General features: G+C 43.4%; 2 protein-coding genes across 5 annotated transcripts; one reads left to right on the top strand and one right to left on the bottom strand.

The window, feature by feature from the left end:
* Window positions 1-14352: 14352 nt before the first annotated feature.
* On the top strand, window positions 14353-18309 carry TSHB (thyroid stimulating hormone subunit beta). Its single transcript, XM_016124323.2, has 3 exons — window positions 14353-14381; window positions 17372-17534; window positions 17994-18309. The coding sequence occupies exons 2-3, from the start codon at window positions 17373-17375 to the stop codon at window positions 18246-18248; spliced, it is 417 nt and encodes a 138-aa protein (XP_015979809.2). The 5' UTR covers window positions 14353-14381; window position 17372; the 3' UTR covers window positions 18249-18309.
* Window positions 18310-24911: 6602 nt separating this feature from the next.
* TSPAN2 (tetraspanin 2) lies at window positions 24912-60984 on the bottom strand. 4 transcript variants are annotated; one of them, XM_036235059.1, is made up of 9 exons: window positions 60852-60920; window positions 48299-48477; window positions 45634-45736; window positions 37544-37641; window positions 36195-36269; window positions 34810-34908; window positions 33529-33600; window positions 27910-27993; window positions 24912-25363 (listed from the first exon to the last, which is right to left on the bottom strand). In XM_036235059.1, exons 3-9 carry the CDS (start codon window positions 45680-45682, stop codon window positions 25298-25300), a joined length of 543 nt encoding a protein of 180 aa, XP_036090952.1. In that variant the 5' UTR covers window positions 45683-45736; window positions 48299-48477; window positions 60852-60920; the 3' UTR covers window positions 24912-25297. The 4 variants fall into 4 exon arrangements, with proteins under 4 accessions (XP_036090952.1, XP_015979887.2, XP_015979888.2 ...); XM_016124401.2 differs by lacking the exon at window positions 48299-48477 and having other exon boundaries at window positions 60852-60984; XM_016124402.2 differs by lacking the exons at window positions 48299-48477; window positions 60852-60920 and adding an exon at window positions 60718-60775.
* Between the last annotated feature and the right edge of the window lie 10707 nt (window positions 60985-71691).

The raw sequence follows: 71691 nt of genomic DNA, 5'->3' as shown, positions 1-71691 counted from the left end.
TTTGGTGTACAACAGTGATTAGACATTTATATAATTTATGAACTGATCACTTCGATAAATCTAGTATCCATCTGACACCATAGTTATTACAATATTATTGACTACATTCCCTATGCTGTCCTTTATGTCCCCATGACTATTTTTATAACTGGCAATTTGTACTTCTTAATCCTTTCCCATTTTCATCCATCCTCCAATCCCCTTCTGTCTGGCAACCATCAATTTTGTTCTCTATGAGTTTCTGTTTTGTTCATTTGTTTTGTTTTTTAGATTCCAGATGTAAATGAAATCATATGGTATCTTTCTTTGTCTGACTTATTTTACTTAGCTTAATACCCTCTGGGTCCATCTATGTTATCGCAAATGGCAAGATTTCATTCTCTTATGACTGAGTAATATTCCGTTGTCTATATGTACTACATGGAAAAGATTCCTTTTTAAAAGATCTAAGAATTAATAGCATATTAAAATAATTAGGGAGAGATTCAGGTTAGGTAAAAATGGTTATGCAGGAGAGAATGGGAAGATATATATATATATACACACACACACACAGAATGCCCTATAATAGACAATAGGGATAGACTCTAGTAGAAAATTAAAGTGCTAGGTCTTAGCTAGGAGAACAGACAGTTCCATGGTGACAGAAGAAAAGGAATACTATTTAGCACAAGATGATGGTAAGTGGATGGGAATTTGTAGAAGTTTTAGTTTCATAGGTTCAACTTTCTTAGTGAAGGGAAAAATGGAGGTTGTGGAAAGAGTAGATATGAAAGATTCATCTAATAAAGTAGGAAAGTGAATGGGAATGGACTTCTTTTTTTTATAAAAACAACTGGCAAATGGATAAAAATGGTTTTAGAGTTGTCTATAATAATTTTAGTGTGGGGTGGCTCCATAGTGCAGTGGTTAGCATGTCTGCTTTATGCACAGAAGTTCCTTGGTTTGCACTGCACGTAGAGCCATGGACCATACCCTGGGTGCGCCAGGCCCCTGGGTTCACGCCGTGAGTGTGTGGGAGGGGACACCATGGGTCAGGGTTGGAAGTGGTGGTGGGGATTAAAGTGGGGGGAAAAAACAAATTTGATGTAGTGGATTCTAATTCCCTTATGGTGGGTAATTGTGTTTGTAACAAAAATTAGCCAAGAAAAAATGAAAATGCAGAAGTTAGACATTACAGAATTTATTTTTCTCCTTCAGTTTGTACGCCTCTGATAACTGGATGTGATCTTGAGAGTTCTAGCTTCTAACGTCTTAATTGAAACTTTATAATTAATCTCCCGAGCAAGTATTTTTTTGGAGGATTATTATTAGTCTTGATAATATGATATTTCAAATATGAAATTATATATTTTCAAACATTTTAAAATAAAAAAAGACTATTCTATTAGTTAAGGTAGCACTAGGTTCCCTGGCTAATCATTCATCAACTTTTCACTTTATCTACAGTCTGACATAAACATTCCTATTTAGTGAGCAGCATTCCTCCAGACAGTGACTCAGGAACCCTGGCTCTTTCCAACTTCTAGATCTGCCGTCTTCTATCACTGGCTTGCAAGGTTGCTGCAAAAAGGGAAACACAGTGGAGGAGCCATGTGGGAAGTGTTTAGTGATCCAGATCTGAAATAGATATATATCATGTCCGCCCACATTTCACTTTCTGGAACCAAGTCATATGACCATACCTAACTTTAAGATAGATTGTGACCCATTTCTAGTTATTTCTCAGGAGATCAGGGAAAAGGGTCAGGTGAACAACTAGCCAGTCTGTCACAATTAGTTTACATTCTGTAAAATTTCAGATATTGTTCCTCCTGTTAGAATAAGATGAGATAGTTAAGGGTCTTAGGTTTTAAGAGACTGCTGCTTGCTGTCACAGCCCACATTTAGGCTGGTAGGAAACTCTGCCCTTTAGTCATTCTTTGAAGGAGAGACTTAATCTCCTTGACAGGCATATGGGATCCAGGCTTCTCTCTTTTTTCTTGGGTGTGGAGCTCCTGCAGGGGCATGTGATCTGCTCCATCCTGTTTTACACAGCAGGCTTTGCCCCTGCAGGTGGAAGGGTAGTCCTCTAGCAAGGGGATTAATTTAATTCAGGAGAGTGTTAGCAAATCCCAATATTTTGATGAATAGGTTGAACGTTTTAAGAAGGAAACAGCAGAATTAGAGGGCACTGAATAACATGCTAATATTGAACCTCTGATGTGTCTTCGGTGGTGCTATTCTGGACAGTTGCCCCATAGGAAGTTTCACTTGGTCATTTTAGCATATGGTAGCCTTGTTTATACATGATTGATAATTTTTATAGAAATACGCTGCAGGTTCTAGGTCTTAAGTGAATGGTGTATAAGCTTTGTCTGAAGCAAAGGTGAGCACTTCAGTGTGTCTGTAGTCCATAGGCTCCAGAGGGGGAGTGGGTGAGGGGAGGACAAAATGGGTAGAAGGGGTCAAATGTGTGGTGACAGATGGAAACTAGACTCTTGGAGATGAGTACAGTATACAGATAGTGTATAAGGATACTGCATTATAATGTATACCTGAAACTTACATACTGTAATTCACCAATGTTATCTCAATAAAAAAAGCACAAGAAAAAAGCAAAGCGAAAGACATAGCAATGTAAAGAATGAGATGAAGAGTAGTTAGGAAAACCAGACTGTGGTCTCCTCATGTAGGATATTGTGTGTTATGTTGCAAAGCTTGGACTTTTTTGGTATGGAAAATGAAATAGACTTTAAGCAAGGAAAATAAGACTTTATTATTTAAAATTGGTATTTTAAAATTTAAATTTTACAAAATGATATAAAGTGTAAGGTCTCCAAACTCTATCATTTTCCCTTTAATTGCAAAAGACTTTTGTTTTAGAAAGATTATTTAAGGTAAATCAGTACAAGGTGCACGCTATTACAGCTATTGAAGTAGTCCAGGTAATGGGGAAATTTTCTCAGACTGAAAATTTAAGTTCCAAACTTTTAGATTAGATCTAATACCTAACCTAAGAAAAATATTCATGACTTTATCACTCTGCTCCTAAAATGTCTCCCAATTCATGTTAATGTAACAATTGATGATGTCAAAGAGCTAGTTGCTTTGGTTGATATAAAGGTTAGAAATAAATTATTCATAATCCAGACAATCTGAATTCGGTATAATTAATAGTCCACAGGCTTCAGTAGTACATCAAGAACCTAAACCAGGGCAGGTCACCTGTGGGTTAGAAATAGGAAATGACAGATAAGATTAACATTATTTCAGTTATGAAATCATAGAGTTTAGAGCTGGAGGGAACTGAAAAGATCAATTTAATTTCAAAAGATAAATAATTCGAGGCCTATAAAAGCAATTAAATTGAAAAAAAAAGTTTTAAAAAAATGACACTTTATCTATATACATAGTTTACATCAATGTGTAAATATAATCTTATAAAATCTTAGTGGCCCCTTTTTTTTTTCCTTCTGCTTTCTCCCTTATAGTCTTCCCCATCTCCACACACATCAGGGTTCTTCTCTGCCAAATTCCCCTCTCCTAGGTAACCTTTGAGAAGAACCTGGGATGTGTCCTTATCTATTTTTCTCCATGGCAGGTAGATACACTAAATAATGTTTTTAGTTAGTTATATTTTTGCATATGCATGCACATGCACAGAATTTCTGGTCACAGTTAATTTACAAAAAATGGGGTAATATGTTACTTTTCAGAGTCTTACTTTACTCACGCAGTATCTCAAAAATCTGTAAAACATGATATAGTTCCAATTCCTTTTAAACGGCTACGTAATGTTTCACGAATGTACCAGAATTTAGCTATTTATCTATTGGAGTGTGGTAGAAACTTTTAATCAGTTCTCTCTTTCAAGGCTCATGAGAAGATTACACTTCCTGTTCCACCTTGGTGAGGCTATAAGTTCTGGCCAATGGCTTTTAGATAAAAGTGATGTGGATTAATTACTTCTGTGCCAGAGTATTTGATTAAAAGCGTGAGACCCTCTATCAAACTCTTGCTCCTGCTGTAGCAATTTGTGATGTCACAGATGATGAAACTCTGTCATCTTAGGTCCATGAGTGAGAATTACATGGAATAAAGTTCCCCATGAACACACTGTGGTTATGCAGTATGAATAAGAAATAAGTCTTTGTGGTGTTAAGCCTTTGAGAGTTTGGGGTTGTTTGTTATGGCTGCCATAACCTATCGTGACCGATAAAATGGAAATTCTTTTTCTTTACAGTTTTCTGCACTATGAACAATGCTAAGTTTAGTGCTTTTATTTCTATAGGACAAATTACTAATTTTGGAATTTGTAGGCCTATAGATATATATTAAGAATTTCAATAGATGTTGCTTACGAGTGATAGCAAAATATGTAATCATTGGTATGGAAATATATTAGATGTATAAATCAGACTTTCAATGAAACTTAAAATATATTTTATGATAAAAATATATTCTACAAACTAAACATTTTCTTATAAAACTGTTAAGGAAGTGATATAAACTGTAGTGTACATAATTTAATTCTTTTAATTCTAAATTTTTTAATTTTTAAAAATCATTACTATTATTTGCTTGATGTGGCTGTCTGTAGTTAAAATAAGCCTCTGTTTGAACTATGAATTGTGAAAGTAAAATGCATTAATTTTTTTCCAATGACATTCTCAGTAAATCAATAGTCATTAAATGACCTAGTCTCAATAAGTAGAGAATTTCTCTTTTCACCAACAATATTGTTCATAGTGCTGAATCTTTTCTCAACTTATGTGAAATTAACAGCTATTAAATTAAAAGTTCTCTAGCCCTTGTAGTAGTATCTGAGATTTTTATATATTCTGTTTATCAGCTAAAGCACAAATATAAATTATTGGATTATCATGTTTAATTAACTCAAAATGAATTCAGGCCAGACCATAGGTATGAGGTGTCAGTTAAAAGTATGAGATTTGTTTGGCTGACTGAATTTGGAATCCTAGCTTTGTGATTCAAGTTCTGAATACCTCTGTGGCTCAGTAAAAAGATGATGACTATAATTAGAGAAAACGAGTTAATAGACATTTTGAAAGGTCTAGCACAAAGCAAGTGCTAAAATTCTCTAGTTTTCATTTTTATTAATAAAATCAGTGTTATGAATTTCCATGGTAGGTGGGCTTTCAGTGGGTTTTAACGAATTTAATGACTTACTATGTGAAAATTCAACAGGGCCAGTTACAAAAGAGGACCTGTACTCTAGAAGGTCTCTAGCCCCAAATTGGCCCTGTGGACTCTCCATCTTCAGAAGCCTCCTTCTTGTCCTGGGAGTACCTGAAATGTCAGCAGAACCCATACTGCCAGACTGGTGCTTGAAATAGTCATTATTATTTCCCACATGCTTCTCCCAGGTTCTTTGCAAACTGTTTAACTTGGAGGCTGCTGTTTCTATAAATGGATACGTGTGGGCTATCCCAGAAGGCCACAGTCTATGAAAGGCCAGATCAGTGTGGAGTATTGGTCTACTGGTTCCAGCTCCACTGATTAAGTGCTCTCTGCTTTGCTGAGGTCTGCATCTGTATTGAAGGACTCAGGGAATGGTGTCTAGTGCATGGGAACCGAGGTGAATGGACCCAAGGATGGCCCTCTGGCAGTACTCATCTGTGCCATGTAGGATCTAGAAAGGGAGATGAATGTGGCATGGTCTGGCCCTCCAGACACCCTGTGGCAGGGGGAAAATAAGGATGATATCTGGGGAGACGGAGATATTTGTCTACTGAATTTGTATCACATAATTTTGATAAACTAACTTAGTTCTAGTAGCATTTTGTGGATTCCTTAGGATTTCTGTATAGATGATCATATCATCTACAGATAAAGACTTTTTTACTTCTTCCTTTTCAATTTGTATGCTTTTTATTTCTTTTTTATTGCCTCATTGCATGGGCTAATACAGCCAGTACAATACTGTATACAAATGATAAGAGTGGGCATCCTCACCTTTCCCCAATTACTTCACCATAAATATATTAGATATCTTTTATCAGGTTGAAAGAAGTTCATTCTATTATTAAGTTGCTTGAAATTTTATCAGGAATGAATGTTGAATTTCTCAGGCTTTTCTGCATATTTTGAGACGATCATATGGTATTTTATTTTTAGTCTGTTAACATGAATTACATTAATTTTTGAATGTTAAATCAACTTTTCATTTCTGAGATAAACCCCAGTTCGTTTTAATATAGTATCCTTTTTATATACTATTAGATTCTATTTGCTAATATTTTTGTGAATAATTTTTGCATCTATGTTTTTGAGAGATGTTAGTCTCTAGGATTTTTTTTTTTTGTACGTGTTTTGTCTGGGTTGCCACAAGGTAATGCTGGCCTTATAACATGAGTGGAGTAGTGTTCCCTCATTCTCAATTTTTACAAAGAGTTTGTGTCAAATTGATATTATTTCTTTCTTAAATATTTGATAGAATTCACCAGTGAAATAATCTGAGAGGGGAGTTTTCTTTGAAGTAATATACTTTATTATAAAATCAATTTATTTGATAAATATTTGGTTATTTAGAGTTTTTATTTTTCCTTGAGCCAGTTTGGGTAATTTGTGTCCTTCAAGAAATGTGTCTTTTTCTTTTAAGTGTGTTGTCAATAAAATTGTTTATTATATTCTCTTATCATTTTAATGTCTATAGGATCTGTAGTGAGGGCTCTTTTTCATTCTTGATTTGGTGACTTGTGTCTCTTTCTCTTGTCTGGTTTACTTAGATGTTTATGTATTTTATTGATTTTTTTCCAGTAAAACTTTTGTTTTATTAATTTTCCTATTGATTTTTATGTTTTGTATTTCTTTGATTTGTGTTCTCATTTATTTTGTATTTATTTTTCTAAACTTGGGTTTAATTTGCTTTTCTTTTATGGTAGAAGCATAAAAAATTGATTTTAGATGTCTTGTTTTCTAGTATATACATTTAAGGCTATAAATTTTTCTCTAAGCACTACATTAGCTGCATCCCACAAATTTTTGATATGTTGTGTTTTCATTCATGTTCAGTTTTAAATAATTTTCAATTTGCCATGTGATTTTTTTTTTGAACCGTTAAATGTTAAAAGCATGTTATTTAATTTCCAAATATTTGGAGATTTTCAAGATATCCTCTGTTGTTGATATTTAGTTTAATTCTGTTTTGGTCAGAACCTATACTCAGTATCATTACACTCTTTTTAAATTTTTTGACACTTGTTGTATTACCCAGAATATAGTCTATCTTGGTGAATGTCTCATGTGCACTCATGTGCTTTCGTAAGAATGTATATTCTGCTATTGGCAGGTGGAATGTTCTATATATGTCCATTAGTGTAAGTTAGTTTATAGGATTGTTCAAGTTTTCTATACCCTTCCTGATATTTCGTGTACTTATTTCAATTACTGAGAGAAAAGTGTTGAAATTTTCAAACCGTAATTGTAGAGTACCTATTTCTCCTTTTAACCGATGAGTTTTGTATATTTTGAAGCCTATTTTTAGGTGCATGCACATTTATGATTCTTTTTTTTCTTGATAAAATTTGCCTCTTTATCATTATAAAATGTCTTTCTTTACTTATAGAATACATATTGCTCTGAAGTTTACTTTGATATTAGCACAGCCACTACAGCTTTCTTTTAATCAATATTTGCATATATATCTTTTCCATACTTTTATTTTCATTCTGTGTCTCTATATGTCAAGTAGGTTACTTGTAGACAGAATATGATCAGTCTTGATTTTTAAAATTTGATCATCTTTGCATTATAATTTAAATGTTTAAACAATTTACATTTAATGTAATTATCGATATTGTTAAGTTTAACTTTACCATCTTGTCATTTGTTTTTTATTTCATCTGTTCTTTGTTCCTTTTTTTCCTCTGTTTTTATTTTATTTTGGATTACTTTAATATTTGTATGATTTCATTTTATCTTCACCATTGGATTTTTAAAAATAGACTTCATTTTTGAGCAGTTTTAAATTTACAACAAAATTGAGTGGAAATTAAGGAGATTTCCTATAAATACGTGCTCCTACACACGCGTAGCCTCCCTTTCTATTAACTTCCTGTACCAGAGTGGTGCAGTTGTTACAACTGATGAATCTTTATCAGTACATCTTTGTCGATACAGCTAAAGTTTATAGTTTACATTAGGGTTCACTCTTAGTGTTGTACATTTTATGAGTTTGAACAAATGTAAATGATATGTATCCACTATTATAGTATCATACAGAATATTTTCCCTTCCCTAAAAATCCTCTGTGCTCTGCCTATCCATCCCTCCCTACTTCAGTTCCTAGTAATTGCTTATTTTTTTAATGTCTCTGTAGTTTTGCCTTTCCATTATATCATATAGTTGGAATCATACATTATTTAACCTTTCCAAATTGGCTTCTTTCACTTAGTAATATGCACTTAAGTTTAGCACTGAATAACATTCCATTGCCTGGATGTACCACCAGACGCCATTTATCCTTCTACCTCTTGAAAGATATTTGGTTGTTTTCAAGTTTTGGCAATTATGAATTAAGTTATAAACATTCATGTGTACATTTCTGTATGGATATAAATTTTCAGTTCCTTTAGGTAAATAACAAGGAGCATGAATGATGTATCTTGTGGCATGAGTATGTTTAGTTTTGTCAAAAATTGTCTTCAAAATGGCTGCACCATTTTGCATTCCCACCAGCAACGAAGAAGAGTTCCTCTTGCTCCACATTCTCACCAGCATTTGGTGTCGTCAGTGTTCAGATTCTGGCCATTCTATGGATAACTATCCGTCCATTTTCTGTCTCTATGGGCTTACCTATTCTGTATATTTCAAATGAATGGAATCAAACCATATATGATATTTTGTGTCTTGCTTCTTTCACTTCAGTTTTTTTACACACATGTAGTAAAGAAAGTTATCTGCATTATTAGGTATATTATTTCTTGGTTATCTCAGATTAATTCGCTAACAGAATTTTTATTGATTTTTGCATGTAACAAAACTGTGAACTTCTTTTAAAAATAAAAAGTATACTAAACAAAGATGAGAAATATTAAAATAATTTTTTGTCAGATTAATAATATTGCCGGGAAGTGGTTACACGTGTTATTGTGAGTACAGTTAATACTGCTCATGTTACGCAGCCAGAGAAATAATATCTAATTACCAAGAGGTTATATAAAATAACACAAATACAGTGAATTATATTATACTAAGGGATAGAGAAATAAGTTTTGACATACAGGAAAGAATGCTCGATACCGATCTAACTTTATAGCACTATGAATTTTATTGAAGAAGATGTTAGCAATTCCTATTAACATTTATATATGACCTTAATTTTAAAAATGTTTCAAAATGGAAAAAGCTTTTGTAAATTCATAGCAATGTGGAATATTAGGGGCTTTAACCTGTTCCCAAAGAGAAAAGTAAATTGATCCAATTTTTATACATATTCAATCAGTCTTGTCTCTTTATTTGAGAGCTTCAAGATAATAAAATGATCAGCATGCACATTAGGTCCAACTCTACTTGCTATCAATTATCTGTATTGTTTAAGAAAATAGCAATGGAGTTTAATAAACAAACACATTTTATTTCAAAAGGCAGTCTATTCTAATGTAATTCATACAGATAACTCAGACTTCAGATGAATAAACTGATTTTTAAAAATATGTCTGTTGCACAAGGTTTTAGAATTTATGGAAGTAGAGCATCTTGCAAGCTAGAAGAGTTATTCATGTTTTGCAGAGGGTAAAATATTAAATCTTATATTATAATGCCACTCTTTCATTTAGCTAATTGAAGATTGAGGCTTTTTTTCTTTGAAAATGAGTTAAAATTTTAATGCAGTAAAAAGCATAATAGGAAATTTGAATTTTAATCTGGCGTTTCTGTAACTATCTATAGAACATCAGAGCAGTTAACAATCTCTCCATGTATCTAATTACAAACTCTGGAAATAGCACCTGTATGTCCACTTATTTATGCATTCGATAAATATTCATTGAACATCTGATATATGAAATAGACTGGTTTGACCAAGACAGGTAAGCCCCTCCATTTATGATGCTTACATTCTAGTTGGAAGGGGAGAAACAAAATAAATATGTAAACAATATAATGCCAGAAAGTTATAAGTGCTATAAGGAAAATATGACATGGTTGGACAAAAAGCGACAAGGGTAGATTTAATGGTCAAAGGCTGTTCTGAGGAAATAATCTTTAGGCTGTGATGATGAGGAAGCCATTTGGAGATCTGGTGAAAGGGCTCTTCATAATGAACAAATTACAAATGCAAAAGCCCTGTTGTAAGAACAAGCTCAGAATGTTTGAGAAAGTGATAGGCGGAGTGAGAGAATGGTATGACATGATGTCAGAGAAGTAGGCACAGATCAATTCTACCTACTGGATTTTTAAAAACACCTTTGTTGAGGTATAATTGATATACAATAAGTTACATGTATTATTTTCTGAGGGCTGCCATAATAGATGAAATTGTGTCTTAATTTCTCTTTCTGCTGGTTCGTGCCTAGTATGTAGAAGTGTCACAGATTTTTTTACATTAATTTTGTAACCTGCAACAATACTGAATTTATTTATTAATTCTAACCGGTTTTTTGTTGTTGTTGTTTTCTTTAGGGTTTTCTACATATAGTATCATGTCATCTGCAAACAGTGGTAATTCTGCTGCTTTCTTTCTGATTTGGATATCTTTTTATTCTTTTTCCTGCCCAACTTCTCTGGCTAGGTCCTCGCATACTATGTTGAATAAGATTGTTGAGAGTGGGCATCCTTATCATTTTACTCATCTTAGAGGAAAAGCTTTCAGCTTTTCGCCATTGTTCTCTCTATAACCAATTCATCATAACTGGATGTTGAAAATTTTCAAAAACTTTTCTTTGTCGAGATGATCATAAGATTTTTTTCCCTTCCTTTTGTCGATGTGGTGTATCAGCATTGATTAATCTGCAGATGTTGAACCGTCCTTGCATCCCTAGAATAAATTCTACTTGCTCATGGTATATGATTCCTTTAATGTATTGTTGAATTTGATTTGCCAATACTTTGTTGAGAATTTTTACATCTATGTTCATCAAGGATATTGGACTGTAATTGTGTGTGTGTATAGCATTCATGTCTGGTTTTAATATAAGGGTAATGCTAGCCTTGTAAAATGAGATTGGAAGTGTTCCCTGCTCATCAATTTGTTGGAAGAGTTTGAGGAGGGTAGATTTTACATCTTCTTTGAATGTGTGGTTGAATTCACCAGTGTGGCCCTGTTTGTTGGAAGATTTTTTATTAGTGATTCTTTCTTTTCACTAGTAATCAGTCTATTCTGATTTTCTATTTCTTCATAACTCACACTTGGAAGGTTATATATTTCTAGAAACTTAGCCATTTATTTTTCTATGATGTCTGATATTTTGGCCTTTAATTGTTCATAGTAGTCTCTTATGATCTTTTGTATTTCTGTGGTTTTAGTTGTAGTGTCTCCTCTTTCATTTCTGATTTTATTTGAATCTTCCCTCTTGGTAAATCTGCTAAGGGTGTTTCAATTTTCTTTATTTATTCAAACATGGAACTCTTAGTTTTATTGATCTTTTCTATTGTGTTTTTAGTCTGTATTTCTGCTCTGATTTTTCTTTTTTTCTAGTAACTTTGAGCTTCATATGGTCTTTTTATAGTTCCTTTAGTTGTAAAGTTAGGTTGTTTACTGGAGATATTTTTTTTTTTTTTAATTCATGAGGTAGGCCTGTGTTTTGCTATGAATGGCCCTCTTTGGACCACCTTTGCTGCATCCCATAGATTTTAGTATGTTGTGTTTCTGTTTTCATTTGTCTGTAAGTATTTTTAATTTCTCCTTTGATATCTTCAATAACCCGTTGGTTGTTCAATAGTATGTTGTTTAATCTTCACTTTTTTTGTGTGTGTTTTTTTTTCCAGTTATTTTTCTTGTAATTGATTTTCGCTTTCATTCCATTGTGGTTGGAAAAGATGCATGATATATTTCAATCATCTTGAATTGATTGAGACTTGTTTTTTGGTCTAATATATGATCCATCCTGGACAATGTTCCATGTGCACTTGAGAAGAATTTGTAATCTTCTGCTTTGGATGGAATGTTCCTTGTATGTCTATTAGGTGCATCTACATTTGGTCTAATGTGTCGTTTAAGGTGCATGTTTCCACACTGATTTTCTGGATGATCTATCCATTGATGTAAGTGGAGTGTTAAAGTCCCCTACTATTACTGTAATGCTGTCAATTTCTCCTTTAATTTTGTTAATATTTGCTTTGTATGTTTTGGTGCTTTTGTGTTGAGTGTATATATATTTATAAATGTTTATATCTTCTTGCTAGATTCACCCTTTTGTCATTATGTTGTGCCCTTCTTCATTTTTTATTACAGCCTTTATTTTAAAGTCAATTTTGTCCGAGTATAGCTACGCCAGCTTTCTTTGTGTTCCCATTTGCATGGAACATCTTTCCGTATCCCCTCTTGTAGCCGGCGTATAGATGGGTCTTGTTTCTTATCCATTCAGCCATTCTATATTTCTGATTGGAGAATTTAGTCCATTTATATTTAAGTAATTATTGATAGGTATGTACTTATTGCCATTTTGTTAATTGTTTTCTGGCTGTTTTTGTAGTTTATCTCTGTTGCTTTCTTATTCTCTTTCTCTCTTCCCTTGTGTTTCTTGTGCTTTGACAGCGTTTTTGTTAGTGTTAGGTTTTTATTTCTTTTTCATTTTCTTTTACGTATTTACTATAATTTTTGCTTTGTAGTTACCATGAGGTTCATATGTAACATCCTATGTATATAATGGTTTGTTTTATATTGATATCAACTTAAATTTGAGCACCTTTCAAAACTACCTTTTACTCCCACTCTCCTACCTACTACATATTACATTTTTGATGTCAATTTACATCTTTTTATTTTATGCATCCCCTAATTAGTTTTAGTTAATTTTGCTACTTTTGTTTTTTAACCTCCCTACTTTATAAGTGATTGATTTATTATCTTTACTATACGTTTACCTTTACCAGTGAGATTTTTACTTTTGCATGTTTTCTTGTTATTAATTTGTGTCATTTCTTTTCAGCTTAAAAAAGTCCCTTTGACATCTCTTAAAAGGCTGATTTAGTGGCGATGAACTCCTTTAGCTTTCGTGTGCCTGGAAAACTCTTAATCTCTCCTTCCATTTTTAACGATAATCTTGCTGTGTAGACAATTGTTGGTTTGAAGTTTTCCTTTCAGTACTTTGGATATGTCATGTGAGAGATGGGAAAGGTGAAACTAGAGATTTAAAATAGATTTTGAAAAACTTTGTAAATAATGCAAAAAAGTTTGGACTTTTTTTCTGAGGGCAATGGGAAATTCTCTGAACTTTTGGCATATTTTGTTATAGTGAAGAAAATGTATTGAAAGGAGTAAAATTGATTTAATAGCTATGGAGATGAAGAAAAGTGCATGTTGGTTTTAAAAAATTCAACAATTATTTATTCATGTACTCCCTTAGCCATTTAAATATTCAAAAAATATAATGACTGCCTACTATGTATGAGGTATTGTGACTAAACATTTCTTAAATAAATAAATGTTGAATTATTATAAATTAGTTATCATTTGTTAAACACTTATTACATGTCAGATACTGTTAAGTGCTCTACATAAAAAAGGATGTTACCTTTAAATAGATGAAGAAACTGAAGTAAAGAGAGCTCAAGCATATCAATGTCATATAGCTGGTAAATGGCAGAGACAGGATTTGATTTCAAATCAGTTTGACATCTTATCAGATTTGGTCATTCACTTAAACGACTATTTTTTACACATCAATTTTATTTATTTATTTTAATCTAAAGAACAACAACAAAATATGTGAACTAATTAACTTTTTTGGTTTTAATCAGCAACATTTTTGCCAGTTATCCTGGATTTCCAAAAAGAAGTTGTCTTTGCTTTATAGATGAGTGACAATTTTCTATATCTCTAGATAAGTACTTTGGTAAAATTTGGGGCACTCAAGCCCCAAATAAATTTTCATTCCCATGTCTTACTTAGATGATAAGATTTTTTTCCCTTCTGTGTATATCCATTGTTAATATTTATTAAAAGGGTAATTTTATTTTGAAATAGGAGAGAGGGGAATTTATGCTGCAAAAATATCAGTTTCCAGAGGAAGATGTTGTGAAGTTGTTTATCTAAACACCTTTTATTTGGGGTTCAGTATGAATTTTCAATAGACGTTTTTCAGATAAGGAAGCAGTAATTCAAGCGCAATTATACAAACAAGAAGATCAGAGAGGAATTATCCTAGAGGATATAAAATGGACCAAGAGCTCTTAGTCTGAGTCAGTGCAGCATCAGCTCACCAATGCAAAGTAAGGTAGGTGTTTGTGTTGAGAAGGCTTTGTGAAAGGAATGTTCTTATTCTAAGTTTTTTCACTTTCATTTTAGCATTTATTCAAGAATGGCAACAACTGAGTGGGAATTTGTTCAGATGGGCTCTAAGAATTTTAATTATTGCTCCCCAAAAGTTCGGTGTTGAATGAAGTTGGGTGAACTACATACATGAGGCTACGAAAAAATTTCATTGACCTGAAGAGGAAAAACTGTTCATTTCCCTAATGAAAGCTGATTGATGCTCATGGTTTTCCTATTTACATTATGATTTAAATATTTTTGTTGATTGGATAATCTGTTTATTAAATCCTACTTACTAATTACTAATAATTATCTTTGATGACAATATCTTTCTGGGGAAACTTAAATTTAATTCTGAGTACCTGCAGGTGTAATTTACTCTCTGTTATTTTAGTTATTTAATAGCTAAACTACCTTGGGTAGTATCTGTAGCACATACCTGCCTTATAGTACATTTTGCTCTCTAGAAAAATGTATTGCTTTTGTAAGTTTTCTGGATTGTTTCATAGTATAGTAAAAGATTTGGAGAGAAAGGATTGGTGAAGGAAATCAACAGAGAAAAGAGTAATGTGGTTTTTAAGAATGAAGGTAGTGAGAACAAAAAAAAAAGAAAAGAAAGAAAAAGAAAAAGAAAAGAAAGAAAGAAAGAAAAAAGAGCAAAAGTGAAATGAGTCAAAAGAAAAAAGTTGTCTTAGAATAAGGAAAAACATTGAAAATATAGACGTATATGGTTATGACACTGGAAAAGTTATTTAGGTCTTGAAATCATGCCTTCTGTGTTTAGCTGTTCAATAAATAATTTAGAGGCAATTACATTGCAGAAGTGAGAATCCAGGTGATAAAAGAAAATTGTGGCAGATCATGAATACATGGTTACATAGTCTTCTGCAGCATTCCTAGTACTTCACTAGTATTGTTTTATTCTTTTTTTTTATGAATTTAAGAAGGGGCAGTTAGAAAAATGAAGGTATAAAGATATTAAGTTGCTCAGTTACACACAATTGCAATGAAATCTGGAAGCAGAATTCAAGATCAGTTAACTTTTAGACAAGGAGTCTAACGGTAATTTGTCACATGGAACCATGGCTTTGTGCTGAAAAGGCCTTCCTGATCACCCTCTGGTTCTGAGCTTTCCTTTTCCAGATGAGGAAATTGAGGCCCAGAAAGAGCCTGTGGGTGAAGTTTTACTAGTTGCAAAAAAGAAGAAAAAATAATTCTTACTTTCTTTATATTCTCAAAGTTATACAGCTACTTTGCTGATAATTTAGCACTTTTAATTTTTTCTTTTGTTAGTTTAGAGTTTTACATTTACAAAAGGAACTTTGAAAAAATATATAGTGTTCATAACGAATATGACAAAAAATGCATAGAAGTTCCAGAACATTTTTTCATCCTACAATTTAAAAACAGATCAGGCATGCTTGTCTCTTTTTGTTTTGCAGATGGGGAAATAAGAACCAGCTAGATTAAATATTTTAGTCGATTTCTCATAGATCCATAGGAGATCTTAAAATAAAATTTTTGAATGCAGTTTTCATTTTTTCTTATAAGTTAATTGAAGACAAAATTCTGGTTAACTGAGTCTACGAAATTTCAGTTAATAGAGGTCTTAGGGTATGCAGCTTAAAGATATTATTGGGATATAATGGACAGATTTGAGAAAAATCTTGATACATATTTGATGATTGAATTATAATTTATTTAATAGAATAAGCAAACAAGTTTGTGTTCAAAGATAATAACACTACTTCATTAAAATGTGTGTTCTCTTTTCTGACAATGATACTTGAGAAGGAAAAAATATCCAAATATACCTAGCAAACTGTACAATATTTGTATGATGAAAAAAGTCTTCTTAATCTTTGAAGTGATCAACTTACATTCAAACATCTGAAACTTGATTACTCACTCTCAGTAGCAGAACTAAAACAATTAGGTTATAACATTATCCAGATCATTATGATGCCCAGTTAATACTGAACAAACTCTCCCATCAGACTCTATTGAGGTACATGTTCTCCTTCTGCCTGAGGCACAGTGGACCCTCTGGAGTCTTCTCTGTAGCCAGAACATCCTTGACTGTATTACTCCCCATTGTGTCGATTTATGCTTTTTACATCTGTAATCTTTTCAAGATAATGAGTTAAGAACATCTTCTGAATAACATAACTTTTTAATTTGTCCAATTTTACTTCTTTCAATTTTAAAAGAATAATGTAGGAGCGGAGAAGGTGGGGTTTCTAGATTTCTGGATTAGCTCCTTAATACCAATGGTAATTTTAGTTGATCTTTTCTGGATTTCTGTAGCTTCATCTTGTCTTCCTTGACAGGCAATGGGTAAGATTATATGTAAGATTATTTGCAGTGAGATGGTAATGAAGTTTGATTACACATTTCTTTGGTTTCTTTGCCTTTCCTTTCTCATTATGACTGGTTTGCTGCCTTTTTAAACTTTTGAACCAACATTTTTAGAGAACTACAGTTCTAGGAAAGCCCTTACTGGAGCCTAAATGTTATGATCATAGAGGCAAGGATTCGGATTATTTCCATTGAATGAATTGTTTTTCACTTAGCTGATGTATGTGTCTCTGCCACTTTTTTGTTGTAGTGTTTTAGGATTGCCGCTTCACTGCCCTGTGGAGTAAGTGGTACTTGCAAACAGGATCCTCACTACGTGAACCCTTACACATATGTGTGGGGTGCGGGGGTCACAGGCACATCTAAGTGTATCAGGAAAGGTTATTGAGAGTATTAACTATGTAAAAACACCTAATATAAGGCCTAGGACAAAGTAGGCATTCAATAAATATACATATATGTATGTATATGTATATTTATATAGGTATTACGATATATATATATATATATATATATTTATCTCTTTCCAAATATCCCTTTTGAATGTCCTAAAGGATACATCTAATAGATTCTTTAATTTTGTCTTTGATTTAGCATGAGTGCTCTCTTCCTGATATCCATGCTCTTTGGCCTTGCATTTGGGCAAGCAACGTCTTTCTGTATTCCAACTGAGTATATAATGCATGTCGAAAGGAAAGAATGTACTTATTGCCTCTCTGTCAACACAACCATCTGTGCTGGATATTGTATGACACGGGTATGTAGTTCATCTCACTTCTTTTAGTTGTCAATTAGATAAACCTAGACTCAATTCCTTTCTATCCAGAAAGGAGGAATTGAGATAAACCACAGCCTCATTTCCCAAATCTAATGGTTATTGGCTTCTTAGAGGTCGAGTGCGCAGGTTACAATATTATGTGGATCTACTTGGCATAATGGGTACAGATAATTTTATAGCAGTTTACTTCCAAACTTTATTTAAACCTTATATTATTCCCATGATCAGGGATAAAAAGGGGCATATGCCACTTTTGTCTCTCTTGGGTACAATGAAGTTGTGTAAGTTGACATTGGGGAATGGGACTACTCCCCAATGGGAATCTTCCTCCATTCCTATTTGTGATAAAGGAATGTAAGTGAATTAATTTGTATTCGTTTCCATTATCCATATGTATTTTAAAATCCTATCACATTCCTTTTTCTGCTCTTTCCTTAGGATATCAACGGCAAGCTGTTTCTCCCCAAATATGCTCTGTCTCAGGATGTTTGTACATATAGAGAGTTCATGTACAAGACTGTAGAAATACCAGGATGCCCCCACCATGTTACTCCGTACTTTTCCTATCCTGTAGCTGTAAGCTGTAAGTGTGGCAAGTGTAATACTGATTACAGTGACTGTATACATGAGGCCGTCAAGACGAACTACTGCACCAAACCACAGAAGTCCTATGTGGTGGGATTTTCTATCTGATTTCAATAGCAATGTAATTTGCAATTCAATTAAATGTGTTCATCTGGAATAAAACTAATAACGTATCAATATACTTCACAACACACTGTGTACATTTTGAGTATTTATTTCATCCATACCCATACCCGTGCATGCATTAGAGAGCTTAGGGGCTTGAGAAGATAAGATGGCTGGAAAGGGCCTTTTGAGCTCATGTGAAGGATGGATGCCCTATGAAAGAGCAGTGTGCAGGTAAAATGGAGACTAGGGACATGTAATATTAATGAAAGCCGGCCTTGGGCAAGCTCTCTAACAGAGGGCCGTGAAGTTTGCCTTGACATAGAAAATGAGCATGGGAATGCCTCAGGGCTATAAGGAAAGGGTAAAGCAGTCTGCAGCTGAAGGAGCGCTTGGCATTGGGGTACCAGTTAGGTCTGAACACTAGACTTTGCACTCATGAATTAAGTATTATCTGTATTTGATATATAGTTTTCAGAGGGGATATTATATTCCTGCAGCTTTAAGTGTCCATGTTATCAAGTGACATGAGGACCCAAAGCTCCAGAGTAATATTTGGAGAACATGCTAATATCAACTTCCAAAGTACTGGACTGGATGGAGGTGGAGAGTAAGGAATATGGGAAATGTGCAATATAGTACTTTATCCTGGTCGTTCAAATGTTCACAGAAACTCATTAAACACTGTGTTCTATTCTAAGAACTATTCTCTTTAATTTAATTACTCTGGTGGTCTGACTGACTCATGAAAGTTATACCCCCAAAGCCTAGAAAAGAGGCCACGATCATTTTACATGTAGAAGTCTAAATCCTTTGTAGTCCTTCAAGTAATAGGAGACAGGTTCCAGCATTTATACCAAAAGCAACTTGTGTTGTTTCGGCTTTCAATGTCATGAAATACTAGTATGATTTTGAAAGATTATAGAGATAGGGGAAGAGTGCTAAGGGATTTAATAGAGTAGAATGATCCTAAATTGTAACATAAATCTTCATCAATATTGAAACCCTGCTGCCTGGTAAATGTACTTGGTAAGCGGCTATTTATTTTTCTTTCTTCCTTAGGTACCCTTTCGTGAGAGTTGGTTTCAACAGATGTGTGAAGTGAGACAGGCCTAGAACCCTGCAGACTTGACCTCAGAGAGATGATTTGTCCTGTATTTGTTCATTTCTCTTCATCCAAACTGTTCCCATCAGGGTGAAAATCAATCGTCAGCAGGGCTCGTTGGCTTTGCTACGTCCTGGCCGCATTGAACTGGGCGCTTTGCCTGTGAGCTGTCAGTTCCCCGGCGGGTGGTGAGGTGGTATAGAAGGATTAGCATCAAGCCCATGCTCTGCCAATGGGGAGGGAATAGTTTATATATGATGTTAGGAATTTACATTATTTTTACCTTGATATCTGAAGTTGATGTTAGCAGGGTCTCCGAATACTAATCTGGGGCTTTCGGTTCTCACGTTACTTGATAACGTGGACACTTTAAGCTGCAGGACTATAGTATCTTCTCTGAAAACTGTCTATAAAACATAGATATTTGATTATTGAATAAAAATTCTAATATTCAAACCTAACTGGCACTAATCACATATGACTTTCATGGTACATGAGACGTATGTTCGAGGACTTGAACGGTGGAAGGGCTGAGAGGTTTAGGGAGGCCCTTGTAAGTAGTCCAGTTCAGAAGACATGGCTTAAACAGGCTTCCTCAGCCTGGAGAGAAGGCTAGATGTCATAATGGATGAGGCGGGCTGGTGCCATCATGGGCCACAGACCCCTAGAGTGGGCACATCGGAGACAACTTGCTTCCTCCCACCAATGGCAACCCATTTGGGATAGATGCACATATAAACTATATTAAGCTATTCTTGAAAGTGGAGTTGCCCAAGACAAAGAATCTTTGGGAGAGTGTTCAGGGATGGGCATGACCAACGATTTGCCTCAACGGGATCCAGAAACTTGGATCCTTGGAAATGCTGTTTTGGAGGATATTGGCATTCTTTGGGATTAAAAGATGGAGAACGAATAGAGAATTCAGGAGAGGGAAAATGTAGAACCAGTGCTTGTGTAATAAGAGAAAGATGGAAACTTTGGGATATTTTCTAAAGTGGTCTTTAAATTCAGCCTAAAGTTCTGGGCAGAGGAAGTTTGAGACTCTGTTTTTTTTTGTTTTTTTTTCCCTCCCCCTAAATCCCTCTTGTTTCTCATTTGATCCTGAAATAGAAAGATTTCATAACTAAATGGACGTGGGATCAGGACTGCAGCTATCTCTGCTCTTTCGATGGCCAAACTCTTTAGGAGGAAGTGAATGTAATAGGATAGATACAGTGGCAAGTAACAGCATAATGCTTCCTGATGACAGAAAACTTGAGCAATAACAGTTTCCTTTTATATAAGAAATTGCCCCTCTCACCATCCTCTCTGAGTGGCAAGTCTGTGTCTCTTGAGGACAGTGAGAATTCTCTCATGGAGGTAGCTTCCACTCTATCGGTACTGTTCCTTTAACTTCTCACTGAGGTCTTAAACATGACAGTGGCTTAGATTTTTCAGATCTGGGCACTGCTACTTTTATGTTGCAGATTTCTAAACTATAGTACAAGCCAGATTTCTTCTCTCAGCTGTTTATATTTCCTCCTGGACGTCCTAAGTCATCTCCAACTTACATGATCACTAAAATGTGCTTTTCCTCCCGTGAGCCACCATCTTCCATCCCAAGAAACCTGGAAATGTTTCTATCCTCCTCTTTCTCTCAATTTCTCTTACATCTGTCAACTTCTCCTTGGCAAGATTTCCAATACTGAAGCTCAGTAATCTTTAAAAGGTTAAAATTTGATTTCGTAGCACACTGTTTAAAATTTCCCCAATGACCTCTGTACAAAGATAAGACCCCTGAGCACTGTTTAGCAGAGCTCTTCATCGCCTCGGTTCCTGACATGCCCTCGTTGAGTGTTTCCGTACCCTCTCCGTTTTGGGGTCTTGCATGTTGCTCCCCAATAGTCTCCTTATCTTCTCTATGCCTATCATTACCTTTGACTTGGCTGATTTGTATGGGTTCTTCAAGACTCAGTTTAGAGACCTCAAAATTCAGGAAAACCCTCTCCTCTGACTAGCTTCCCCAAGGTCGAATGGGTCCATTCTGGGTTGACGTTTATCACAGCACTTGTCTGATAATAATTAAACTTGCCAGCTTTTTTTCTTTTTTAAACTTCTTGAGCACAAAGACTTGTCTTGTTCATCTTAGCATATCAGTATTCTTACAAAGAGTTTTTTTAATGTATAAAGTAGTAGCCCCAAAACAAAGTAAAGAAAAAATATTCTAATATTAGAGTGGGTTGCATCTTACAAGGCAGAGCAGGCCAAGATAAAAATATAAGACGTCCGGCAAGGGCTATGCATACCAAGTGTTTGAATTAAAATAGAATCGAGAAATATATCAAAAGCTATTCATTAATTCAACAAATGCTTTAATGCTTTCAAATAGGTATTTGCTGAGGTATCTTCAATTACAGATGATATTTGTGTGATTGATAATTAACAAAATCTCTCTTTGCCAACATAATTATAACAATAGGTAATATTCATTAATTATGAGGTGTTCTAAGCACTTTCTTGGTTATTTCTTTCCATTTAAATTTCTTCTACTTTATGTAAGTAAAACCATCATAAATTATATGGGAAAAAGAATCCCCAAAATAAGTACCAAAGCTTTGGAAAGCTTTCTGGCACATTAGCTGAAAGCTTTATGAAATCAGCATAAATTTTGCCTTACTTCTATTCTTCATGATTCCCATGTCCCCAGCAGATAGCCAACTGAATAGTCTAAATATGTTCCCGGAATGTATTCCTTCTTTGTCGTGAGGATATCAACAAAATGATTAACAACATTTTGCACTAGTGCAGTCATTTCACCTCTCAGGGGAAACCGACATGATACCTTACAGGTACCTTTTGTAGTAAAAAAATAATGTCATGTGGAAAGAAAACAGAAACCTTTTGTCTTTCTTAAAATATACACAAATTTAGTTTTGATGAGTCCAAACTAAGACATCGGAGTTCATTGACTATCTTGAGGGGCCCCTGAGTGCTCCCGCCTAGGCGTCGGGGAAGTGAGGTTGCTGGTCAAAGGGATGTCAAGGGAGCAGTGAACCAGGAGGAACCAGGGTGCACCTCCCGAATTCCCAATCGCTGCCCTTGCGGCCATGGAAACCACGTTTCGCCCACGACGCGGACGGGGCCTCTTCCTTTCCATCTTTGACAACCGTACTTCGGAAGGGAAGAGGAGCTTTCTCTTTCACTGCCCTCATCCCATGAGTCCCCTCGTCACCAAGCCAAGCTCCTTAGCCCTGCTCACAGGGAAAGGGAGAGCAGCAATCATCGACGACTGTGCGAGGGACTGCATCGGACCCGGTGTCTTCTGGGAAAGACGTATACATTGGGTAAAACAATATTAATTGAAATATAATTATATGCCATGAAAGTCTAAGCTTAGGGTGTTGCTTTTAAGTCCACCTCCCAGGGGGAATGCTGCGGAAAGGGGTTACCACTGTGCCCTTTCTTCATCGTATTGTTTGGGATAACTGGTTGTTGTAACTTTAGTCATGGGAAGGTGTGAATGAAGACATAATAGGATTTTAAGATAAATCAAAGAGGCAATTCCAGTACATAGAAAATTTAATTTGAAACAACTTAAAATATTTCATCAAGAAGTTTTAATTCAGTGTCTTGGCACCAGGCGCTTAAGGAAATGTTTCGGTCTCACTTCAGATTAGTTCAGGTAAACAGACGAAACCAAAAATTTGTATGTGCGTGTGTGTGTGTTTGTGTGCACGCACACATATATGTATACATGTAAGCACACACACACATATATTGAAGTTATATATATATATGTATATATATGTATGTATTCAAGAGATATATATTCAAGATATATAGGAATTCAAGATATATTTTCAAGATACATATAAATCTACCCTGACTCAGAGGTGGAATTTTCTCATTTTACTCATGGCACATATTTTAGAAAAGTTACTTCCAGGGGGCACATTAATACATACGTGGAGCAGATACTATTCTCCCACTTTTTACTACTGTAGCCTCCTTTAAGGTTGTTATCCAGATATAGAATGAAACTCGCTTTGGTTGACTCACTGATGAGTCTGACCTGCACGAAACTGGAGCATACATTGGGGCCTTTTTCCTGTCTTCAGGCAGACAGATGAACTAAAGGCACTGGGAGAGATGGGTTGTTTGGTTCTTTGCTTAAAAGGTTATATTTCTCAACTACTGGGGCACGAACATCTATTTCATAAAGTGGTTGTTCTTAATATAATCTAAATAGCCGTGTACAATTAAATTTTTAGCTTGCTTCCCATCTTGACTGTTTTTTTTCCTAGAAAAGCTTCCTCCAAAGTCGGCAGCAGCAGCCAGCGCGGCAGGAGGAGAAGCGAGGTCTCGCAGGGGTGAGGCCCTCGCACGGGGCGGCGCCTTCTCGCTGCTGTGTTTGGTGACACTTCTTGGAAGCGCACACTTTTCTTAAGTGCGCAGGTGCACAAACTTATTCAGGGGTCCCCCAGTCCCCCATACGTTCACTTTCATGTAGCCTTTTAAAATATAAAAATGAAAAAAAAAAAAAAAACTTCATAATTTACTAAATGTACCAAGTTGTTAAAAATGAATAAATACATCAATTTAAATCCTAATTTTTAGGTTTATATATTTAAAATGAAGCATCAAGACCGTAAAAGAACATGAAAGCTTTATTCTTATGGGGGACTTCCATAGAAAAAAACAGGTTTCTGGTGTGTGTGTGTGTGATGGTATTTTTGTTCCCTTAGGTCGTCTCTACTCTTTGCACACAACCAGGAGAAAGTGGTTTTTTTAAATTTCAGTTTAGCCAAGGATGCTCATGAGATCACATTTGAATTGTGAAGGATTTTGTTTTATTTACTTTAAATTGATGAAAACTGTAGTTCTTAATCTATAAAGAAGAATTCGCCAGGTGAATAAATAAGAAAAATACAAAAAAACTAGGAAAATATGTAAACTCAAGTTATGAGGTATTTTGAAGGTACAGTGCCAGTAGAAATTCTCTTCCCCATAGTTTGTAACTGCCATATCTCTTATTTTAGTCTTCCTATGCTCACGTTTGGAGAAACACAGGGAAGTTTGAGATAAGAACCCTTTTGTGGATGTGAGGGTTGCAGTAGTTCAGAGTCAGAAAAGGAAAGTAATAAAGCAATATTAAAATGTCTCTATAGAAGAACAAAAATATTTCCTTAAAAAGTCTTTAAAAGTTTTTTTTTTCAGTCCTAAAAACACTCACTTTTATAGGGCACATGATTGTCTGTGTAAGCACTCTTTCCAGAGAGAAGCTTTCTTTTTTTTTTTAAATACTAGGAAAGTATGACTTATTCAAATTAGATTTTCCATGCTATATTTAGTTTTACAGATGTGTTTAGTTCTAAAACTGTGGTTTACTGTATTCTGGGGGGAGAGTATGTATATTTAAAAAATCGCAGGAAACCCTTACACTCTACTCAGACACAGTCATTTATAACATGACTACGCCATGATCTCTCCATTCCAGGAGCTTATTGCTTCTGTTAACTAGAAATCCCTGAATTCTCTGTATCTAACTTTCTGTGGCTGGAGTCTGAGAAACTGAACCATTATCGCTTTTTTGAATAGCCAAGGTTTAAAAGCATATCAGAGTCTTTGATCATTTTTTTTTTTTTTTCCTGCGAGTTAAATATGTCGTTCCTCTCACATAACAAAAGTCAGGAATCTCCACCCGGCAAACCAGTTTCATCCCGCATGATGCATACATCAGAAGCGCGCAGACCACACGTGAATACGCTCTCACTCTCAGACAGTACACACAGGCATTCACTTGGGGGGTAAACCAGGAATGAGCCAAACGTACATACATGTGCAAATGTACAATCGACAGCAAATTATTTTAGATCCTAATGTCCTTCGACTATTAAAAATGAGCCAGGAGATAGCTCCTGTGATATTTCCATGAAAACTCTCGATTGCAGTTTTCATAGAAGTAGCTTCATATCACATCTCGTGAGTTTCGTATCGCACAGCAAAGGACCATGCTGAATATCATGCCGAAGATCTGAAACGGAAGGAAGCACTTATTAATGATTTTCGAATGATAAAAATTGATTAAAAGGTCACCAAACAGCCTGCGTGCCTAGCTTCACACATAATTATAATCAACGAGTACTGGCATTTTTATATGGGCTACTTAATTATGGCTACTGGTTAAAGACTTCCATATTAGCTCTGCTTAGCATGCATTCCAATTTTATTGTTAAAAAAATAACAAGGCTCTGCTTTAAGAAAAGGGTTCTATTTATAGCTTATAATACAGTTCTTAATAATTGTAAAAGACTAATAATACACTACTGGTCTTGGAATTTTATATTTCAGGTTAATCCCAGATCTTTCAATATTTACTTCGAAAAGTGTTTTTAACCACTAGTTGTTTAAATATGCTTGGGTTCTAAATAGTTTTCTATTGTTGGAAAAGCTGTGGATTTCTGCAACGGTGACCACATATTAAAAAGTGGAGCGTCTCTTCATTCCAGTCCATTTTTAGGTATAAACAATGCTTCCCTATTCAACTCAATAGTGTTACCAACGCATAAACCAGCATGCTTGAACTCTGAGATTACTGATGTCTTCTACCTCTTAAAAACTTTTTCGAGAAGCTGTAGTTGGCAAAATCAATAGCCACTTATATGGTTTGAACAGAAGAATGTCAAAAGATCCTCTTGTCTGCAATCATCGCCCCTACAATTTTGCAGAGCCTGTGGAATGCTATCTGTGGGCAAGATGTTGATAAACGACCGTCAATGTTTATTGGTACCAGTACCATAACTCTCTGGTTCTCTCTTCAATCCCATTCTACAGCGGACTAGGGTCTATAAATGCTAAATTAAGGAAGACATGTATTTATCGGTTATTTCGGAAGGGAAGAGGTAGACTTAGGTAAGGGAGGAGGCGGGAGCTGGGCTCCAAGCTTCTGGCGGACAGAACTCGGTACCAGCGTGTGACAGGGGAGACCCCTAACGGACACTTGGCTAACTGATTACCCTGTGACACTCTTAGCCCTTTGGGAGAAAAGAATTAAAGGACAAACTCTGGGGCGCTGATTCAAGGTGGCCAACAGAGGGCATTCCCTGCGGCCGTAAGGTGGGATGCGACCCCTACTTCGTCTGGGCTGTACTCTAAAGGGATCCCCTCGGAAAGTCTTTCCAGCCTTATCCGGCCACTGTCATAGTCAGAGGTGACCACTTCTAGGATGCTCATTGATGGAGATTGTAGAATTGTGAGGAGGGTCTATCGGATACTTCTATTAGACAGAATGTTTTCAAATCTTCTGCCTCAGAATGGCGAACCGGCTAGCCCCAGAGTGGGTGGGGATGGCCCGAGAGGCATCCTTGGATTGGGAGGTTCTCAGCGTAGTGTTTTCACCCACTGCTCCATCTCACTGTGCTCTAGATACAGAAGGGAGGAAAGATGCTTGTGTGTCCGCCGAGAACTGCCAACTCGTTGATTTTGTCATTCCCATTGCCCCTGCCTTAGCTTGGGCCATGAATTAATCTATATAGAGGGCCAGAGGGTAAGTACTATCTCAGCAGTAGCTATTATCACGCACCCCATGGACAATGGAAATCGCCTCTTTACTGGCCCTCCCTGACTCTAATCTTGCTTCCCTCCAACTTTGCCTCCACACTCTACCACAGGCAGCCCAGCCCTCGGTGGCTCCCCTCTCTCTACCTTAAGGATGAAATCCAACCTCTCAAAAGGTCACACGAAGACCTCAATCCTGGCGACCCTCACGCCCTCTTCATGTCATTTGCCTGCTGCTCCTACCGCTCCCTCTTGCCTCATTCAATTCTTGTGCACTTTTCTCTTGTACTTTAGAGGAACTGAGCCACCCGCAGGCGCCTGGATGCACTACCCTTCAGACTTTCACATACTCTATTCCCTTTGCCTGGATTCTAGGTTGGGGAACACACAGATTGTACACAGAGCTAGCTTTTACTGAACGCTGTGTTCCAGATACTTTATCTGAATTAATTTCTAACAGGGCTTCACATGTATTATCCCATTTAATCTTTACGATAATCTTACGAGGTTGGCACATTAAAATCCTCACTTTACAGGTGAGGGAGTTGAGGCCTAGAGAAATTAAGAAGCTTTCCCACGGCCCCAGGGCTCGTAAGTGGTGAAGCTAGGAGTTGAATCCAAGTAGTGTGAGGCCAAAGGTCACACATTACACTATACTGTGCTGCCTTGCAAATCACAGGTGAGAGAGATTCACCAGGTATGATGTTTTAAATTTCTAACCGTGGGAAGAGAACAGAATTGCAAATCACTTGTCTAATTTAAACTTGGTGGCTTCAAAATGGAAAGTTATTGCAATGATAAACTCGAGGTCATCATTAAGTTAAAGTTGAAAATTTTCTCATATTTTAGAGCACTAAGTATTAATATATCTAATTATCTTCGTTCTTAAATGTCTTGTTAACAAATGCCTTTGTCTTTTAGGCGAAATCTCTAAGATACTGCCATCACGCTTGAGGAGAAATCAGATGCAAAGGTTCAAGGCCGCTTAGAGGGAAAAAAAGAGGTGTTCTGGAACTCTCTCACCGTCAGACCTGCAATTCCAATACCGACAATTCCAATGAGCTGGAGCTTAACACTGATTATGGTCTCAATTTCATCAATACAATTCTGTTTTGGAAAAAAAAAAAGAGTCAGGAATAACAGCTGATAGTACAGTGGTCCCCTCATCTGCGGGGGATACGTTCCAAGACCCCCAGCGGATGCCTGAAGCCTGAAACTGTGAATGGTACTGAGCCTGACACACACTGTGTTCGTCCTACACATACGTACCTTTTTCACTTACGGGCAGCACGTTACGGCTTCTCTTTGGCATATCTGAATGGCCAGCAGCACTCCCCTTGTGCTTTGGGGCCACTGTTGAGTCAAACAGGGGTCAGCGGAACACAAGCGCTGGGCCACTGCAGCAGTCGATCTGATAACCAAGACGGCTACCAAGTGACCGGAGGACAGGCAGCGTGAGCAGCGAGTACACTGCACAAACGGACAGTTCACGAACCATATAGGACAGAGTGCGGCAGCACGAGATTTCATGGCGCTACTCAGAAGGCTGTGCAGTTTAAAACTTATGGTTTATTTCTGCAATGTCCCATTTCATATTTTTGGACCCCGGTTGGCTGTGAGTAACTGAAACCGTGGAGAATGGAAGCGTGGATACAGGGGTATGACTGTGTGATCATCACCCCAACTCTACGGTCATCCTGTGAGAGTCAACCCATGTCAGCTTCTGCTTGTGTTTAAACCATTCCTCTTAGATAGCATCATTTTGACAACCTTAAGGCAAAAATGTAGTTTGAGGGAAAAAAATACAATCTTTTCCTTTTGGTAGAATTTTCCTATTTAGGCCAATGGTTACTTCGGAGTCCTGAAATTTGGCTAAAGGAAGCTATTCTGGGACCTGAGGCATTAAAAAAATTGGGGCCCCTTCTTACCTACAGTGAATTGAAATAAGTAAAATATCCCTTTGCTTTCATGTTGTTATTTATAGTTTAAAAGACTTTTTACATACTCGATCCAATTTATTATGCAAGGTAGGTATTATCTACTAAGAAGATAAAAAGTCTGTACAGGTTCAAATTAAACAAAGGAAAGCCAAGTGTTGGGAGCTAAGGACCATTCTCTTCCATGGCGGCTGGACTGGGTGGGTCACCATCCTTTCATCTGTGTCCCATGTGCAGGGTAGGTTCCAAGCCCTTCATGGATGGGGGAACATTTGAACAGGGAGCAGAACAGACTGCTTGCAATCTTAATGAGCTTTTCTAGTGTCTATTTCACGTTCTCTTAAATACAGAGGTTGGCTCTCAATCCAGTCATGTGCCTAGGCTAGCTTACCACTGGTCAGCTCCCTCTGTACCCACATGAGCTCTGTGAAACCCTTACCATCACCCTCATGTCTCCATCACTCTCTATTCATTCGTCATTCATTCATCCATGCACTCAACAAACACTTCTTGAGCATGTATCTTTCGCGAGTTACTGAAATGGTGTGGTGATGTGGGGATAGTAAGACGCAGTTTCTTTTGCTCTTAGGGAGCTCACGGTTTAGATGAGGACACAGACCCACACAAAGTAACTAAATCTAAAGTTCGAGAACCACTGCTCTAGGTAGTTTCCTACTTAAGAAAATGAGAGTCAACCCATAGAAATGCTTCCAACCTTCCCGTCCTTCACCTATACACCTGTCTGCTCCAGCCACTCAATGCCAGGCACTGTGGTGGGTAATGAGCGTGCGCAGTGAACCAGACAGAACTACCACTCCTTCGCGCCTGTCTTCCTCCCTCCCTCTCTCCCTCCCTCCCTCCCTCCCTCCCTCCCTCCCTTCCTTCCTTCCTCCCTCCCTCCCTCCCTTCCTTCTTTCATGAAAGCCAGAGACGTGCCCTTCTCTGTTGAGAGGTGGCCCCTTTGCTGGCCCCGGATCCCCTTCCCTCCCAGCTCCTTGGGAAGCCTGTGCGGTCAGTTAGCTCCTCTCCTTCCTGACACTCAGCCTCCCCTCCCCTGCACACATTCCCACTCATCGCAGGGCGCCACGCTCACGTTCTTCAGTCTGAAACGAAACATCCCTCTCATCCTGTGCCCCCCCCCGGCTCCGCCCACACCCCTCCTTTCTTTCACAGCCAACTTCTTTCTGCGAAAAGCAAAACACGTATTGGTTTACTTAGTTATAGAAGGACTATGTGCTTATCGTTGAAATTTGGAAAATGGATGTTAAAAAAAAAGAAAATAAGCACTTGTACTACGACTAAAGATAATCACTGATGCTGTCAGTGTATTAACAAAAACACACATTTAGTCCATTCTTTATCTGCAACTGTGTGCTTTTGAAACTTAACAATAAACTTCAAAACTATCTTCTTTCATTAAAAAAGTCATGACTCTGAATGGCTGTGAAATACTTCGTCATATGATAGTACATAATTTATTAAGACAACTCCTATTGTTACCTATCAAAGGACTGTCCAGGATTTTGTTCTTATGAATTCCGCTGCATGAAAATCTGTCCACAGCTCTGAGTTCTTTTCCGTAAAATAAATTTGAGAAGTGACATTTCTGGATCAAAGGGCATGAACATACTTAATCCAGTAGTCTTCTATACTCACACTGACCTCTAAAAATTTTGTACCGATTTCTCCGAAAATGCTCATTTCGCATCATTTTCGCCAACACTATATGTTATTACCAAGAAAAGAAAACTTGGCCGATTTCGTCGCTCTTTTTCAGCTCTGTTTTTCTGTCCTTCGCCCAAAGCCAAACTACCTGAAAGACGGCCCTCCCTCCTCACGTCTCATTTCACACGGCTCAGGTTCTGTCCTCCCTCGGCCCCTCACAAGTCACCAGCCACTTTTTAAAATGCTCCATCCTGGCAGCTTTTCAGGCCGTCTTGGGCTTTTAGTCCCCCACACACGCCATCCTGTTTTCTGCTGCTGGCTGTGAGGTTCCATCTGCAGGCGGGTCCGCCCCGGCCCGCCCACCCAGTCCCAGGTTTAGCCCAGACGTCATCACCGCCATCAGCTCAGGCTCCGGGCCCCACCTGAGCTCCGCTCGCGCTCTCCCAGCGCCTTGCACCGTCTGTGCACAGCTCCGTCACGGCGCCGTGCCCACTTCTGTGTGCACCTCTCTTACCGGAACGCAAGTTCCTTGAGAGTAGAGACCCCGCCCTTCGGTGTGTCTGCAGTGCCTGGCACAGGTTGGTGGGGGTAAACGCTAAGCCAGTCTCAGTGGGCAATGGCAGCGCCCGGCCCCGGAGACCATGCCCCGCCCCCTCGTGGGTCTCCTTACTCCGTCTGCCTCCTCCTCCCAGTTTCCTTATTCGGCATCTCTTCCCCTGCCCATCTTTAAATGTCGTTGTTCTGCAGAATGTTATCCTTGTCCTTTTCTTCCAGACCCGATGGATCGAATTCCATCCACAACTTTAAGATTCCCAAACCTCTCTCCTGAGCCACAAACCAGAGTTTCCAACTGCCTCTCGGGCGTTTCCACTTGGAAGTTCCACTGGCTCCTCCAAATCACCATGTTAAACACTGTACTCGCTTTTCTTTTCTCTAAAATGTACTCCTCTATTCCTCAGCTCGATAAATGGTACCAGCATCTCTCCAGACCAGACACGGCAGCCCGAAGCCCAGCAGCGGGTCCCTCCCTGTTCGCTCACATCTAACCGGTCACCGGGTCCTGCAGATTTCAGTTTCTCAATGGCCTTCTCCTCTCCGTTCCTGCCGCTCAGTCCAGCTCGTTGCCAGTTGACGTCTCTTGGCCGACGACGAGGACCGCGGCCTTCCCCCCGGTCTCCCTGGCTCCCAGCTATTCGTTTCCCACCAGTCCTCTACATCGCCACGACCGCGAACGCAGGAGAACGCGAACGTCGCCCAGGGTCCACCTTCAGTGGTTTCCTAAGCATCACAAGTATCCAGGCCCCTCCAGAACAGGTCCGTCCTCCTATAAGGACTGTCTCTGGGGACACGGGGGCTTCCTTGGATCTGCTACCTTCTCCTGCCTCTGTCCCCTCTGCCTGGGATACTCATTCCCCTGTTTGCTCCTGGAAGATTCATCCTTCAGAAGTCGTCCCAAGGCCTCCTGTGAGCCCGCAGGCCGTGGTCCTCGCTGAGCCTTTGCTCCTCTGCTGCCCCGTGGGGTGGCGGCTCCCTCCGTGTCCCCCCAGCGGGCAGCGGCTGTGCCTTATTTATCTCCTCCAGCTCCGAAGGACCCGGGAAGTCCTGGCTGAGTCACAGCACGAGCCGGGACGAACATCTCGCCCACCTCATCGAGCCGGGACGAACATCTCGCCCACCTCATCGCGGCCGAGGGCCTCGAGCCTTGACGCCCTCGTCACATTTCCCCCCTCACCTCCCACTCTGTGCCTGTGCTTGGCCCCGGCCACTTCGCCGACACCGCCTGGCAAGTGTCACCGACGGTCCCGCGAGCACCAAACCCAACAAATTCTTTCCAGCCTTCGTTTCCTTGTCCTCTCCCCGGCGTTCGACTTCACGGACAAGCCATCTCCTCCCTCGTTCCCAGGTGCCCCCGTCGCTGGACCCTGCCTGACTCCGACTCCTCCTCCACAGTCCCATCCTGGCGTCTTATCCTCAGCTTGCTCGGTAAACCGAGGTGTTTGCAGCCACCTTTCCTTATTGCACACTCTCTGCTGGGTGTTCCCGCCCCACACCTACAGGGTCAGCTACCACCGCAATGCTAGGATCCCCACATGGTGTCTTCAGTGCAGATCACTAGTAAGTCCCACGGGCACCTGAAATGCAAACTTGACCGAAGTCGAAGCTGTCGTCTGGCCCCGGGATCTGCTCACCGGGATCTGCTCGGCGAGAGGAGCCTCCGCCCAAGCAGAAGTCTGAAGTCTTCGCTGCTGCCCTAATAGAGCGCCCAGACCCGTTGACTCCACTCCTGCCCATCTCTGCATCTGCCGCCGCCTCCCCGTCTCCGCTCTCGTGACTTGCTCTGGCTCCTCATTTAAGCAGCCTCCTTCCAGTCGTCTCTGCCCTTTCCTTCTGCCAGGCACACCCAGCAGCCTGAACACTCTTTCTACAATGCAAAACTTACATGAACGCTCTGAGCGTCCCCGAGCTTCCGGTGTGAAGTCACACCTTCGCCCGCCTCTCCAAAAATGTCCCTCACCATTCCCTCCGGACTCCCTGTTCTGCAGTCCTGGAGCGTCACCTGCCAATGCTTCTGCTCCTGCTGCTTTGTGAGCCTGCAATGACCCTCCTTGGTCAAAATTCAGCTCAGGGATCCCATCTGTGAAGCTGTCCTAAGCCCACCGCATCTCCGTGGTCCCCCGTCCAGAGCACGGGCACCATCACCCGCGACTGAGGGAGGGACCAGAACCCGGAATAGTGCTTGACACGCAGCATTTAATCACGAGGCGTTGATCACCCCCAGAGGCGTGTCGGGCAACATTCTCGGGGTCGGGGGGGGGGGGCCCTCTGGCCCTGCTGGTCTTAACTAATGCCACAGCATTTGCATCATTCCCCAGGATCCCGGGGGACTAGGACTCAGTGCTGCTTTACTCATTTTACACAGCATAGAGCCCGGGCACAGAAGGCACTGGGGGAGGGCCTCCCTGAATCACGCCGGCCCCCCAGGGGGTAAGAATCACCTTACGCTGCGGGCCGCGGGAGAGGGCCTGCTGGAGGAGCTTACCTTGGGCCCGAGAAGCTCCTTTGGGCATGTGGGCTGGACCTTTTCAGAGCTTTCTTTTCCACAGCACTGAAACTAGAGATTCAGAACAGAGTGGTTAGGACGCAGGAGGGAGAGGCGGCAGCCGCAGGCCTGGGCACCGCTGCCCAGATCAGGGGCGCTGCGGCAGCTCAGCAGCCGCGAGGCCTGGGCATGCGACCCGAACCGCCGTTTCTGGAAAGAGGGCGAAGAGTCACGTAATTGTGCAAAACGAGAAAACGGCTTCTCTAAAGTTGTCTGAGTTTTATGATGGGAAGTGACTCAAGGGAACCCAAACAAGGCAAGACGTTAATTGACGGTGTCTGTATAAACTGCCAGTTTCCAGACAGGAGTTGGGCCTTTAGATTTTCTCTTTCAGCCCGAGAGTAATTCAGCCTGCTGAGGAGCTAAACTTTTATGAGCTTCAGGAAGGGCTCATTAACTGGGCACAGACTAGGACGGAGGGCAGAAGTGGCCGCAGTCAACTCCAGGGACTAAAAAACTGGGGCTTGGAGACTAGGCAGCAAACGGGTGTCCTGCCCCATCGCTGGCCCTTCAAAAACAAAGGAACCCGTGTGCTACATGCTGGACAAATGGCTGGCACCTTCGGGAACATTCTCGTGACAGACAAGAACTGGGCTACCTCAGAACACTTGGCCCCGGAGCTCAGAGCTACGTCTCTGTGCCATAGTGGTTAAGAAATCAGGGAAACCGGCTTGGCGCACGTCCTCCATCAGCCTCCTGAAACTGCGTGCAGCTCCAAGCACGGCACCGTGGGCACCCTCCCACAGCACGGTCTGGGAGCCGGGGAGCAGGGCCGTTTCACGCGCCCTCTATTCTACAAACGAGGGAGTTTCAGCGGGGCAAGGGACTTGCTCAAGGTCACAAGGCTGTTCGGAGGCAGAGCTGCAGGTGGAAATGAGCCTGTCTGACTGGCAGGTCGCGGGCATCTCTGTTACACCATGATGCCGCCCTTGGAAGGGGCCCGCCGTTTACCCTGGCTGCTTTCCTGGGGTTCCCGTCTGTGCTGTTTTGTGTCGCTGGGGTACGCGGCCTGACTTCCCCCCACGGGCTCCATGCGCGAGGCCTCTTTCTCTTCCAGGTCCTACGTGACGCCAGCTGTGGCTGTCACGAGCAGGGCAGAGCGGGGCTGCTGCTTCGTCTCCCTGCGCTGATTCTCATTTGTAAGCCGGGTGATTCAGAAGAATCCGGCTCACGCTGCGGCTTTAGAAGACGCGATTTTAAGGAAGAAGTAAAGTTACTCACTGTCGAGTGGAAGGTAACGAGAGTCCCATTTCCCTTCTCCCTGTCTTTAATGTAATCGATATAAGCCTCTTCATACATGGTCTGAACATGTCGTATAGCCTGAAAAACAAACAAACAAACAAACAAAAACACCCGGAAAAACCAAGAGGACAGTGAGTGGGAAGTTTCAAATGTCCCCTTCGCGTCAAGAAAAACCCCCTCTTCCTTACCCTTCAAAAATCTGACCTATGCTTCCATACATTTATCTGTATGCAAAGATAATTCTGTCTATACGAAACAGATGATAGATTTTGAAGATGGAAAGCCAGATTAACCATGAATACTTTTCATAGACTAGAATGCTTTCTTAGAGGGGAGGTTCTCAAACCTGGATGGATGTCAGCAGCCCCAGGCCCCGGACCCCCGGCCTCGCTCAGGCGGTTCTGACATGCGGCCAGGGCTGGGAACGACATGGTCTTGGTGCCCTGCCAGTTAACTGTCCCTAAGTTTTTACATGACATGGTTTAAAAGTGTTCTTGGCCAAGGGAAATGGTTTCAGCATTCAAACATCACATTAAGTGCGGGGAATGCTTTTTCCAGTAGAAGGGCATGGGATCCCAAATCCACGAGATCTCAAAAAATCACAAGATCCAGCTCCTCTAAGCTGCAAACATAACCAGCTGCTTTTGAAAAATTCCAAAGGAGGTGACATTTACTTATTTTTTTACATGTTAACCATTTTAAATATTCTAAAATAAATTCACAAATACAATACTGACCGCACAGGAATGTACGTGAAATCCAATAAACGTAAGATACTATTCTTTCTCCTGTTCCTTTTCATTCCTTTCTCTCCCACAGTGTGTTTTAACCTTCTAAAAAGGCCACTTCCTCTGTGGGTTCCCCTGATGACCTATTCTGGACACCTACAGTTTGAGCACAAATCTAAATAAACTGGCTTCGCCAGCACACAGAGGTCAGGCTTTGGTCTTGAGGTGACATGGCCTCGGGCCAGGCCACGCCCTAAGGACAAATGACAGTCACAAGGATAAGAATGTTCCTCTCCATCTCTCTTTCTCAGGTCTGCAATCTAACCTCTACCCCGTTTCAAATGGGATAGCCTTAAACTGGAGATACTTTTAAAAAATTATAGACCCCTTTGTAAATCTAATGAAAGCTCTGAACTCTCTCCCCAGAAACATCTGTGCACGTACAGTGTGCACACTCATACACACATATGCTCAGTTCTGTACACTACTTCTAGGATAAAAAGCTCTACGGAAGCAATAATTATGGGGGTTATTTAGTTTCGTAATATCATTGTGGGTATCAATATCCTCATATTCTTTGCCATAAAGAGAACCCTTTAACCATCATAAAAAGAATTGTAAGTAAGTTTTACTTACTACACCCTTGCCTATGAAAGCAAACACACCAGTGGTTACTTCAGCAGCAAATATCACCAGCAGGCAGGTGAAAAACTGTAGAGAGAAAATGCTAAGCTCATTAATTCAATACCTTTCGATTTATTTAGCCTCTTTGAGAAGTCTTAGGCAAGGTTATGACTTTGAATTGATCTAGCAGGAAGCACGTGCCCCTTAGGCCCCTTGTAGTTGGTTTATTCATTCATTCACTCATTCATTCATTCATTCAGCAGTTGTTTATCGAGCATCTATTTTGTGCCAAGTACTAAGTACTGTCTTTGGTGCTGGGTATACAGTGGCTAATAAGATAAGATCCCCATGTCTCTGCCACCATGGACCCCATATTAGAAAGGAGAAGATATGATACCTGAGTAAAGCAATAAAAATGTTGAATAAGATAATTCCAGAAAGTGATACACAAATCCCACCACCTGGAACAGTACTCGGCACCTATGTGTTCAATGAACATTTGGTGAATAGAAGAGGCTCTATAAAGACATGACCAGGAGGTCGAGAGTGGCTGGTAGGGCCTGGCTTTGGGGAAGGTGTGACCTGAGATTGTGCAGTCTGGAGGGCTTCTCTGAGGAGGTGGGGGCGGAAGTGCAGGTGTCCTTCTGGACAGATTTCTGTCCCTGTCTTGTGGGTTGGCTCTGATCTAAGTTCAGTGATAAATAGGGCAGAGAGATGCTTAGCAACAGGGGAAAGAGAATGGAGAGCGGAGGAAACGAGTTAGAAATTTTACACAGGAAAAATCAAAGACTGCCGTGACTAAGAAGAGACCGCCTAACGAACCCTCGTGGAGAAATGCAAAAAATCCCTCTCTTCCTGCCCCTCTTCTTCCGTCACCTTGTTTTTCTTGGGTCACGCTGGCGTTGGATGCCTAGCTGTTTATTTAAATTATTTCATTTTTAAAAAAACAGATGCTGGTTGAAGTAAGCCACGAGAGGGATGCTAAGATACTGATCTCGCACAGCAACGCTTTTCTTGTAGATAACAGCACTGGCTGTTAGGAACCTTTTAGCTGCCTCACTCACTGTGAGATATCTTTTTTTTTAAAAGAACGATCATAATTGCCCCTTATAATTACTAGGCACTTTTCTTCCCCAGAGGTCTTTACACTAATGACCTCATATTTCCCCGCACACTTTCCATCTGGGGCAGGGCCAAAGATAATATTATCTTTATGCAAGTGACGAAGAAACTGAGACTCAGGGAGAGGGAGTGAGTGCCAAGGTCTCGGTGGGTTGGATGGAGGAGGAGCTGGTGCTGGAGGCCAGGTCTGGCTCCCTGCAGGCCCAGTCCCCCTCCCCTTGGCCCCGCGCCCCACTTACAGATCCGAGCACGCACTGTGACTCCCGCATGGCTCCGCAGCACCCGAAGAAGCCCACGGTCATCATCAGGGCCCCCGCTCCGACCAGCACGTAGAGCCCTGTGGGAAGAGGGCAGAGGGGACGCTGACCACCCAGTCAGCTGGCTGTCTCCCCAGCACAGCTCTGCCACCACCGCTCCAGGGGGCCCACAGGGCCAGGCACTTGGTTGTTATGAATACAACGGGTGACACCTGTCGAAGGCTTGCTGAGCCTTTGCTTCCCCAATTTGGTCTGCAGGGGGATCTCAAGAGTAGGGGATACTGTTTTCCCCAGGGGACAGAGGGAGCTGGAGCTCCGAGAGGTAAGAGGATCCTCTTAGGGTCACACCCCACAAGGACTGGAAACCCGTTGGCCTACCCCCACTGTCCCGCTCCTAACCATCCCGTAGACCTCCCATCTGCCCGGCACCTCACCTTTCAGATTCCCACCACCCTGCAAAGTGGGTATTCCCACATGCGTGTGTCCAGGGGCCAGGGCCAGAGCTGGAACACAAAGCCACACTTCCCTAGGAGCCCTTGGCCTCTCACGGCACCCTGGCATGAATGGCTGTCTCCCCCTTGGGAGAGTCCATGAGGACAAAGCGCCTGGGAGGGAAAGAGGGCCGATGGTCTGCCCGGGCAGAGCTGAAGAAGACGGGGAGACAGTGGGACACAAGAGGGGGCTTTTGGTTAAGGAGACGTGGTGGTCACGACAATAAGGCAATAAGGTTTGCGTGGATTATAAACTGGAGGCTAATACCTGGGGAAACATCTGTGAGGTTTCGTTATCAGAACAGCCACTGAGGGGAGGTGAGGATAGAACATACATTGTGGTATCATTAATATAATATTAGCCACATTTATTGAGGGCTTATTTTTCTCCAGGTACTGTTTTAAGCACCAAGTACAGATAGATTCATTTAATCTTTATGAAGCAAGTGCCATTATTAGCTCCATTTTTTAGACAGAGGAACCGGGCCCCCAAAGGTTAAGCAATTTGCCCGAGATCACAGAGCGGGGATAAAAATACCCGTCTGCCTTCAGAGTAGGCTCATCGCCATTAACCTCTCCTGCCTGTCCAGCGATGACAGTGGCCTGAGTTCGGGTGGTAATTTCACTCACTACAGATGTCATGCCAAAGGAACACTTGTTCTCCCAGAGAAAGCAAAGGGCAGAAATGTTCTGTTGGAGAGACATAAAGCCCAGTCCTTTCTTATTTCCTCCTCTGATCCTGAGATAAGCTAGAACACAATGGAAGGCCTGGCACTTGACTTGCTTAGCATAACGCCAATCGCCTCTATTTTATGTTTTTGTATTTTATTCACATGAGTCACCTGGAAACCACTCCCAGTCACCCAGAGGGTGGGGAACTGGGTCCCACCTCTGTGGGGAAACCCTGACCCTGGCCGGCAGGGCGCCTCCGGGGGGCCCCTCTGGGTCCTGAGGTGGTTTGTGGGCAGATCTGCCTGCTTCCTGCTCCGCCCAGACCCTTCTCCAGCCTCCCCTGGGCCCCGGGGGAAGCCCTGCTGTCTGCAGGGCTGAGAGGTGTTTGTTTGTTTCCTGCTCTGCTGGTTCTGCCACTTCCTCTTTTTGCCTTTTCTCTAAAAGAACAATTTCATGAAAAGGAACCCGAAATGAAAGAAATGATTCCATATGTAAAATAGCACTATCACTGGCCCCACTGCCTAGACGCCTCGCTGTTTTTAAAAATTTCTTTATTTGCCGAAGCTCTTTCATTTCTCTCATCTCATTGGCTCCTCAAAACAACCCCATTAGGTAAGGCAAGTGTTATATTTCCATGTCACTAACTGGGGTCAGGGAGGCAAGATGACTCCAGGCAGGACACTCAGGCCAGAGCCCGTTCCCTCGGGGCAGGGCAGGCAACCACGGTGCCTGCTCACTTCCCTCACAGAACCTCTCCCGGGTGGGCTGCCTTATCCTATCGACTTCCTGCTCTCGTTGCCTCCCACTGCTAGGTGACAGTCTACAGACTCTCCTTGGAACCCTGGAGCTCCGGCCTAGGGACCGGGCCCTGCAGGATCGCCGTCCTTCCCACACTGCGGCCACACGGGATTCACGAGGCCCTGACCTGGCCTGCTCGTCTCCATGTTGTGTGGTCCCAGGTTCTCATGTCTGTTTTTCTCTGTAGACATTAAGTCCGCGAACAAACCTTACTCATCCTGCCTAGGGCCCGCCCAGTTGGAGGCAGAATTGTCAGTGCTGTTGGATGAGAGGATTCAGGGAGCACATCGGATCTGAAGTGCTGGACTGGGCCGGCTGCCATCTCCCGACTTGGCTTAGGGACACGTGCCGGGAAAACATCTTAACAAACATACGAGAAGCCACCACAGGGCTGGGCTCTCCCAAGGAAAAGTAGGTGAGGACATGGCTGCACACTTGAGCCTGGAACACTCAGCAAAGAGGGGTGCTCCTGAGGAGGCCGGGGTGCAATGGACAGAGGGACCGGGGCCTGAGGGCGACAGGGCTGCTCCCACTGCAAATAAGCTCGGTCCCTCGGTCAACGGTCCCTGCCTTTCTGAGATGATGAACTCCCCGAGAAAATTGCTTATTTGTACAGTGTTCCGTTCTTAGGTGATCAGCATCCCAGATCTCACAGCAAAACACTCTGAAACTGCCCCAGCAGCTCCAAGCCCTGAGGCCTCTCCTTAGAAAGCCTCCGTGTGTATGTGTAACCTCCTGTGTGTATGTGTGCCCTCTGTGTGTATGCGTGGGCCTCTGTGTGTACACATGGGCCTCCTATGTGAATGTGTGGCCTCTGTGTGTACACGTGGCCTCCTGTGTATACGTGTGGCCTCCTGTGTGTACGTGTGGGCCTCTGTGTGTATGCGTGGGCCTCCTGTGTGTACGTGTGGGTCAGGTGACTCAGCCCAGGGCCCAATGAGCCCTACTTCTTGGAGCTGAAGGGAAAATCAGAAGAAATTCTAGAAGTGGCAAAATCACTTGGGTCTGCTGAATCTAGTTCCAAATCTGGTTTTACGCGGCGCACCATAAAGCCACTGTGGCTTCCAAGGGTACTTATCCTTTTCTGATCTGTTTCTCAAAAAACAGCTGTTGAATGAATCCATTAACTGAGTGTCACATATTAATTCCGACATGGTTTCTGGAGAGCCCCCTCCCTCCCACAGCAGCCTGTGTGACAAGTGTCTGACCCATTTCCTGATTCCCCATGTGCTCTGAGTCCTATTTCCCTCATTCTGAGAAAGAGAAGACGCTTTGGGATGACATTTTTAGCAAAGCTGGGCCTTGAGATACAAGCGACTTTGGATGACATGCTACCTGCAGTCCCCTTGTTTCTTAGGCTTCAGATTCATCTTTTTTAAGTTAAAGCATCGTTTCGGTCAACACAGAAAGGAGGCACGGACCTCCGAAGAGCCTCGTCTGCACCAACTCGTTTTAAAACGGCTGCTCCCTTTAGGGACCGGATAGTGGCACGGTCATCAATTTCCGTGGCTTTTTTGGCAGCAGATGGTTTTACATACCCAGTTAATGACCATCTCTCATCTAAAAATATTTTTCTAGGCCTCTGTGTAACGGTCCTTCCTCCCAACTTGCCCTGGGCACACATATTTACATACATATCTAGAATATCGGATGGGACTTCGTTCATGGGGAAGGTTGTGTCTTGGGTTCTTTGAAACAACAGCAGCGATCGGTTGTTGAGGACTGTTCTCAGAGTGCTAGTCAGGGAGCCCTGAACATGAAGCATAACCACCACTTCCTGGAGCCTCAGCCCTGGGCAGCGCCTGGACTGTGCCCTTGACAGGAACCCGGCCCTGGCCGCCTAAGCCGTGCTGGCAGCTCAAAGGCGTGTAACCCGCTCCTCTGTCTTCCCTTCTCGTGCTCTCCCGTGCCTCCCACCGGCGGGCTCCCTCCTCGGCCTGCCCTCGTTACAGCCCCCGCAGGAGCTGGGGGTTCATTCGGGGCTCACTGCACAGCAGCTGTGGCACTAAAGCATGTTTGCATGTTAAAGCGTCTCCTCCTCACATCGTCCAATGAGGCGCATAGAAGTATTCGTATTTCCCAGCCGAGGAACTGAGACACAGAGAACTTAAGCAATTTCCCTACGATTTCACAGCTAGTTGGGGGCAAAATGGGAGCCGAACCCATGGGTCGACTCCAGAGTGTGGACCCCAACTCCTATGCTGCAGTCTTAGTAGGGACTCGGAAGACCAGTGACCCCGTTAGCTTGAAATCTGTTAATTCTGCAACTTGTAAATGGCAGGAGCTTTCTTTTTCTTCTTCCTTGAGAAAAGTGTGTGAGGGATCTATCCTTGATGGTTTCTGGGGTCAGTACAGGGCTGGGAGCCAGAAGCCCAGGCCTGCCAACGGTGGCTTCGGGTTCCGTTATCTGCGATACGGCCATGATGATCTACTCTGCCTAGTAAAAATAGATGCATTGGAGAAACTGTCTCAACAATGTAGACTACAGCCCATCTCTTCTGCAGCGACTACAACCCTCAGGTACAACGGAAAATATTACCAGAGTGAGTCAGAGCGTTTCAGAAGGCAAGCCAGCCCTCAGCATCAGCGGGGACACTTCCCTCACACACGACATCAGCTGCGATCGCTGCCAGGCTCCACGACTGAATTCAGCAGGGAGGGAAGGCCACCGTCAGCCTGTGGTCCTGGGCAGCCGAGTGGCTGCTATTTGTGTGGGCAACCCCTTCATGGAGAAAACCCGCTAAGGTCCTCTGCTCAGACATGACTTAATGTGCCTGGGCACACACCGTCCCTCGACCTTCCAAGGCCGAGGACATTGCTCTCCAGTCTGAGCTCCTGGAAAGAAGAACCCCGCAGTGTCTGTCCATCCAAGAGGCAGCCCAGACCTGGACTGTCACGGGGAGCCAGAGGGGCAGGTTCGTGCAGTTTGGAAGGCATCGTGGGGGGCTCCTCCCAGGAGTTCGCTGAGAAGGGAGAAGGTCCAGGAAACACCAGGTCACCCGAGCCTTTCCGGCTGCCAGCTCCGCTCATGCCAGATTCTCCTTTCTCCCCATTAGCAACTAGCAGACACGGACACTCTGCATCAGCCCCAGGCCTCGGCCTGGTCTCACAGTTCCTTGAGAAGAAGTGGCAGCTACAATGTGTGGCAGTCATCTGCCCAGAAGCAGATCCCTCTCAGAGGTGGGACTCTAGACTGCGAGGCCGGATTTTTTTGAAGAGTGCTTGAATGTTCCAAGCCTGCCTGCCTGAGCTCTTTAACAAAGGGATGCTAAGAGTTTAATGGGCTGGCTGCTCAGAGATCTATTCTGAAAAGAAAACGCACAGATCGGTTAACAGTGCCCTGTGACATGAAGTTTTCCAAAACCTGGGCCTGCTTTGGTTTTCCAGTCCTGTGATCCCACGCCGTTTGCTATGCGAGTCCGCAAACGGTATCGCGGCATAGTTCTCTTCTCTTTTTGATTGCTAGAGAGAAGATATCTTTCCTATTTGGAAACTTATTTATTGAGGGAAGAAATAATTTCTATGAACACGTATAGCTCTATCTGTTTATAAGAAATATTCGAAGTGGAGAAAACGCCCCTGACTTCACGAGGATTTTTTTCCTCATCGCCACTCCCCAGAGAGGTGGGGTGGGTGTCAGCAGACCTGGGCTGTGGGCTGAACCCCACTTAGCAAAGCTGGAGGACCAGCTGGAGGACAGCCAGCACCTCTGTGCCCCTGGCCCTGGTTCTCAGTCTCCTTATTCTGACTCATGCTCAGAGTCTATGACGACCCACGCCCCTGACCTCTGAGCACGGATTCCGAGTGTCTTCGCCCCCAGCCACTCAAGGGCTGACTGAGAGAGGGGAGGTGGTATGGCTGAGGAAGGAGAACTAAGCATGTTAACCCACATCCTGCCCCCAGGCCACCAAGAACGAGCAAGAAGGGTTCAGGCCCTGCTGTGTAAACTGTTGTTTTCCCCGCCCAGAATTTACTTCTCCATCAGAGAAGTGAGGCTTCTCCAGTCCCAGCCCACATGGTCTGGGAGTGCCCACCGGCCTCAGCTCCAAGGTAGGCATGAAGCCCAGGCTCTGGCCAGCGAGCCCATCCTGACCAGCCGGCTGTGATGCCTGCTTTGGGAATGGGAGCTGGACCCAATGTCTCCAGCGAGAGTGGGGCTTGGGACTTTGGCTGGACTTCTGTTGCCAGGGTTATTTGGGAGATGGTGTCCGGAGCTGTGGGCAGCCATTTCGTTGTGTCTGGAAGAAACATGCCCAGAATGGAGCCAAAGGCAAGCAGAGCTAAGAGATGGCCACAGACTGGATCCAGCCACACCACCTGCATCCCCGAGACCGGCCCTAACCCTGAACCTTTCAGTTATGTGAGTCAAAACATTTCTGTTTTGCTCAAGACAGTTTGAGTCAAGTTTCTGTGATTTGCAATTAAGAGTCCCGACAGATATGTCTGTAAAGAAATGACATTTGCATCTCGGGCAGTTCGAACTGATTTAGTTTAGGTTAGAAAATAAGACCAGGAATGTTTGCATAGAGCCGGTTCACCCCCTTCTCCACACAGGGCTCTCCGGAGCAGATAAACACCCCTTTCTGATTTCACCACATTAGTGGTATATTAAATACCAACGCAGAGGAGAGTTCACATTCACCCGTGGAAGTCAACTCAGCTCCTTTGATTTGTCAAATCATTTAAAAGGTTTTCTGTCAGAAGGATCAAATCGACATACTCTGGACCAGTGAGAATCACAACTGGACCAACAGCCGAGGACCGCCTCTCAGATGACGTAGTACTAGCTACAACTAACTCTGAAACCTCAGCACAGCTCCATGGTATGGTGAGTCCCCCAAAGTGACTGTGATTGAATTTTCTGCCACCTTGGCAAAAAAGGCTTATAGAACAATTGTAGTTAATTTTATAAAAATAAATAAATGAGATATTTTATATGCAAAAACGTAAAAAAAACAAACAAACCCAAAAAACAAAAACAACCCCCCCCCACACACACACACAAAAGGTTTTCTTACTTTGGACCCAAAGCGACACCTGTAGTATGGCTATCAGCACCTCGTTTCTGGAGCGGAGGCGGCTCCCTCAGATCCGCACCCCCTCCCCCCTCTCTGATCAGGGCCCCTCACTGCTGAAATCCAGGTCTCCACCTGAAATCAAGACTTATTCCAGACTTGTCTGTATCCATTACTGATACCTTTTGTCGTTTTGATTCCTTCTGCCTTCGAGTTTAATGACATTTAATCATATTATTTAATAATGTTTAACAATGTTTCTTGTCCCTTTCTTCACAGTTCCTCCTGCAACCACCGTGGGCTATGCCCTGTGTCTGACTTTCCCAGTACGCTGGCATGTTTTCCTTTTCTGTCCTGTGACTCCTCTCTCATTCCACAGCTGCCAGAAGACTCTCTTTGAAACGCAGTGCAGACCTTACCCTCCCCCAAACGCTAAATTATCCTTCTACTCCTCACCAAAGTAACTAACCCTAATATTTAAAGCCCTCTATACTCGTCCTCCCTCCATCCCCAACATTTGTAACCTTACCTCCCACCGTGCCCCGACCCTTTAAGCGGCAGCAAGAGCTCCCTGGCCAGCCTGGCCTGTGGACAGGCCTCGTACGCTCTTGCCCACAAGCCCCTCTACTGATTGTAGTCCCATGTGACCACAAAATGAAACCCTGCCTTGGGCCCCCCGGATGCATGGGTGTGCGCACCCACTTCGCTCAGGGCGAAGCCGGGAGAGGCTAACTCCTTGGAAACGAATTACAGCTACGTTCTAGGCTTCATTTCTCCAAGTGGCTGAGAGAAGTTCCGTGGGCCAGGCTTTGGGCTCGCTCAGCCTTCGCGCTCGGCTTCCTGAGGTTGGAGGGCGGAGGGCAGAACCCTGTGAGGGGCGGGCGGGGCAGGGGTGGCAGGGGTGGCAGGGCACTCTCCTGCCTGGACCACAGTGCCCCCACCCCTAGAGCCTGGCAGAGTCCCGGGGTCCCAGGCTTCTCCCTGTCCCCTCCTTCGTCCTTCGGCCTCCTACAGGGGCCCAGGGGCTCTGTGCCCGCAGCCCCTGGGGCGGCCGGGGCAGCCCTCGCTGGAGCTTAGGGAAGCCGACCTCACTCACCCACGTAGAAATACTCTGGCGATTTGTCTTCTGATGAGAAATCCTTCATGGTGCCTCCGAACCGAAACCATAGTCCGAAAGCAATGACAGCCGAGCCCGCCAGCTGAAAGGGAAAACAGGCCGCTGAGCAACCAACGGAAGGGGCGCGCACGCTCCCGGGGCGCAGGCTGGGGGCCGGGGCGCCGCGGTCTGGAGGGCACCGCAGGTTTCACGGGGGAGGTGAAATGCCGTGCTCGGGGGACCCCCATGGCCCTGACGGGACGTTAGGACCGGAGTCTCCCGGTGCCTCTTCCCGGTCCGCCGGGCCGCCCTGGGTTACGCGGCGTGCACGGCGCGGAGCGGCCTGGGAGGCCCCTCGGAGAGAACCTTCCAGCAACGACCCCTCTGGAAGGCATCTGTGCCCTGCCTCGCTGTCCCTTGCCTCCTGACCAATAAGACCACAGTGAGAGGGGACTATGTTTCAGCCACCAGGTCACCAAGGGCAAGATGAGCTCCAAGGCCTGGGGGAAACCTGCTTTTCTGAATTGAAAGAAAACACCAGGGCGCAGCGAGAAAGCAGTTTCGGAGGCGCCGGGAGCCCTACCTGGCCCAGGCCTCGCGGTCAGTGCACTGCCCGGGGATGGTTTTGCAGGCCCGGAGGGAGCTTGGCTGTTTTTTCTTTTCTTTTTTTCCTTTCGGTTGCTATTTTGAGTTTCCATGGAAAGTGAAGAAGGAAAAAATAATTTTCTGAAAAAGCACGGTCTGTGTGCCGTGAGGCTCATGGAGAGGCTGAGTAGCTGGCACAGGCAGCGGCCGGGCAGGCTGGCAGCTGGTAGAGTCATCGGCTGCTTCCTCTCGGCCACTCTGAGGGCTTTTGTGAGGCTCTGCACCGAAGCCGAGGCCTTTTCTGCCATTGCGGGACTGTCACCACCGGCTCCAGCCGCAGCACCCTCTCTCCACAAACACTCATCACTCCAGGCACAAGGCAAAAGGAAGCAGAGATGCAGAAATAGCCCCCGGTTCGGCCAACCACCCCGTTAGTGTTGGGCTGCCCTGGCCTATCACCAGGTGAAAAATTTAGGGGCTGCGCCTGCCCCCAACAGGAAGACAAAAGGAGATATATAGTCCGGGAGGAAGAGGTTTAATAAAGAAAAATAACGTCTAAGCCGGGTCAGGCCGAGCCTTCGTACTCAGGATTCTTCTATCTGTGGGGCTATTTGTCAAGACCTGAGGCCACCCTGTGGGGCTATCTGGCTGGATTTCTATGAAGACTTTATCCTTCATCGGCATCCATACCTTCAAGGCCGGTTCCCTCGGTTGCTGGCTCCTACAGAAGAGCCACAAGACTTCAGCAAGGAGGCTTTGGAGGGGCAGAGTTCTACCAGCTGGACTCTCCGATGTGGAATAACTAAAAGTTTCCAGTACTTAGAGGAAAGCACTAATTGGGTAATGTGAGGGACAGCTAAAGGAACTGGGCCCGACTAGCTTTAAAAGATTTTTGCATTTTGAAAAAGGGTAGCCTGGCATGGAAAAACGTTGAGAGAAGTCATGCGGAAACACTAACGGTATTTATCTTTGAAGGCGGGATTTTGCAGGTGACTCTTTTCTTTTCACTATGTTTTCTAAGTTTTCTGCATTGAGCATACGTTATTCTTCTGAGCTTAAAAACACTTTTAAAAAGTATGATATAGTAGTTTGTTCAGAAAAAGTGCGGCGAGTTCTCTTGCACCATGCTTTAGTTTGGGAGGAAACCAGCTTCAAGGTCATTGCTGATGACCTCGGGTACAGGGAAGAACACGATGCCTTTGTGAAAGCAGCATCCTAGGAGCACCCAAAGGTGCCAGGGGTAGATGCGCCCAGCAGAGCCTCACAGACAACCCTGCCCACTCACCTCAGCGGTGACTTGATGGAAAGACAGTTTCCAAATACAAAGCAAAGTCTATTGACAGAGGCATCAGGCCAAGGCCTGCAGCCACCGAGCAGACTGTGGAGGAGGTGACTGGTCCCAGGGACACCCTACCACACGGCCACATTTTTGGCATCTCCATACACAAACTCTAATTTATAGCTGTCTGGGATCATCCTCCCAGACGGAATACATTCGTCCACTGCTGGCACAGATGTGTTTGATGCAGAATGGAAAATTAAAAGAGCGGTTGCAATTTAAAGCCACGGGGCAATGAGAAAAAAATCTGCACTTGCTCACCCACGCCACCCCCCTCAACCCAAACCACACGGGTTTCCTCCTGAGTCAGGGAAACTGTGGCTTAGCTGAATGTCATCACTGCGTGGAGGGAATCCTCCCTGCTACAGCTGCTCCCCGTGTCAGGGCTGCTGGGGGTGAGGACCGGGCCAGGCCTGAGGCTGCTCTGTGACGAGAGTGATCGCTGCTTTGCAAAGTGGCATCAGCAGAGAACACGCAGCCCTTTGGTCCTTCTTAACTTGCCATTCTCATAAGGCTCTTGACTTGCTCTGAGTTCACTGGGCTTCGGCTGATCCGCCGCACACTGGTGATCGCTTGGGAAAAAATGCACAGCAGTTCTGGGATGAAGTGAGCAAGTCCAGTGCCGTTGAGTCCCATTGCTCTGTGCAACCCATACCCAGGAAGAGACGGGTCACTGCACGACCTGAAGGAAGCCATTTAACCCTTCTCAACTGAAAGCCCGCACCCTGTGCTCACGGTCACCTTTTAATCTCGGCCACTCTTGCATTCAGACGCAACACTGCACCTGAGCCAATGTCAGAAACAGGGAACGAGAGGCTGCTGCTTTCGTGTCTCTTTCCTTCTCTGGCCTCTGCCCTCATCTCCTTTCGCTTCCTCCCTGACTTTCGGAGAGTCACCGGTGGTCCAGGTCAGGTACTGTGCTAGGCATCAGAGAAACAACGATGAAAAAAGACATGACTCCTGTCTAACGTGGAAGATAATCCCATAAACTAATAAATGCAACATCGTGCAGGAAGTGTGCTCAATGAAAGAGCGTCACGCTGCCCAGGGATCAGAGCAAAGTGTGACAAGCAGAGTTCAACACAAGCATTCCATCTTGATTTACATCTTGACAGATGAGTAAGAAGTCACTGAGCAGGGGAAGAGCCAGGCAGAGGGAACAGCGTGGGTCAGGCTTTGCTTTCTTCCCTGGAACAGTGTACTGGGGGGAGGTCAGAGTCTGGAGCTTGAGTTGGGGCAGACGGCTCACGACTTCTATTTAGCTTGCTACCTAATGTCTTAGAAGGCCTGTGGCAGGGCCTCGAGGGGAGGGGAGAAGGGAGCTACTCATTCGATGAGTGCTGCCTGCTGTGAGTCATAGTGAGGAGCCAAAGACAAAGCCCCAGTGGCTGAAGGCCAGAGGGGGATGCTAGGGAGTGATGTGGTGAGTAGGAAGGACCACGAAGGGGCTGCTCTACTGATGGAAGAACTTAGCTGAGGGCTGCCCTGCTTCCGGGACTAGTACCCATCCCTATGCCTTTGGGATAATTATCACCAGAAAGGTTGTTTTCCTAATAATGGACTTTATCATACAACAGTATGAACTGGGCTCTGATGTTTAACACCTACAGCACCTGGTCTTCCTAGGTGGTCTCCCATCCCAGTACTAACCAGGCCCGACACCGCTTAGCTTCTGAGATCAGACGAGATCGGGCACGTTCAGGGTTAATCATTTAATGAATATTCACTGAGCATCTAACGTGAGCCAGGAACCAAGGATTCATAGATGCAGGCGACTCCGTCTCAGGGGCTCTTGGAGAAGCCGACTCCCACTGGGTGGTCTAGGAAGGACACCAGCCCTGCAGGTAAGAATTCAGCCACAGACCTGGCCCACTGGAGCATGCCAGATATCATCATCGTTGGCATCTCCATTTCTTTTCTGAGTCCCGATTGTGCGTTAGGCACTCAGCGCGACGAAACAGGATTTCGAGGGCCAAAGTGGGCGCACTATTTAACAAGAGGAAAGAAGTAACATAGAAAAAAAAAAAAGGATGAAAGACAGCGGTGAAAGGAACAGTCAACGACATATATCCATATCATTAAACAGGGGATCACCAGCTATAATTATATTACGCATTTTCATGGGCGAGTTACTTCAGTAGCTAACTATATCACAGAGAGTTCATAGGACACGAAGTTGCAAATTGTAAGCATATGTGTTTAGAGAAGACAGTTTGTGTTCTAAAACTAAAGTAGCAGAAGAGGATTACAGACCTGATTACAGAGCACTGAGAGCAAAGTAGACCGACAGAAAGTTTCTTTAAGAAGTGGCTATCTGCCAGAAACAAGTCATTTAGCAGGAAACAGAACTTGCTAATGGACTTCAATTTTATTTTACTGAACTTATGTCCATTTTCCTGGGATTGCTGATGAAACGTTCTATCTTGAGGACATACTTTTTTCACTTAAAAAAAAAGCTTCATAAATCACAAACATGGTTCTTAAGGATGGCACTAATTGGAGGAAGAGCAGTGCTGAGATGCAAAAATGCAAAGATTACTCCCCAGACGTGGGTCGTCCAGGCTGCCCAGCTTCCCCCCACCCTACCCCACCCCACCCCACCCCACCACGCTCCCAAAGAAGGCCAGCACCCTGGTCACAAAGAGCAAACACAGGCTACTCTGTGTTACTGTATCTGGCACTAAGCCCTGCAGAAAGCTTTTTTCTTTTGGGTAGAAAGCATCACTTGGGGAAGTTCTCGGGCAATACATGTGCTTTTACCTAGATGGGAGACACGATTGTCCCCAGACACTCTAGCCACACAGTTTCAGTTCCTTCTTCCACGTGGAGGCCCCTGCTCTGGCTTGGAAAGCTCTCCTCCCCTCCCGCCTAACTCATGCCCACTCACAGGTCTCAGCTCTGACGTCACTTCCTCTGGGATGACTATCCTGGCTTACCTATGTACCTTGCCTCATGTCACCTATGACCGTTTCTATTAAATATTTCTGTAATTACTTTTAAATTAAGACCTGAGCTTTGTGAAGGCAGGAACAGGGTCTGTGTTGTTGTGTCCTGAGCAGCTACCCCCATGTCTTACAGAGCAAGTTTCCAACAAATGAGCGAGTGACAGGGCATCACATAGGTACCACTGAGGCTGTGCTGTGGACTGAACTGCAATGCTCCCCCACCCCTCGACAATTCATATGCTGAAGCCCTATGATTAGGTTCAAACGAGGTCATGAGGGTGAGGCCCTCAACATAGGATTAGTGCCTTATAAGGAAAAACACCAGAGAGATGATTCCACCCCCTCTAATCCCCCCCCCATCTCTTTTCTCTCTCTCTCTCTCTCCCCTCCTGCACCATGTGGGGACACAGAGAGAAGGCAGCCATCTGAAAGCCAGGAAGAGAGTGCTCACCAGGAACCGAATTGGGCCACACCTTGACCTTGGACTTCCTAGCCTCCAGAACTATGAGAAATAAATTCCTGTACTTTAAGCTGCCCAGTCTATGAGATTTTGTTATGGTCACCTGCCCTGACTAAGAGGGTGATTTTGAATGACCTTCCTCACAGCCCTCCAAGGGAATACCTGGCAAAGTACTAATTCAAATTTATTTGCATGTGGGAAACACTTTGTAGACACCTCAGAAAGCACTGTGTGAAGACACTGTTGACTATACTCAGCAAAACACTTTTTCACAGAAAAAAACAAAAACAAAAAAACAAAGCTAGAACATGTAGTATCAGTTCTGTATTTTCCTAAGCCTGAAGGGACATATGCTATGCATCACGCATGGACACGAAGAAAAAACTTATACGCACGTTTTATGGGCAGGAGTGTATGAACACTGAATGCGATTGTAGACACACACACACACACACACACGGCGCTCACATGAAAGAATGAACAAAATCAATTCTGTATTCTTGCTTCTCCAGGGCGAATACCATGTGTACACATGACCCAACTCATTTGCAATTCTATTCTTTGGGACGAAGTCACACAGAGTTGGAAATGACACTTCAAGCCTACAGTTTTCATTAAAAGCTTTTAAGCTAATACTTGCTCCTGGTGGCAATTCTCATCCCCGATGGAATCAAGTAATGAGCACTCGCAGTTCTTGATGTGATTACAAACCACATTATGATACCATGAGGGTAATGGAGGCGCATCCTTTTAGCAGGCAAAAGTCAGAAGCCTATTTGCTCTGGATGATGACACTAATTTTCTCGAAGAGGAAAGCCAACTCCCAACATTTTCATCCTAGCATAGTGAAAGCAAGGCAAGGATTCAGATGGCACTGTCTCAAAATCAAGGATTTTGTCAAGAAATACAAGAGCCAAAAGCCAAATGACATCCATACGACTGCCTCTGAGGAACCTTGCTGTCTCAACCTCAGAACCAGGTGAGGTGGATTCGGGGGCTGGACCCTGGTGGCGTCCGATGAGATAGCTGTTACTTCGCAAATATTAGATACAAGGGTTTCTGACTTCTCCTATTATTTTTCCTCAAAATGATTTCTTAAGAACAAGCTCATGCTTAGACATTCCTAAAAGTCTTCCTTCAGATGAGAATATATTTTAAAATCAATCAGGGCTTAATTCTCTGCATTGATGGGAGGGTTCTGCCCTCCAAACCATGACAGAATTGGGAATGTTTTATTCATCTCGGAAAGAACACTGGGCTGGCTGTGTATCTGTGCCAAACATACGTTCTTCTTTTAGGTTGTTATAAACTTGTGCGGATTGACTGACATTGCTGGAGGCAGCACAGAGGTGCTGGGGATAGGGATAACAAGATCAGGGAAAAGAAACGAACTCAATGAAAAGCTTGCGGTGAACGATCGAGCAGATAACTTCAATATAAATAGCGCAAAGTGTGTTGCATTTTTTTCTGTGGTTATACATGATGCCTTTTCTCTAAAGAAATATAGGGAATCTGAGGAGGGGAGGAGAGATCAGCAAGAATTAGGAAAAAGATGGTGGCTGTAGTTTTCTTTAAATGACACAATTGTCACAGACTACTGGCTAATGATTCCAGTGAGCAGATGGCTTCAAGCGAAGATCAAATATACAGAGAACTAAAATCCAATCCACCAAGTTACGGAAGTGCCTTACACCCAGTGCCTGCCTTATCTCACCTAAGGGGTGAGCTCCAGGAGGACAAAATGGGCTTTTCTATGTCCTGGGCGCTTTCCCCTTGCAGCATTCAGCAGGCTCCTACCCCAGGCTCACCCTCTGAATAAACACTTACCTGAGGGCTATATCGACTACTGTGACATCTCATCTATACTGAGCTTTATATCAACAAAGACAGGACATTAAACAATATTTATTTTACAGCCTAATATTTGTCAAGGTAGTTGGAGAGAACTGCTCTTGAGCGGAGAATCAGGATTCTTAAACCTCAGTCAATAACAACGATCTTTACTCAGTTTTAGTTGTTACAAAGAGACAATGAGAGAAAACAATATGTCCGGTGGAACTCAGGTTACATTGAAACAAGCCAAACACTTTGTATCTTAAAAAGTTAGGTTGGATGAATCCATAGAAATCATGAAAGTCTAGCTTGGTGTTCTAGAGAGATTTTTCTTAACAGCAGTTTTACCAGAAGCTGTTTGTGGTCACGAAGGCAGGGAGTTCCGGGCCACAGGGGACTGGACAGAGCCGTGCGTGCACGGGAAGGACGAAGGCCTGCCCGGCTGAGTGGCAGCGGCTCCCAAGGCCTCCGTCGCTGCTCCCTTGTGTGTGTGTGGGGGGGGGGGGGGCAGGGGGAGGTTGGCCAGCTCTGCCTAATTCCCTTGCTTATGAGCTGACTCCCCATCACCGTTATGATGGGGGAGACGGGGCTTGGCACCCACTTTGGACCACGTGCCAACTGCTCTTCTGGAAAAGCTGACCTCTTCTGAGTGTTCAGACTGAGTAAAGATGCCCTTAGAGAGGATAACAACAATCACGTGCACCTGTACAGCGCTGTAGCTGATAACAACGGGGGCTCCCGCATCTCGAGTTTGAATCAGGCTCTGCTACTCACCAGCCTGTGATCTCGGGCAAGTCACTTTATCTCTTTAACCCCCAGCTTCCTCGGCCGCAAAGCGGAAGCAGTAATAGTGCCTCCATAAGAGACTAAATGAGTTACGTTACACGCTCGGGACGGCGAGTGCCTGGCGCTTTGTGTGGTGGTGGCAGACTCACTAATGCCACATTCCAACTGGAACCCAACCCTGCTCAAGAGAGGAAGCAGCGCCATGAACCGGGCCCCCACCGCCCTCTTCTGCCCGCCACGGTTTCCGCCCCGCACTCTATCCACCACAGCCTGAGTTTCCCAGCCTTCTATGCTAACCTGCCGGTGTTAGTTGTTAGTTGTTAGTTTTTATGAGACCCGTTCAGAGAAATACAGGAAATGATGACTTATGAGAGATATAACTATATTAAGGCTAGAGCTGTCCCATAGAACTTTCTCCAGTGATAGCATTGTAAGTGTTCTCCAGCTGCGCCATCCAGAACTGTAGCCACTAGCCGCGGTGGCGACTGAACACTTGAAACGTGGCTAGAGCGACTCAGGAGCTGAGTTTTATGTTTGTTTTGATATTAACTTTTTTTTGAATAGCCACAAGCGGTTATCAGCACAGCCACCACCCCGGGGAGTGCGGGCCTGGAATTCCCGTGTTGACGAAGCTTCCACCTTCTCTCCCTGCCCACCTGCAGCCTTGGATTGAGTAAACGCAGACCTCGGGGCCACAAACAGAAGCCCAGCTCCACCACTGTCTAGCTCTGCATCCCGGGGCACGTCTCAGAAACACTCTGCACCCGTTTTGTCGTTTGTAGACTGGGGGTCGTTGTGAGGATTAAAGGAGTTAACATACAACAGGCACTAAGGTAAGCGGCTGGCACACGGCGCGTATTTATAAAACGCTAACCATTCTTCACGTTTTTGCTACTAAAATTAAGTTTAGACGCTGTCTCTTGAGACACGACCTTTCTCAATTCCCATCTAGCTTTTCCTCTGCCTTAAACCGACTGTCAGTGTTCTCAGCCTCGGTCCTGCTTCTCCCGCGTGCTGGAGAGCTTCACGCAGCTCTGTGCACCTGCATTTGTGCAATGCGTCAAGGACGGCACCCAACACTGGATATGACCTCCCTGGGCAGAGACTGCACATTTTCCCAGCCGGGGGCTTTTCTCATACCTCATATTCCCACACCCTGATAAGTTAACACAGTGAGAAGAACACAGGGTTTAAAATCAGAAGATCTGGGTTTGAATTCCACCTTAATTCCTCCCTCGCCCTTTGTTCTTAGACATGCCACCTACTGTGCTGAACTTTCAGCTTCCACGTCTGTAAAATGGGGACAGTTATATTATTTTGTGGGATCGTTGTGATTCACGACCTAATGGGGTAACGCATATGAAAGCGTCCTGTAAACTAAAACATCATAGGAATGTTAGTTAGCACCATTATTTTTGTTCCCACTTACATCCAAAGAGGATGAGAAGGTGGGGGCACAGTAAGCCCTGCTCGTCGGGGGAGGTGCCCCCGGCCACCTGACCTCCTCCTGAGAGGCCTCTTCAGTTCCTTCACCTTAATTCCTTAGCAATTGTGACATGAGTTGTCTCAGGGGCCGGTATAGCATCACTTCCTAGGGAGAACGGCCCTGTTGTAACATTAACTGTCAGTCTGAGGTGGGGGATGGAGACCGAAGATACTGCATGGGTTATATTCTAGAATTACACAGTGAAATGCAGTGGACAACCGACAGGAGGCCACCCGGTAATTCTGGAAAGTACCAATAATGGTACAGTAATTGTAGAGTGGTGACGGGAATACAGAGACCTGCCACAGGGAAGCCAGGCGAACAGGCCACGGGGAGGGCACTGCCTGCCCCGCTTGGAACAGAGCCACCAGTAGGTCTTTAACCTCCTCAGGCCACAGCTACACTAGCGGTTCTCAAAGTGTGTTCCTTGGACCAGCAGCGTCAGCATCAGCTGGGGGCTTGTAAGAAATGCAGACCTACAGAATCAGAATATATATCTGAACAAGATCCCTAAGCAATTTCCACGTACATTGAAGGTTGAGCGGCGCTGATCACCCCCTGGCTTCCCCGTGGCACAGAGGCAGGGCAGGGGACGCGTAAGCGGTTCCCGCGCTGGGGTCCACGCCCACAGCCCTGTCATCTGGAGCCATGCCAGTTCCCGCGGACCGTCTTCCAGGTGCCGAGGGGTGGAGCCGGGAGGCTCCCAACGCAGCGCACGCCCTGCCCTCAAGGAGCAAAGGTGTTAGAGAGCGAAAGGCGCGAGTGCCTCAAATCAAGGACCGCATCTTCATCATTTTTGAACGCCCAGCATTTGGCAAGGCACCCAGCACATCGTAGGTGGTCAGCCCGTGTGTGCTGAGTGGCTAACTGCTGAGAAGGAATCTTCCGGCTCCACGCCCTTGACTCTTGCCACTTTGCTTGGTCGGCTGGACCTAGGGCACCTGTTTCCCTTTATGAACCTCTTGGATTCTGGATTCGACGTTCCCACCCGTATTTCTAGTGTTTAAACATGATGACTGCAAATGCCCTAAGTTAATGAGTATTTACTATGCACATATACCACACTTACAACTTTACATAGATTTGCTCATTTTACCTGCACAAAGACCATAGATTGATGTTGGTACTTGATTATGTCCATTTTATGGATGAGAAAACTGAAGCTCAAAGAGGTTAAAGGCCTTGCTAACCAAGCTCCCCAATTAGTCCAGCCAGGAACCACCCCAGGCGATGGGCTGGGAGTGTCCACTTTCCCGGCTCTGAACTCCTGCACAAGAATTGCCACGCTGCCTGTACCTGTCCCAGGTCTACCAGATGCCTGGAACCAGAGCTCTAGCCTCTGCAGACTGGCACCTAGCCAAGGGTCCTTGCCCCTCCCAGCAACACCAGGACCCCCTCATCCACATTAGGAGGGGCTAGCCAATGCTGCTCCCTTCCCACCGTGACAGAAATCAGCAATGAAGACCATCCTACAAGGCTGAGGAAATTCCTACCTTCTTTCTGGGGTGGTCTCACTTTTGGGTGGATGCCAGAAAATACTTTCTTGAGGTACTTTTTTCAACCAGTCTTTCTGACAGGTGGTGGGTCTGAAGTTATTGTGCGAACTAAGTTTGGGAATGAGGAGGAGGCAGCTTCTGCAAGCCCCAGGAGAGTCGAACATCTTTCACTCCCAAGCTCACGTGGCATCGTCTTTCCTAAAAGCACTTGTCAGGCATCACAGGGTGAAACCCCACAGCTGCGTTAATCATGGCGAGAAGGAAAAGAGAGCAACTTCAGTCAAGCCATATATGGCATCTGACTCTCAACAATGCGCAGTCCTGCTTCCTGTTGGTGGGGAGCCCTGAGCAGCGCGCACGCAGCACAATGATAGGAAAACGCCAAGCATACAACAATGAACCAAGGAATAAACAGCGCCCAGGTTTTTCTTTAAACCAACATATGCGGCTTGGTGGATTGTGGTGGTTTATTTATATTGCTATGCAACAGGGGGGGGGGGAATAAAGGTGATTTCAGTGAAAGGCATGGGGATGTGCCATGCTATCAAATTGTCATGTCCGAATTTAGACCTGGCAGATGTTGGAAAGGGTTTTGTGTTCGACATCAACCATGATAATAGAGATGAATTTAGTGGGGTTCATGACTAGGCTTTACTCTTGTTCTTTTTTTTTTTTTTTTTTTATTCAGTGGTGAACAGAGCCAGCGGCCAGGGGCCAGGGAGTGCTGCGCAGGCCAGGCCGGGTCTAGCTGAATGTTTACCAAATCAGGAGCACGGCCTAAGGAAACTTAAACCGAGCTGCCAGAAGGAGGTTGCCAGTCGATTTGTCAAATTGCAGATCACAAAACGTACCCCACCCTGGCCTCTGTGCCTGCCTTCTGAGGAGTTCTTGAAAGGAAAGGAAGTGTTGTCACAGAGGGGGACCTTATATCTCAGAAGGGCAGGCCGGCGAGCATCTAAGCGTGTGTGTAAATATTATACTTGAAGTCAAGGTAAAGCCTATCCTTTCAGGAAAACTGTCCGTCACCCTCTGCTCCTTACCCAAACTTCCTACAAACCCTTTCAATCAGGAAAAAACAACTTCAGAAACCAGGGTGGGGCTTTTCTGGAATCAGGTTACCGTGAAGGTGGATAACTAGATCATCTATCATCCTAAACAATCACTTTCCCCTAAACCAGTAGGTACCTGTTTCAGTTTGCCCCTTTCCCTTTGGTTGTGCAGGTAGAGATGTGGGAAAGCTGCCTGTGACTGCGGCTGTTCCAAGACCCTTGCCCCTCCCCTGCCCCCCATTGAATTAGGAGAGAAGAAGGCCTCATATTCCCCTCCTGGGCTCAGTCTGTGCAAGCACAGAACAAATGAATAGGTCAGGAGCTGGAAGAGAGAGGCTTGGTCCTCCAGTTAAAGTCGAGGATTCATTATCTGTGCCAATTGGGAAGGCCATTTGTACCACGCTCTCTCACCTGCAGACTTGTTTATTTATTCTGCAGGTATTTATTGAGTGCTTCCTACATGCTGGGCACTTTTCTGGACACTGGAGATGCAGCCGTGAGCAAAAGAGAAAGAAATCCCTGCTCTCGGTGATCTAAGTGGGAAAAATCCACAAATACAAATTGAGAGGATAATGTGTAGTGATTCTGAATGAAAGACAAGTGGCAAGTCACTTGGTAAACATATACACTGTTGCCCAACATTAAGGGACAGGGGAAGAGAGCTAACTTTTACTGAATGCTTGGCTCGTGGGAAGGTGAGCTCAGATGCTTTCCGTATTTCCTTTTAATCTCATCAATGAGTCTATTCCCCCAATTGTACAGATGAGTAAACAAAGGCCTGGAAGTCAGGATAACATGCTCAAGCACACCCTGCTTGGGATCCCTGCCCTTAAGCCCCGTCCCTTTGTCAGATGGTGGCCCTACACGTGCTTGCTCTGTTCCTCTGTTGGTGGACGGTGCCACCCCTCACTTTTGTCCACCTCCATACCACCAGTCCTTCAGTTCATATTACACATCCCTTCTTCAGGAGAACCATCCTGACCGACCCCTCACGCCTGCTGTGAACCTTTCACTAATCTCTTCCATTAGATCATATAAATGAAAGGTCATGTCTAACCCCAGTGGCTAACACATCACAGGCCCACAAACATCGCTTTGTTCTTACTTCCCTCCCTTACTGTTTATTGCCCAAAGTATGAAAGTTGCCACTTGATTTTATATGGTCCTTTTTGTTTCTCCTTGTTCTATATGCATTGGTCTTATTTCCTCAACTAGATTATCAGCTTAGGGATCAGCATTTATATCTATCAATTCTATATATATTTATTTATTTTTACACGTGTATAAATTATCTTTATAATGCTTGTTTAATAATTGTTGAATAGAGCGGTTCTCAAACTTGAGCACACATGAGAATTATCTGGAGGGCTTGTTAAAATAGTTTGCTGGCTACTTCCCCCAGAGTTTCTGCTTTGGCAGGCCTGGAATGGGGCTGAGAATGTATACTTCTGACAAGTTCCCAGGAGATGCTGAAGCTGCTGACCCAGGAACCACACTTGGACAACCAAGGTTAGGAGTGTAATGTGCGTAGGATGAGTTTGAGTCCCACCTCTGCCCCTAGTGGTATGGCCTTGGGCGAGTTAACCTATCTGAGCCTCTGTTTCCTCATCTGTAAAAATGGGGATAATAATAGTATGCACATCAGGATTGTCGTGCGGATTAAGTGTGATGATGAATGCAATCTGCTTAGCGCTATCCCCGACACACTGAAAACATTATAAATGCTTCCTCTTATCTCTGGACAGGCCAGCACAACATCAGGCACCAAACAGGCACTGAACCCAGCCCAAGAATTCTTCCTCAGGCTGATAGGCAACTCCTTCTGAATTTGTAAGCAGCGAGGGTGACGAGTGTCACCGAGGCATGACATTTTTAACGAACAGCTCTTGAAATTAAGCCAGACTATTCAAAAGCACAGTATAAAAGGCCTTTCAAAATACCCCTCCCTGTAGTATGCTGGATGGAAATGCTCTGGTGTACAAAAGCCATGCGTAGTTTTAAAATTCAGGGGCTGTCTTGGGGTTACCTCCTTCACACCTTCCTCTGCGGAAGGACGCTGAGGATGGTGACTTGGCCTCTGAGAGCTTGAGTTGCTGGAGTCACCTAGGTATCTGGGCTAATGGATTGGCAGACACAAGCAGAGCCCATCATTCAATAATTAATTAGCTGCAGTCGTGGGCAGACAACCACCCCAGAGCAATTAGGACAACCACTGCCCTCCTCCATCCCAGTTGTTTCAAAGCTCCCAGGCCCTCATCTGTAAAAATGAGAACTTCTTCACCCAAAGTAAGATTCCTATTTTCCTCCAGGGTCTATCTGAGCAGTTATACCAGCCGACATTCTCTTGAGGAAGACCAAGAAGGGATGTGTAGACAAGACAATTTTGAGGCCTTGCCCCACAGTCCTTTAGGGCTCGAGATATCTAGGGATCTAGTGATGGTCTAGACCCAATCTTGAAGCAATAATATAGGAGAAAAGGGTCACGGCCCTATCTCTCTGTGGACCACCAATCCCGAGAGTGTGCTCATTAAACGCAAAGTTGAATGAGATCATCCCTGGGAGCATTAGTATGTAGCGGAGGCTGTGGGTTGGGGGTTGGGAGAGACGCTGATGCCCCTCCCTTCCGCAGGTCCCCTTCACAGAAGGGCACCACCACCTCCTCTCCTCCGGCGGGACCCCTCCCTAATCCTCAGAAAAAGGACGACCCTTTCCCGTCACCCCACACCATTTTCTCTCCTACCCCCAATTTCTTACTCTAAACCATCACAGGCCGGTGGTGAGTGCACACACCGGGACGGGGCACCACCCCGCAGCCCCGCGCGGGTTCCTGTCCCAGCGCGCTGGCCGGGCCCGGGCTCTAGCGGGAAAGGGGTGTGTGCACGGGCGGCTGGAGCGGAGCCGACCCCTCAGGAGGTGAGGAGAGGCTGGTGTCCCCACACCTCGAGTCACCAGCTGCCAGATGAAAACCGAGGCAGAGATGTTCCTCAGAGGGAAGAGCCCACGTCGTTTCCCCCCTTCTCACCATCTCTCTTTGCTCAATCTCTCTCTCTTTCGGTTCTCTCCCTCTCCATCCCTCCCCTCCCTCTTTGTCTGCCTTTTTCTCACCTCCGGCATTTGGAACACCCTGCCTTCTCCCGGAGCCCGGCTCGGACGCCGCAGCGGTCAGCTCCCCGGGGACCCGGGTCCCGCCACCCCGCCCGGCCCCTCCCCTGCCCGGCCCTCTTGGCTCCGGGTCTCACCCAGAAGAGCAGGTTGAAGCCGAGAAGCAGGTACTTGATGCACCGCAGGCCCCCGCGGAAGCGCCCCATGCTGCGGCCCCGGCGGCGGGATCCCGAGTCCCCAGGCCCGCGACCAAGCGCGGGGAGCAGCGGGAGCCGGCCGGGAGGGGGCGGAGCGCGAGGGGCCCGGGGCGGGGCCTGCGGGGCGGGGCGGGGCCTGCGGGGGGCGGGGCGGGAGCCGGGCGGGCGCCCAGAGAGGGTCCAGAGGACCCCCCGGCGGCCAGGCTGGCGAGGGGTGCGGCGCCGTCGGGGTGCAGATCCCGCGGCCAGAAGGGGCACGTCCTCGCTCTTCCCTGGAACGAGTAGCTGCCTCCTTCCCTCCCGATGCAGGGCGACGCGCCCTGCAAGCGCCCAGGTCCGGATGGTTATCCGAGCATCTACGAGGAAGGAGAGTCCCCTGGGCACCCGAGACCCACTTAATTAGCTCGTTTGCAGAGACTCCTTTGAGGCCTGCAGTGATGGATGAGGATAAGGACACGGCCCTGGTGGCTATGGAAACCTAGGAAGGTAGATTCCGGTAGAAGGGAGAAGTAGGACCAGAGGCCGCCCTGAAGCCGGCAGGACCCGTTGCGGAGCGCCTGGCTAGGGGCTGTGGTTCCCTGGCGCCGGATGAGCACACAGGCCGCAGAGGCCCCTTCCAGGGGGCCTTCCTTGGCCCCTCCCGCGCTCCTCCGAGGACTCTTACCTTAATAGGCAAGAACTAGGAGAAGGCGCGGGATGCTGCTGTCCTGCCCGGATGGCTGCTCCCTACCCTGCTAGGCCTGGGCCAGCAGAGGGGGCGTCGGACTCCCCGGGTCTCACTGGATTCGACCCATGGGAGGGCTTGGATCCAAACCCCAGGGGATTAACTGTGATGTGGAGATGGGAGAAAGCGGGTGGGTTTTGTTTTGCTTTGTTTTGTTAAGTTAGGCTGCTGGCAAGGAAATCAGCTTCCCACTCTCCCTGAGTACGTGTCTACCATATGCGGTGCCAGACAGTGCGGGGGCGACGAGAAAGTGTAAAATTCATGGAGCCTAGGCATCAATTCAGACAAACTTTAAGTGCCTGTGATAAGCCAGGCATAGCAGCAAGCACCAGGGACTCCAATGTGGAGACAGCGGGGGCCTGGTCGCACCATCTCTGGTGGTAGAGACAGCTCTGTAAGCAAATAACTATAGCGAGGCGGGGAGGCTGGGCGAGGCGCTGGCTACCCGTGGCCTGGCCTCACTGCTTTGGCAGGGAAGGCTGTGTTGAGGAGAGTGGGCCTGATCTGGTCTTGAAGAGTGAATCTGAGCAGAGAGGAAGAGCAGGTAAGGCAGATGGGACAACATGTGAATCGCGACAGGGCCAGAGAGAGCAAGGCCTCCCGGGAAACTGAGAGAACTGTAGTTAGCCCAAGTGGAGCAGACAGGGAGGCGAGTTGGAAAGGTGCTAGGGTACAGCTTTTAGTCAGCTGACAAATATGCAAAACTATCCTCATGCCTTACTTTCATCCTCCGCAATATGAAGATAATAGTACGTGCTTCATAGAATTGTGACAATTAATGAGCTAGTATTTGTAAAGTGTCTAGAACAGTACCTGGCGCAGAGTAAGCACTATTATAAGACTTGGCTATTATCATATTATACTCTTATCAGTTGACCAGTCACTTTCTACTATGCTGCCATCTTGGCCTATGCCTCTGTCTTTGGACATTTGTTTCAATATCTAATGAATTTTATTTATAAAAATGAGTAGAAGACAGAAAAATGAAAGTGCTAATTCTGGTAATAAGAGTAAGTTTAAAATAGTGAAACAGAGACAGATGGAAGTCATTAGATATGCAGGAAGAGGCAAATCTTTAGCTTCGATCAAACACTTATTGTTCTATATCTGTCATCTCTATTCGATTATAAAGGAAAAGAATGAAATTAAAGAGTAGTATCTAGTACATATTAGGCATTCAAGAAATCTCTGAGCCGAACGAACAACAATGATATTATAATTTAAATGTATATTGAATTTTATGTCTTCAACACAAAATTCAGAGATTCTATAGTCTCTGGGAACAGAACTCCTATTATAACACAGAAATCTATTGTTCTTTCATATTGCAATTTTAGCACACGTGTATTAAAGACAGATGGTTGCCTGCCTAGCATAACAGATTTAGATTTTGAGGATAGACTTCCCCAGCGTCACCCTCTCCAGAAAGCTGTCTTAGGGGAGCTGACCCTTGACAGGGCTCAGGCATCCCAACTGCTAACACATTTTCAAGAGCACATTATTATGGAAGCAGAAGACTACATTACATGATGAGGAAGTTACCCTTTAAACTAGATGTTATGCAAAGCCATAGACAGGATCTAAGCAGGGGATGAGATAGTTAGATTTCTATTTTTAGAATGGTCAAGCTGGGGCTGCATGGAGGATGGTTCAAAGGTAAGAACTGCCACTAATTAAGAGACTGTCGCAGCAGTTCAGGTAAGAAATGAGAATCTGAACCAAGACAACAGCAGTGGGTGTAGGAAGGAGGCTCAGGTTTGAGAGATTTTCAAAGACTGATAAAAGATCAAGACAGAGTGTATGTAAGGAATAGAAAGGGAAAGAGAGGAAAGGTTGAGTCCTGGGTTTCTTATTTGGGTAACTAGGCAGATCATGAAACTATAACAGAGACATGAAGTATAGAAGGTGGACCGGGTTTTGAGAACAATGTTACATATATTATAGATGGGCTCACCTGTCACCCAATCCTACATCCAGTTTAGAGGATGAGAGAGCTAAGCACTTGCTTCCTGGTTTTCTTCGCAGCTAGGGGTGGCCATATGATATAAAATCGATTAATGGGATTTATGTGGAAGTCTGCTGGGAGGCTTCTGGAAAATCTGGAATTGTTTCAATGAAAAGTTCACTTGTCACTGGCATTGTTCCCTTCCCTTTTTCATTGCCTTGAACTCAGACATGATGCCTGTAGCTGTAGAACATTTTGTGACTATGAGGAAAAGCCAAGAGGATTGAAAAAACTGCCAGCCAGGAGACTGTTGAACTGCTGAATCGATACCAGCAACCACCTGCCTCCAGATTTCTTGTTATGTAAGAAAAATAACCCTCATTTTGTTTGACTCCTGTATTCTTTTACTTGTGCTTGATGATATTTCTAACTGACACAGGAAGACAATATGTTTATATTTGGATCTATTGAGTTTTAGATCTGATGAGAAATCCAGATGGATTGGTCTAGTGGACAGATGGAAATATGATTGAGATTCTGGAGAGAGGTTTGGACTGTAAGTTTAGGGTTCATCAGCAAATGGTGATAGTTGAAACCAATGGTCTTCAAATTTTTGCCCCCAAGTGCCCTAAAAAAATTATGAAAAAATATATTCTCCTTATGAAAAGATATAATCTCCCTTGCACATTTCTCTCAATATTATATTGTAGTCCCTCGATATTCTCAAACATACAGAAAAGTTGAAATAATTGAGCAGTGAACACCTAGATTCTACTATAAATATTTTGTTTTAGTTACTCAACACTTAGATTCTACTATAAACATTTTGTTTAGTTACATTACTTATTTCTACATTTGTTCATTTGTCAATCTATCTTATTTTTTAAATAAATTTTAAACATCAACATGTTTCACTCCTAAACTCTTCAGCATGAATAACATTAACTAGGTTCAAATATTTGTTTGCAGATTTTCTTTTCTTTTTGTGATAAAATTTACCTCAACAAACTATACACATTTTAAGTACACCACCTGATTATTTTTGATGAATGCTTTTGCCTTTCTAATCCTAAACTCTATTAAGTCATAAAACATTACTAGTACCTCAAAAAGTTCCCTTGTACTTTCCCCCCAGTGAATCCATGCCCTTACCTCTCCTAGAGGCAATCACCATTCTCATGTTTTTTCACTGTAGATTAATTTACCTGTTCTATAATGTCATATAGGTGAAATAGTATATTATTTATCTTCACACAAGTTTAACTTGACATAAAATTCTTTATTATTATGAGTAGTTGCAAAAGATGCCTTTTCTGATGTATCCTAAATATTGACATTTTCAAAGAGAATGTTCACATCTCTCATTTTAATACAGTCAATAGAAACTAAGTGTGATCTGCTACCTACCATAATCCATTAAAAAAAAATACACAGACAAGATCCCCTTTACCAAGGTGAAAGTTTTACGGTTTTTTCTTTTTTCCCTTGAACTTGCATTTCCATTTAACTTTTTCCATGAAATTTACTCCTAAAGTGATATATTTTTATGCTTGAAAGATTTTTCTTGAATGTCTTTTTATACTTGTCTGAACAAATATTATTATGTTTATTGAAATTAAAATTTTCCTCCTGAGACCATAAGGCTCTAAGCGTTAATTAATTTCTTCTAGATTATTATCACTACAATTATTCTTAGTACATAATTGATTAAAATAACAAATTATAATTTAAATAAACAATCATTAAACATGAAAGTAAGATATTACTGGAAACATCTCTTAATGAGATTGGTGGGGTTGGGATTATTTCTTACCAGTTATTCATTGCTAGAATAACACAGGGCTCGGCATAAATCCCCTTACTATTTTTCATTGCTTTGATATTGATGCTGAGAAACTTTGTTTAGACAAATAAGTAGATGAGGATGAAAGAAGTTGTTATAGCAATGTCAATCAATCTTTTAAACCCTTTCTGAATTATATACTCCAATTCACAGACTGATCTATTAAAAACTATTTCTAATGATCGATAAACTGACAAGACAAAGTGGTCTTTTTTCAATTTTTGCTGAAAGCGGACTAGGAACCCTTCTAAATTACAAGAGCATTTACTACCCATATCATAGTCATTCACTGATTTATTTAATGAGAAGAGAATAAAGTGTTTTATTACCAAAAGTTCAAGGAAGCTTCAAGCCTGATGCAATCTGGTAAGACACTATATATATAAGTGTCACATTAACAAAGTCTATACAGGAAATCTTGGGTCACTCAGAATCATTTACTTTCTTAATACAAATAGCAATTTTTCAAGTTGCTGGCCAGAGAAAGTTACATTCTGGGGAAACGTACCATTATCAGATTTAGGGTGTGTGAAAGGTAACTTATGAAGAAAGATACCTTGATCACAAGCATAGTCTCAGGCAGATTGACTCTAAAAAGGAATACATATGGAAATTAAAACTCTGGACACTGATTCTCTTAAAATTATTTATCTTGGAGCACCCTCTGGAAAGATTTCTTACATGACCAGGATATACATGTCCAGAGATAAACAGCTGTTTTAAGCTATGAGAATGGATAATATGGCCAGTGTGAACCCAGCGACGGAATATATATGTCAAGAAGGACTCTTCCTGCCTAATTGGGCCCAAATTTATAACCAGTCTAGCAGCCGTTGCTGACAGAGGCCTCTCACATATGCTGCATTTAAGGGAAAAGCCACAGACTAAACTGCCAGCCTCCTTCACTGTGTTCCTGCTGAGTCAGCCCTTATAAAGAAGTTCCTGGTATCCATCCTATTTCCACCAGAGACCTGCCCCATCTAATTGAGACTATACAGCTGTAGCCTTATTTGCATCTATACTGACCAATCAGAGTGACCTCATAATGACCAATCAGATCACAGGAAGCCAACCAATTTGGACCAATCAGACTGTGTAAAGTTGGAGGGCTCATTTGCATAAAAATGGACCAATCAGGAACCAGGGCGGGAACTTTATAGAACTCCGCCTCGCTTGCTTCTGTGGAGCGCTTTGGGATTCTCACGCGGAGCCTATGGTTCTCCAGTTGGCTAACTATTCGCCTGAATGAAATCTCTCCTTTCTCCGAACCCGAGATTGGGGACACCTTTCGATATTAGATTGATAGCAGCGAACGTTCGTGGACACCAGAGAGAATGTGAAAAGTGTTGAGAACAACGGCAACGCTTTAAGAAGTGAGCTGAGGCCATGTGACACTCGAAGGAGACTGAGGAGAAATGACCAGAGAGGTCAAAGAAAAATCCGAAGAAAATGATGTCACAGAGGCCGAAGTGCAAATACCGCATCAATAACAGGTGCGATTATAGGGAAATGGACTTGGTAATATGGTAATTTAGGACATTGACAACCCGGGTAAAGGGTAGGGAGTGGAAGCCAGACGGCAGTTTAGGGGTTAATGGGCCGAATGCGAGGGAAGAGAGAGGCGAGCTTTGAAGAGTTTAGCTGTAAGAGTGGTGGAGCAAGACAGGGAGAGGCAAGTTTCCTCTTTTCTTTCCTTCATGGGAAAGATATAGACGTGTTCACAGTCTTTGGGGAAGGTGCCTGTGGAGAGAGGTTGAAAAGGAAGAACAGCAAGAGCAGAATCTCTGAGGAAACAGAAAGGGGCTGAGAGCCACGACACGTGGGGGCTTGCCCCCGAGACGGGAAGAGGCAGGCAACGAGGGAGTTGTAGAAAAATTTCGTTTTCTGTAGCTCATAATGCCACTGTTTGAACTTGCCATGGTCTGATTTTGCTGGCTGTGGAATTTTCTGCCTGTTGATTTTAGCGTCTTGTTTCCTTGTGTATTGTGTGAGATATATATATATATCTCACACAATACACAAGGAATGTGTAATATATATATCATATGTAACATATGATATATATGAGATATATACATATCTAGGAATGTGTAATATATATATCATATGTAATATATGATATATATGGAATGTGTAATATATATCATATGTAATATATGATATATATGAGATATATACATAGCAAAACCAGTTGGCTAACTATTCGCCTGAATGAAATCTCTCCTTTCTCCGAACCCGAGATTGGGGACACCTTTCGATATTAGATTGATAGCAGCGAACGTTCGTGGACACCAGAGAGAATGTGAAAAGTGTTGAGAACAACGGCAACGCTTTAAGAAGTGAGTATATATACATATGTATATATACATATGTATATGTATATACATATGTATATATCTCATATATATCATATATTACATATCATATACATATAAAATATATTACATATCATATACATATAAAATATATGATATGTAATATATATGATATATATGTATTATATATCTACATTTTATATAGATAGATATTTTTTAACTGTAAGCTGCTCATTTTCCTTGGAAAATTGTAGCACTAATTTGAGTGGTCAGTTGAGGTTTTATTCCTCCAGAATGGATTTACTTTGACTTCTGCAAAGCATCTCAAGGCACTACCACGAGAGTGTGAAATCAGACAGCAAATCCATTCAAAAGCTGGCTTGTGGTCACAAGTTCCTAGAGGAGATCTCCCACCACTCCAACACCAAGATCAAAACATGTTTCCTTTGCATAATGAGTTTATTTCCTGTCTACTTTCTTACTTTGTGGGTGTGGCCCTATCAAGGGGCACCAAGTTTGGGTGGAGTCTCATAATAAATTCCCTACCTTAGAGAGATTTCAGGCTTTACTTCATGAACCCCAAGCCTTTGCAGCATTTTAAATAGAAACTCAGGGCAAAGGGTGGCTTTGGCACCTGCTTACCCCCCACCTGCTTTCACTTCATTTTGGCCTCTGTAGAGTCTCTTCCTTTTGTGCTAGCTGAGCAGTGTTTTTTTTTAAGAAGATGCTTATAAATTTTATCTAGTGTTTAGTTTCAATGGAAAAGGTAGTTCAGGATATCAGGTCTGTTCTTCTAAAAAAAGAAGCCTCGTATTCTGCTCTCTAACTCGGTTTTGATAAGCAGGACATGAGCAGTTTTTTGACTGCTGGGTTTACAGCATGTTAGTCCTGTTGCTATGCAGTTGTTGCTGGAAAATAGTCTGTGGGCTCAGGTTTTCTAAACCAACCATTTCTTGGATGCCCAGAGAAGGAAGGAAGGCGAGGGCCTTGGTTTGCTGATTACAAACCATCTCCATGGTCACAGGTTGCTGGGCTCTCTTTGTACAATGTTTTCCCAGCAGCATTCAGGCAGCAATAGCTTCCTTTAATTATTTTTCAGCTTCTGGTGTTTGCTGGTGAGAGGAAGGAGTGCATACCTGCTTGTGCAGACATGTATGAAGCAAGAGAAGGGACTATGAAACAGGAGAGTGGAACAAACTCAAAGAATAATTATTTCCGTAGGATCCTGCCGGAATAACCTACTCATTTTTGTTTTCCCTTTTATAGGGGGTTGGAGAAAGGAGACGAACATAACCCATTCAGGTGTAAGTTCTAAGTCTGAAGACTTATCATGTCTCACAGATGGTCCCCATTTGAATTGTCAGAATTAGGAAAGACTTAAAAAATTACAGAATATAAATCTGGCTTATATTAATGTGGACTTTTTTGTTGTTTCTAAGTTTCAACAGAGGCCCCAAAGACTGAGAGCAAAATCATAGGTACTTAGGGATCTTTACATTCTAAAGCAAAGTGCAAGATTGTCTACATTAGTCAGGGTTCTCTAGGAAAACAACCAATGGGATGTACTTTTGTGTATATATATTCTAAAGAATTGGCTCATGTGATTATGGAGGCCAAGAAGTTTCAGGGTATACAGTCATCATGCTGAAGACCCAGGAGAACCAACAGTGTAGTTCCAGACTGAAAGCTGGCAGGCTCAAGGGCTAAGAAGAGCCATTTTTTTCAGATGGAGTCTTAAGGCAGGAAAAGACCATTTACTGTCTTAGTTCAAGGGGGCTCCAGAGACCTCATAAAGTAACCCCTGAGATTAAAAATTAGAATTCGGACATATGCTACATCTACAGGTCAAGTAAGACCTTATTTCTTTTGCTTGCTTTGGGCGCTTGACCCTGTAGAGACCTAAAACAGAAGCTAGCTAGTGGGTGAAGAACAGGGAGTAAAGAAATGGAAGGAGCTCACCTCGATCTCTTTCCCCTCAGGCTTCTCTGCCTCAGACAGGCCCAAGCCAGGGGCTGGGAAAGTCTTACATGGAATGAGAATCTAGAGCTTTGGATTAGTCTCAGCTGGGATTCTTATTAACTGAAAGGGACCAGAAAAGTTGTGGGAACTGCCTGAGACTTCACTCAGGGATGGTGCAGATGAAGGCTGTAGAGCAAATTTCCTAAGTGATAAGAAAGAACAAAGTTGCTCATTTATACCCCTCTAGTGGAATGATACTTTCAGTGTCCTGAAGAAAAAAAAGTGACAACCAATATTCTAGAAATTTGTGCCCAGCAAAAATATCATTCAAGAATACAAGTAACAAAAATATTTTCAGACTGACAAGTAAAAACAGCATTTGGCACCAAAACATCTGCATTAAAGAAAATACTAAGAATTGTACTTCAAGCAGAAGGAAAACAATCCCAGATAAACAATTAGAGAATCTGGAAGACATGAAGAGCAAGGAAAACAGAAAATATATAGGTGTATCTTAAGTTTTCCCACTAGACATGGAATGCGAGCTTAACCAGTTTGAAAATAATATTAAGATGAAGATTGACTGGGGAACTCTGAGGCAAATGATATTTGGCTTACACTTAAAATGTCTATGGCTTAGTGAAGTTTAGGGGTGATGCCTTGAGGGAACTAACTAGGAAGCCTTTTAAGACTTAAGGAAAACATAAGGGCTGGAAGGGACCCTGATGTCAATTATTCTAATTCCCTTTTTGTACAGAAGGGAAAACTGAGGCCGCAGGAGGTCATGTGCCTAGTTGGTAGTTAAAGCAGAGCCAGATCTCGGGTACCCAGATTTCTCATTGAGCGCTTTTAACCCATAAATCTCATCAACTTAAGGCATGTATATTAAAACACTTTCATTTTCATGCCCTTACATTAATCCCACTCAGGCATATTTCTTCTTCCTCACCCAGCTTCTAAAGACCTTTTAGAGTTTAGTGGCAACAATTTTCTGTTATTTACAACTGTGGAGAATTCATGGGGCACTCCATGTCCTGGTCAGCTGTGCAAGCATTAAATGAGACCCATCTGGTCATGGAACTTTGACAGGAATAATGTCAATAATAGATTCTATTGTGCATTTAATGTGCACAGCTCTGTTCTAAGTTCATTATAGTGACTCATTTAATCCTCAAAACAACTCTGAGTTATTACCATTTTAAAATGAGGAAACTGAGGTGCAGAGGAGTAAGTAACTTGCCCAAGATAAACAGTGCCAATGCCTGGTTTTACGTCCTGGAGGTCTGTCTAGACAGCCTCCATTCTTAACCCCTCACTGGTCATTCATCAAATATTGAGTACCTACTAAGTGCCAGGCACTGCATTAGACATCGGGGATATTGAATAAGATACTTGCTCAATGGAAGCTTATGGGCTAGCAGAAGTGACAGTTATTTAAACAAGGAATTATAATAGCATTGACAGGTGCTTAATAAAATATGTGTAGAATGATGTGGAATATAGAGAAGGACCTAAGGGAGCTGGGAAGGGCTTCAAAGAAGAGATACTGTTTTAGCTAACACTTAAGGACCAAGCTGGAGTTTAATAAACAGGGAATGTGTTTAATGGGATGCTGAAAGGGGGACCAGCCCACGAGATAGCCTGTCCTATTCAAGGAATGTCAAGAAGCAAGAAGTTGGGTGTGGCTAGAGCATGGAGTGTGTGTTTGGGGTGGGGTGGGGGGGAAGTGGTGTCTGGGAGGAGAGTGGGGAGATGGGGACAGTGAAATGGCGCTTGGGGCCAAATCGTGAAGGACTTGTCTCTTTATGTCTGTTAAGTTAGAACTTTATTTTGTGGGGAGCAGGAAAATAACATGATTCGATTTGTGCTGTACCATTAAGAGCTCTGGACAGTGAAGAGGACACATTCATTCAACAAGCGTTAATTGAGCAAGACCCTGTGTAACATGCCCAGATATGACCTCTGGTCTTGGGAAGCCTGCAGAAGTTCTGAAA

Source organism: Rousettus aegyptiacus, unplaced genomic scaffold, assembly GCF_014176215.1.
Source record: "Rousettus aegyptiacus isolate mRouAeg1 unplaced genomic scaffold, mRouAeg1.p scaffold_m13_p_17, whole genome shotgun sequence".
NCBI classification, from domain to species: domain Eukaryota; kingdom Metazoa; phylum Chordata; class Mammalia; order Chiroptera; family Pteropodidae; genus Rousettus; species Rousettus aegyptiacus.
This window is presented reverse-complemented; position numbering and strand designations above follow the sequence as displayed.

Coding starts and splice junctions, on each gene's coding strand:
- TSHB (XM_016124323.2), top strand. CDS start 17,373: ATGAGTGCTCTCTTCCTGATATCCATGCTCTTTGGCCTTGCATTTGGG. Junction 17,535..17,993: donor CTGGATATTGTATGACACGG/GTATGTAGTTCA, acceptor CTCTTTCCTTAG/GATATCAACGGCAAGCTGTT.
- TSPAN2 (XM_016124401.2), bottom strand. CDS start 60,920: ATGGGGCGCTTCCGCGGGGGCCTGCGGTGCATCAAGTACCTGCTTCTC. Junction 34,909..36,194: donor CTTTCATAGGCAAGGGTGTA/GTAAGTAAAACT, acceptor TTTGTTTTTCAG/GCTATACGACATGTTCAGAC. Junction 33,601..34,809: donor TCGTTACCTTCCACTCGACA/GTGAGTAACTTT, acceptor CTGAATCTCTAG/TTTCAGTGCTGTGGAAAAGA.